This window comes from Gossypium raimondii, chromosome 13, assembly GCF_025698545.1.
Source record: "Gossypium raimondii isolate GPD5lz chromosome 13, ASM2569854v1, whole genome shotgun sequence".
Classification (NCBI taxonomy): domain Eukaryota; kingdom Viridiplantae; phylum Streptophyta; class Magnoliopsida; order Malvales; family Malvaceae; genus Gossypium; species Gossypium raimondii.
Genome location: NC_068577.1, coordinates 9,856,420 through 9,928,508, shown reverse-complemented (window position 1 = coordinate 9,928,508; position 72,089 = coordinate 9,856,420). Strand labels below are relative to the sequence as shown.

The 72,089-nt window shown below is 34.9% G+C and overlaps 2 protein-coding genes across 4 annotated transcripts; one reads left to right on the top strand and one right to left on the bottom strand.

The window, feature by feature from the left end:
• The first annotated feature begins 52,311 nt into the window (after window positions 1–52,311).
• LOC105782455 (serine/threonine-protein kinase PBL34) lies at window positions 52,312–56,967 on the top strand. Of its 2 annotated transcripts, XM_012607198.2 has the most exons (7): window positions 52,312–52,870; window positions 53,993–54,327; window positions 54,443–54,578; window positions 54,931–55,067; window positions 55,183–55,306; window positions 56,128–56,631; window positions 56,802–56,967. In XM_012607198.2, exons 1-7 carry the CDS (start codon window positions 52,657–52,659, stop codon window positions 56,807–56,809), a joined length of 1,458 nt encoding a protein of 485 aa, XP_012462652.1. In that variant the 5' UTR covers window positions 52,312–52,656; the 3' UTR covers window positions 56,810–56,967. The 2 variants fall into 2 exon arrangements, with proteins under 2 accessions (XP_012462652.1, XP_012462651.1); XM_012607197.2 differs by having other exon boundaries at window positions 52,313–52,870; window positions 56,128–56,967.
• A 295-nt stretch (window positions 56,968–57,262) lies between these two features.
• On the bottom strand, window positions 57,263–61,724 carry LOC105782456 (uncharacterized). Of its 2 annotated transcripts, XM_012607199.2 has the most exons (7): window positions 61,324–61,720; window positions 59,968–60,117; window positions 59,654–59,869; window positions 59,323–59,444; window positions 58,983–59,146; window positions 57,782–57,936; window positions 57,263–57,545 (listed from the first exon to the last, which is right to left on the bottom strand). In XM_012607199.2, exons 1-7 carry the CDS (start codon window positions 61,549–61,551, stop codon window positions 57,450–57,452), a joined length of 1,131 nt encoding a protein of 376 aa, XP_012462653.1. In that variant the 5' UTR covers window positions 61,552–61,720; the 3' UTR covers window positions 57,263–57,449. The 2 variants fall into 2 exon arrangements, with proteins under 2 accessions (XP_012462653.1, XP_052482730.1); XM_052626770.1 differs by lacking the exon at window positions 57,782–57,936 and having other exon boundaries at window positions 61,324–61,724.
• Window positions 61,725–72,089: the final 10,365 nt, after the last annotated feature.

The window sequence follows — 72,089 nt, the reverse complement described above, 5'->3', positions numbered from 1 at the left end:
TAAATAAACTAGGACAATTACTTTAATTAAACCTAATTTATTATCAACATGCTTAATAACATTCAAAAAAACATTCCATGGCAACTCGATCTTTCATAAGTTTGGAAACCACATTAGGTCCTTTCGGAATCCTTTACTTAGTAAATACGTATTTTACTGATCCTTATTAACTAAGGGTTTCTTAGCATTCATGTGAGGTAATAGGGACGTGTTAGGTTTGAAACAATTTAATCACACAAATCTAAAAACTATGCAGATAACAGATCTTGGTTAGAGTTGTTATGCAACCTACAATTCAGTTGGGTTAGGATCTAAATTAAGCATGCACATTTCAATTATGCGTCCATTAGCCGTCTCCTAGTTAGGATCACTCAGCTAATTCAAGTTCATTTCAATTACGTATGAACGAAATACAGACTTGATTTTAATTGAAAACATGATCGATTGGGGCACAAACATTATAAGTATGAATCAAATAAATATTATTTAATCAAAATAATCATCCTAGCTTAAATAAAATTAAGTTATCATTATTGTAAACAATAACAAAGAACACATAGCAAACATCTTTAAATTAAATTTAAAGAAAAGAAAGATTAAACCCAATTCAGAGTGGTTGTCACCCAAGACTCTGATTGATGAGGCTTCTTCACTTCTTTGCATTGCTCCTTTTCCGATGGCTCTCCAAGGTGGTCAACCAAGGGTTCTTTAAGAGGCTTAATTGCTAAAATTATTATCCAAGGATGATGAAGGGGAAAGATAGCTAAAAGAGTTGAGAGAATGATGAATGAGTGAGAGATGATGGGATGAGGGATGATTGAAAAAGTGAGAAATGAGCTCTTATTTATAGGTGAGGCAAGGGAGCTAGTTTGCTAAAAATAGGAGTGTCCATCCTTTGAAACTTCCTCCAAGACTGGCCGGCCATGAATTGAGGAAAGATGGCTGATTTTTCCTTGATTTTTGGTCAATTTGAGTGCCACAACAACTCAGGACTAAGACTCAGTGTAACACCCCAAACCCAGCCTAGGAGTTCTGGTCGAATCTGGCTGTGTCACGTTGAGGTGTTTAGCGTAAAACTTGTTGTTCTTAAAATCTTTAAAATCAATTAATCATTTTGTTATTAAACGGCGATTCCAAAATGGGTTTTTCATTTCCAAGCATGCATCCTTAAAAACTAATCACTTTTAAAACGTTATAAATTTTCCAAAATCTCATTTATTGCGAAAATGTGGTGTCTTTGAAAACGGTTACCTTTTGGAAACCCATCTTATTCTACAACTATCAGTTTATATCAAACTAAATAAATAAAAACCCTAATTTAAAGTTTATAACTTTAAAGAGGCCTTTTTACATAAAAATACCCAAATTCAGTTACTTATAAATCAAAAGCTAAAAACGAAAGCTGATGCGGTCGTGTGGCCACCTCCGAGTCCCTCGCAGCTCCGAACCGTCTAACGCTGGGGATTACCTGAAAGGTTAAAAATGGGGTGAGTTTACGAAAACTCAGTGTGTAATCCCCTTATTAAAGAAACAGTCAGTAAACAGAAACAGCACAGTCTAGGCTTGAGCCCTTTAATAGTAACAATACAGTGTGGGTCTTAGCCCAATATAGTAACGGTGACGATTGGGCCTGAGCCCCCATCAACCTCGGTTGGGCCTAAGCCCATATCAAATGGCAGATATCACATATATTTAGGCCTAAGCCCATCTCAATATCAGAATCAGTATATGCAATGCATAAATACCCATACCAACCCTGCACTCCGTCTCTTGTCCAACCCTACACTCTTGTGGGGATTAAATCGACCCACCCATCCCTACACTCCTTATGTAGCACTGGTTGCGGCACTAACCAGTATCGCAGCAAAGCTACCAGTAACCAGAATGGCTAAGAGCCGTAAACAGGATAGCTATAAGCTATAAATGGAATGGCTACAAGCCACAAGTACAATAATATGATTGGCACAAAGCCATCAGTAGTAGTAATATGATCAGCACACAACCATCAGTAATAGTAGTATGATCAGCACAAAGCCATCAGTAGTAGTAATATAATAGGCACACAGCCATCAGTAATGGTAATATGATCAGCACACAACCATCAATAATGATTATATGATCGGCACAAAGCCATCAATAGTATCGCAAAAAAGTCGCCAAGAATATATCACAAAGAAAGTCGCCAAGAATGATATATGTGCCCAAGCCACCAAGAATGATGATTGTGGCGAGCCACCAAGACAAGATTTCCTCCATAACAGTATCCCAACCCCATGCAGTATGTCGTGTATGTAGAATGTCATGCTCAGAATCAATCATTCAAATCACAGACAAATCAGTCATACCAAACACAGACAAATCATTCATTTAACCACAGACAAAATAATCATTTGACCTCGAGGGGAAAAAATAGTCATATTCCCACCAGGGCATTACGGTCATATTACCCTACAAGGGCATTACGATCATTTTACCATATAGGGGTATTTCGTTCATTTTACCTTTCAAGGGTATTTCAGTCCAGATATCGACCTCTCAAAAGGTCTACAGTCGCCTCGAATGACTCAGGTAACCTAATTGGTCACAATAGTGTAAATGGGCCCAAGGCCCATTACTCAGTCCAAGTGGGCCCACATGCTCATGCGGCCTGTTTAGCCCAGATTTCGCCACGGCTATGAGATCTACATAGCCCAGTCTAGTATTTGCCACAAATAGTGGGTTTCATCTGTATGGGGCCCACAAGCCCATTAGGTCCACACGGCCTAAGCCCATGATTCGCAGGTTCGACTTTCCACAAATAGTGGGTCTCAAACGCAGTATTTTAGCTTTTCGACTTTTGTCGTTCTACAGTTACAGTGGGGAGTTTACACCCCCTGGTGCGATTTGCAGATTCCCTCGACCACAAATGAGAACAAATGAGATGTGATATATATAACTCTCCACAACAACACCTCCCCAAATCTCTCCCCTTATCACTCCACCGATTTCTCCTCAACTCCCTTTATGACCAGTTCAAACTTCCTTCAGCAGTATTTCACTACAACTCTGCTACTTACAGAGCTCAAGCAGCAAAGTAAATACCTCATTGCGCAACCCAGGACTTGAACCTCAGACTTCACGGTTATACAACACGCCACCTTGCCACTAGACCACAAGCTCTTTTGTGTCACATTTTTTCTTCAGTTAACTAAAAGGTCTAAAGGCCAAAGTCTTGGTTCCTTTAAAAGGAAAACCAAAATAAATTGCAAGAGCCAATACTTGAACCCAGGCTCCCTTGCAACCTTAATGACACCACAACCACTAGACCATATGCTTCCTATGACATTTTTTTAACACAATAATTTAAAAGGCCTACATCCAAGCATCCAAGGTTTTATCCACTTAAAACCAAAAATTTTTGCTAAAGCCCAAGTTTGAACCCAGGACTTTTCCAACTCCTCTCAGGACCCTTAACCACTAAAGCAGACATACTTTTGTACACAGTTTCCAAATCGCTCCTTTGTTCAAGGCCCAATACTTCTAAGCCCAAATTTCGAGGCGTTACACTCAGTCATCAGCAAATCTTCAGGAAAATCTCTGATTTCTTTAACTCTTCAAGGATTTTGTATAATTAAACCAAAAAATGGTTTATGACATCCATGTGCAGCCGAAAATTGGGTTGACTTGGTCCTCAATTTGGACAGTTTTGCAATTAGAAGAAAACTCTCAGCCCTGTCCAAAAATAGTAGATAGTTTAGAGGACCAAATGATATAATTTAACCACTTCAATTAATCAATTTATTTAATTAATTAAAACCCAATTTACTAATGAAATATTAAAAATGAATTATTAAATAAAATTTTATATTTTATTATTTAATTTAATCATGCATGGCCCACTTTATAGCTTAAAAATATAATATGCTCAAATTAATATAAAATAAGTCATTTTATGCATGAAAACTATATAATAAAGTATAAAATCACATTTTATAATTTCTATGTTCTAATTTCATATTTTCGCATATTTCATTAATTTATTAAACAATTACTTGGTTTTAACAACATTTAAGTAAAAGGTAATGAATTATATAGGAAAAATCCTATATATTTTTCAGGTTTACAAATATCAATCTTAAAAATGTTTTGATGAAAATTGTATGGGTATCGATACTTTATGAAAGGTATTGATACATTTTGTAGGAGTAGTTTTTATATCGATTTAAAATGTTTCAATTAAGTTAAAAAGTTTAAACCATTTTTAACTTTGTCCAAACTATTTCAAAGTGTTCAAAACATTTTCTAACATGTTTGGTAGTCTTGAAATGACTTTTATGCTTTGAACTTTATAACCTCTTTGTTCAAAAACAAACTTTATTTAAAAACATTTTGTTTGTTATATCAAAATAATTTATCAAATAAAGCTAGTTTAATAATCTCCCCTTTTGATATAACAAAATATTTTGGTAAATTTGTTTTTGAATTTGCTACGCTCAATTTAAATCAATGACTTGATTTTATAATTTTGAAACAATGACTTGAGTGTAAAAACTGGTCACATAGGTGTTGGCATTAAATGATTAATCATTAAAAATAATCAATCGAATACCAATTAAATTTACATTTCTTTCTCCCCTTTTTTATATAAAAATAAACAAATAAAACTTAAAAGGAAAGGAAAGTGGTTAGTCAAAACATATATATTAGAACAAGTGAACTAACATTTGCAAATAAACATTAAGGTATCTTAAAATACCAAATAAATATTAAGGTGCGATCACATAGAAATAGGAAAAGAGAAATAACTCAAAGGATGCAATCATTTTGGCCATTTCTAATGATTTCATACACTTAATTGTATAGAATAAAAGCTTGATGTATATGAATCATAGATCATAAAATATGCAAAATTGAACATTTACATCAAATACAGTCTAATTTAGCATACACAAAGGCATTTAAAATTATGTAAACTAGACCAAATAGGTCAAAATAGACTAAACATGCAATATTAACACCCTAACTTATTGCACATAAGAGTCATATAAATCATGCATATATATACTTTTGCAATCAATTTTAAGTCATAAAACATTTTGAAAAGTAGCGAAGTGCAAAAATTCATTTGAAAACAAGATTAAGGTAAGGTAGTAATACCTAATTCTCCTCTAAGGTCCAAAATCTTTCCTTATCTAATGTCTTAGTAAAATTATAAGCTAACTGTTTTAAGTAGAGGCGCTCATGGTAGGGCGGCCTACCTCCTCGATCGCCCGCCCAAATATGGGAGGTTTGGGTAAAAATATAGGCCGAAATATGGGCTTGGGTAAAAAATGAGGCCCATTTAGAAAATGGGACAGCCTCGGCACCACTTTTTGGCCCATCTGCTCACCAATATAATAAATATATTTATGTTTTAATTTTTATAATTTTAAAATATTTTTAAAATACTTTTTAAAATATTTTAATTTTAAAATATTTTAAAATACTTTTAAAATATTTTAATTTTAAAATATTTTAAAATACTTTTTTAATTTTTAAAATAAATTTTTGGTATTTATTAAAATGGGGAGCCAGTGCCCTGCTTATGATTTTTTTCCTGGTGGGCTGGGCAAAATTTCAGCCCATATTTAGGTTTAGGGCCGGGCCTAGGACCCGGCCGAAATTTTTTATGGGCCCGGCCCGGCCCATGAGCACCTCTAGTTTTAAGGTTTCAAAAAATTCTAGAACTACATCTCCCTTTTGGACATGATTTCCAATGAAATGATGTCTTATTTCAATGTGCTTAGTCTTAGAATGTTTGATGAGATTTTTAGTGAGACAAATGACACTAGTATTGTCACACTTGATAGGAATGGTATCTACATCAATTTCATAGTCCATAAGTTGTTATTTCCTCCATTAAACTTGAACACAACAACACCGACAAAAATGTATTCCACTTCGGTGCTGGACAATGCAACACTGTTTTGTTTCTTTGAAAACCATGAAATTATCATGTTGCCTAAGAATTGACAAGTACTGAAGGTGCTCTTTGAATCTAATTTGCAACCTCCAAAATCTTCATCCGAGAAAGCATGCAAGCTAAATGAAGAGTCTCTAGGATACCAAAGGCCTAAATTAGGAGTGTCTCTAAGGTACCTAAAAATTCTCTTAATGGCTTGTAAATGAGATTCCTTAGGATGAGATTAATATTTAGCACACAAGGAAACACTAAACTTAATGTTGGGTCTACTTGCAATAAGATAAAACAAAGAACCAATCATAGACCTATATAATTTTATATCTACACATTTAACTTCTTCATCTTTGTTAAGCTTCGTAGAAGAGCTCATGAGTGTAGCTTGTGATTTGAGATTGTCCATCCCAAACTTCTTGAGCATTTCCTTTGTGTAATTATCTTGATTGATGAAGATGTCATCCTTCCTTTACTTGATTTGGAGTCTTAAAAAGATGTTTAGTTCTCCCATCATGCTCATCTCAAATTCACCTTGTATTAGCATTGAAAAATCTTAACAAAGAAGATCAATAGTAGATCCAAAAATAATTTCAACATATATTTGAACCACTAATAAATCCTTGTATTTTCTTTTAATAAAAAGTGTTGTGTCAACCTTCCCTTTACAAAAGTCTTCTTCAATTAGAAAATTAGAAGGTCTTTCATACCGAGCTCTAAGAGCTTCTTTCAAATCATATAAAGCTTTTGAAAGTTTGAAAACATGATTTGGAAATTTTGAATATTCAAGATCGAGTGTAACCTTGAGCAATTAGCCTAGCCTTATTCCTCACTATATTACCCTCACATCTAGCTTATTTCTAAAAACCTACTTAGTACCTATAGTAGATTTATCAAATGGTCTTTCTACAAAGGTCCATACATTGCTTCTCTCAAATTGATTTAATTCATCTTGTATAATCAATATCCAATGTTCATCATTTAATGCTTCTTTGATATTTTTAGGCTCAATGCATGAAATAAATGCAACATATTTTTAGCCATGTCCCAACCCGTGTCTCTGGCTATGTAACTCTCTGACTTGGACCATATGGTCGTGTCCTTAGCTGTGTGTCAGCCCATGTGTGACACTACTCTAATGCAATTATTCCACATGTTCAGGGCACAGACCATTTCCTACTTGCTTGGGCATTAAGCAACTCAAATATCAATCATTTAACCTATTCAAAATACGTTTAAACATACTCAGAACATGTCAAAACAACCATCTTAGGTTGATAACCAATGTACCCTCATTGGTACCACATTTTATATCATCAAAACACATCAATAAGGCATCATTCAAATCAAGGTTTCATGCATGCCAAAATCAACCATATTAGCCTAACATATAGCTACCTAAGATATCAAGTTTTTAGTTAAACACACACATATCAAGCATTGAATCAAACTAACATACCAAACGTATGGCTTCAAACATAAACTTATATTTATATACAGTGTCCACCATTATACTTATAACCCAAATTTACATCACATTCACAAAATAACTATCAACCAAAGACATCCTAGGTACATGCCATTACAAAAATAAACATCACCTATGCACGGAAAAGTACCTAACCTACGCACGGAAAATAAAATTGCACGCTGAGTAAAACTCAGTTATATTTCTATAATCTGAACATTTAAAGACATGATATGATACATGAATGCTCAAATTGAATTATAAAATCATACTACCATCTAAACATGCAATTATAAGATATCAACATTTCGATTTCATGCATATTACCACAATATTTCATGTTATGCTCATCTTTCACAAGTATTCATACTTAGTTGGTTTTAACATATATCTCAATTCACATTACTTGCTATATAAATAGCTTTCTTAGATCATTTAACAATTCACTTATATAATGGCACAAACCAACCCATGTTCAGTCCATAAGTGCATTACTCATATATCTCATTTATGTTCACAATATAATTCACATTTCATTTTCCAATCCACTTTTTCATTTCTAATTCACATACTTTGTCATTTCAATATCAATAACATAACTTTATTATTTAATTACCGCTATTAACACAACCTGAACTTGGACGGATACACGGATCCAACCAACACACTAGTTTGGCACCCAGTGCTTCATCAAATAAATTCAAAGTAATAAATGTGCCCAACGCTATATAAATTGACACCCAGTGTCTCATCGGTTAAACCGAAGCAAATTGGCACCTAGTGCCTCATCGACTATAAGTTGAAGAAATCCCTGAACTCTTCCTATCTTATGGCATGCCATCTATATCCAACTTAGCCCGAAATAGTTAATTGGGTTCCATTTCAGTTACAAATACATCAAATTCCAATTCTCATATTTGCACATTATCACATTTAAACATATATTCATTTCAATTTTCACATAATCAATACATTCATAATATATACCAAATCAATCCATTTCAATCAACTATAAATTCAATTCAATCTCAAAGTACTACAGTACTCACCTCAACTACTTACCAGATGCAATTATTCAAAATACAATAATTAACAACTTAGTTTGGATTATAGAAAAACAAACTATGGATTCAAAGCTATTTGACGTCGATTTTATCCTTCCCCTTTTTAGTCGAGAATTCCAGTACAATGTTAGCTACAGAATAAAATAATTAAAATGCATCAATATTACACCATTCAATTCCACATTGAATATTTTAATTTTTACTCAATATTTGCTTAAATTTCAATTTAGTCCCTAAATCGAGACTAATTTTTAATCTTCACATTTAAATCTATATTTTTATACTCGTTTCATTTTAAAATAAATTTAACTTCCTATTTTCAATTATAACCTTAAATTTTGAATTTTCCATAATTTAGTCCTTATTACTCAAAATTTACAATTTGCTCTACAATTTAGTCCTTTTTCATTTCTAACTTAAAATCTATCAATTTAATCCCTAATACTAAAACTATTCAACAATAACATCTAAAATCTTAATCAATACTAAAATTTCAAAATGGGTCGGGTAGTTCTAAACATTGGGATTCCAAAAATATAAAAATTACCAGAAAATGGACTAAATTGACTAGCCATTTGAAGTTAAAAAGTTGAAAGCCGTTATGGTCGTGTGTTAACCCTTCTTCTTTTCTTTCTCCTTTCCCAATTTTGTTTTGCATGTAAAGATATACAGAAAGAAAGAAATTTTGTTTTGTTTTAATACATTAACTAATATTATCATTATATAACTTAAATATATATTAAGTTAACATATATATATGCAATATAAACCATTAATGTTGTCCACTACTAAGAATAAATGTATATTTGTTATTTTAGTCCCTTTAATTAATTTTAATCTATAATTCAACTTTTAATCTTTACGTGATTTAGTCATTATACTTTAATAACTCTTAATTTCACAAAATTCACTTAATTAAAATCTAATTCACTACTAAACTAACCTCGGTAAATATTTAAATAAAAATATTTATGGGTTCATTTTACTAAAATAGAGTCTCGAACTTTATTTTTTGACACCCTAACTATCGGGTGGTTACAAATTTTGTAAAAATAGAGTGAAATAGGAGGGATCAATGTGATATAGTGATTATAGGTTAGCCAAAATGTGAAACAAAAGAAAATTTTAAAAAGAAAATCAAAACGAGTGGAAAATGTACTTGAAAAGAAAAAAGCATTTATGAGTGAGATGTGTTAGAAAAAGAAAATGTGACAAAGTCACTAAAGTAGAAAAGCTCGTTCATTAGTGCACAAAAACTCGTGAGCTAACCATGGTTGTTATATTATGCTATAACTTCCTATGTGGAGAAATAAGGAATGTGAGAGAAAGAGATATAAGCCGGTGAGTAGGAAAGGGTAACTAAGGGGAAAATTAGGGACAATATGATGTGTCAAACTATCTTCATCCTTGAAACTTTTTGATGCTTACTATTCTTGAAGTCCATACATGTCCTGAGCCTCAGAACATTACAAGCCGAAAATCCCTAGATGATCTAGGTAAATTTATTCACAATTTGAAATCATATTGAATAATTACATTTATAACTATTTGTATTCTGCTAGGTTAACCAAATTATTTGTATAATTTATTGATGGATTCCTACATTTAAGACCCTTAATGCTTGTATGCTTTGTATCATACTGAACTTAGGTGTTTGATACCAAAAATGGCAAGTCAATTATATCTCATGCCAAAATTATATTCGAATATGAAATGTCTATTCATGTGCTCCAACGCTAACACCTGCATCATTCTTGCTCAAGGGTCGTGCTTTCATTTATTGTTTTTGTTTGTGTTGCTTGAGGATAAGCAATGACTTAAGTGTGGGGGAGTTTGATCTATCGTAATTCAGTGTAGTAGATTAAACTAGTTTTCACACTTTAGGAGCTTGAACACAAGCATTTTATTTATGTTTTAATTACATTTCAACAAGTTTCGTTAAGTGTAATAAAATGTGTTATTCGAGTCTTTTATTGACCCTAGGGGCCAAAAAAGGCCTAAGGGTGAGATAATACACTTTGTGAGTGTGTAGAAGATCATTAGAAGGCATAATAACTCAATAGTGGTCTCTAGGTTGCAACATGAAGCATAAGATGTCGCAATATAGGGAGCACCACTAAAAAATCCAAGAATACCTTCGATAGCGTGACACAGCCCGAGGATGTCACGAAATACCCCTGAAGTTGAACACATTGCCCTCGATGTCGCGATGCAGGACCTAGTGTGTTGCGACATCACCTCTGTACGGGAAATTAATACGATTCAAGGGCATTTTGGTCTGTACAATCTAAATTTAAGCTCGGGAATGTCTGTTGACCTAAGGTTAAGGACGATGGCTATACTAAGTCTATAAATAGGCTTAGCTAACACATGTTATAACACCCTTTTTCCTTTGTATAATATTCTCTTTAGTTTAGATTTTAGTTTTTCTTTTCTTTTAGGGTTTAGATGCTATTTCTATTATTTCTATTTACATTCGGGAAAAAATCATATTCTGAAATTAATCTCAAACTCTATAAGGAGTATATGTTTTATTTCAATATAATCAGGCTTCTTTTAAAATCTTTTCTTGAAACTGTTATTTATGTTCATCCATTTATTCAAGTTCATATTGTTTATTAGATCCATGAGGAACTCATTCCCCTGCGGGGGATTAGTGAGTGGAGGTATGAATAATTAACTATTTTGTAGGGATTTCTTAATTGGTCAACTGTTCAAGACAGGAAGAACCTAAACCCTAGGCCTAACAACCCTAGGAAGTCAATAAGGTGGGAATTAACCCAGGATTGGTATGGCTTATCTGTGAACACCTTAACCCTAAGAATATGTAAACTTATAAGCATTGTGTTCATGTTTCAGGTGTAACTGTTTAATTGAGTTTGCTAGAAGAGACCAAGCCAGGATTACACCAAGAAAATGACAAGATGGGATACTATACATACATGAAATATCGTAGGAGTGTGGTGTATAGTTCTCTGCACCATGAAAGTCTGTTAATAATAAATTATCATGTTGTAATATATTATATTACCTTTTAGTGTCGATTGAAATTTTGGATATTATTCATTATATATTATGTAATTAAATAAAATAGTAAGAAATATGTTGAAAAATATTATTAATAACTTTTTTTTACAATTTATGTTAAGTGATTGTATGTGGTAACATCTGATATCTAGATTTGGTTATTCGGGTCAGGTAGAGGGCACAGAATACACTTTCCCAGATTCGTTCACATACTTGACTAGTTAATATTCTATTAACAACATTTACCTTTCGATACAAGATTTTACATACATTTATCAAACATCATGTTATTCATACAATAACTCATTTACCTCAATTGTGAACATGCAGCAATGTTACAATGCTTCATTCACGTACCAGTTATCTATGATGATATCAACATGCGCATTTACAATTTAAACTAACTTACATTAATCAGGGTAGAGACTCACATGATACTCACATATACTATAGCTTAGAGCTTCAAACAAGAACGTCTTTCCTGAACCAATAGGAATAACTACTTAAAGAACATGGAACCACCATTAAAAACCCATTTCCAGACAATTTGCTATCATTTCAACTACAAACGACCCCCACGCAGGGCCTCTTATTCATAACTTACTATTTATATGTTTCTTAACATCCTTAACCTTTCAAAAACTTAACATGTAAACTAGGAGGTAGAACATCCACTAATTAACTCAAAAACCTTAGCTTCTAACTTAATAAAGAAGAAGAGAACATTTAAGTTTAAAAAAGAACCAGAGAGTAATATTGAAGAAGGAAAAGCCATCTGAATGTTCACTTCTTACCATATATATATGCACCCAGTACCTCTTAATGAGTCTTGACAAGTATCAAAATGCATACAGAAGTTGTCTCTTTCATGTCCTACAAAAATCAAAAGAAATATAAAAGAAAATTTAATATCGATGCTCTTCGACCAGTCAATCCCTTCAATTGACTCCCAACCAATAACGTTACAGAACCCATTTTGTGTATCGTTTGAGTAAACTTGGCATACTATACCTATTAGTGATAACTCATATATGTCATGGCCTTAAAGACACTTTAATTGTCTACAGCTTTCTCATATGCTTGATAGGTTATTACACCCAACTAGAACTTTTGAGGTGTACTCTTAGCTTATCGTACTATTTCAATTGAAGAATACTATAAGAATTAAATCCTGAGAAACTTCTATGGGTTGATTCTTTATATGCCAAACATTAGTTTGCCAGAAGCTTATAAATTGGTGGAGTAACTACCAAAATACGCCAAAACAAATAACCTTCACATCTATTTGCCTTTCTTTCGAATCCACCAAAATTGGGATATTACACCATGCCCCATCCCCTATAAATAGTCGTTCTCATCCTCTACTCCAACATATCTCAGTCTCCTTTAAATTGTGTTTTTTTTCTTGCTTATTGAAATTTGCAAGTTTAAAGATTTATTTCTCTCTGGCTTTGAGGGAGACACAGTTATAGTTTTAAGTTCTATGCGGGTTCATGGTGATGTTGTTGAGTTTGATAACCTACAAAATTTCACCTGCCATATGAGTATGGAGCCATCACTTAAGAATTTAGGATCGTATTGCAACTCAAGGTCCAAGTTTTTGGTGATTTACGGTTTCGATTTGAAGTGTAACTAAGCCTTCAAGTTTAAAAAGGTTATGCTGTCAAAGGATGGATCATAACTGGGGTGCAACATCCTATCCAACAAAATCTTAGTACCCGAATACTATTTAGAGAATAAGACAAATAAGATGAGTCTAGAAGTGAATAGTGTTAAAGCTAGTCTAAAGATAATAACCACTTGGGTGCGTCGTGACATCTTTGGATTTGGAAGACACTAGGTTAGCACAAAGTGAATAATAAGTAAGTCATTAAAAAAAGGTTCGCTCCCAAAAGCCTCTGTTAGTGTGCATATGATGGGTGAGTCTGTTATAGGTAAATGAACATTGTAACGAGAAGTATATGTTAGCAATAAGTGCACCTAGTAACATTGGCCTTGATCCGATTAAGATATGAGGAAAAGATGGTTAGGGATTAACCGAATATGAACTCAGTAGTTAAGAACAAAAGGAAAACACTTGATTAGTTTTCTTAGAATTTGGAAGATTTGGATAAGACCATCAATTGACTGTTGTGACAATTGTTGAGTCCCCATAAAGTCAAGGGACAAGTCAAAACGTATAAGACAAGAAAGATATCTTATCTCTCTCCTCAGAAAAGAAAAACCAAAAAAAGATGGGAAATTTCCTCTAGGTTAAGTATAAGGTCTGACGAATGGCAAGCTCTGTAGTGTATAGGAAAGTAAAACGCTATCCACCCTACTAAGACTTTTGACGTATATGTGGGTACGTAGTCTATAACAAAATTTGATGCAAGACGCCGTTAGGAAAGGATGCCCAGTAAAGCACATAATGGACTCAAGTAATAGAGTCATTGCTAAGAAGACGTGATGTGTCAATGCATGATCAGTCGATCTATTAGCTACACTCTAATGAATGATGGGTTAGGACCTAGGCATAAGCTATGAATGTGGTGATGTGCTCGTACGTGTTACTTTACAGTTGTCGTGCATCTAACGGGTGATCACATGGATTAAGACTCGTGTCAAACATGTAACGGGCCAAGGAAAAATATCTAGGTGGCCGGGTAAGTGATGAGCACTGTTCTCTTACTTCCTCAAGAAGTATTCCCTACCTATATAAGGATGAGTGGAGGGGAAATTCATCTAATCCTTCAGGATAAGCCAGGAATGAGAGGATCAGCTCTAAAATGCCCCTTGTAATGTAAGTTTCCCAACCTTGCATGCTATGCTGCCAAAAGGCAATTTTGTTTTACTTGGTAAAGCAAGCTTGGTGTAGAGCTTTGCTATGTGATTTTAATGTTTGAACTGAAGGGAAAAATGACTTAGATGAGCAGATCTTGATGAGTTTTCTGTGGTTTAATGTTTATGGTTTGCTGATCTACTCAAAGGAAACCCAGCTTTGATATTTGAAGCTGCAAAAGGTCAGAATTATGTGCAGAAAATGTGAGGGTTCTGTGAGTACCCTATGAACTCTTTTTTTCCTGTAGCATATATGTTTATATGTTTATTTCTTTTGTGTTGAAAGACTGATTTGTGATACAAAATGAAAGCTATGCATGTGTGATATGTTGATTCTATGAAAATGTGCATCTGTTGAGCTCGCATATGTGGCTTGATGCCTAAATGAAAAAACACCTTTACTATGAAAAGAAAAGTATGAACACGATGAATATGTAAGAAGTAATGAGTTGAATGAAAAGTATCTATTCTATTGAGAAGTATGTACATGCATAAATACGTCTGAAAGCATGATAGAGTCTCTGCATGAAGAGTCTGTGCATAAGTTGCATGAGTTACATAAGTCTGCATGTTGAGTCTACTTGTGTGTGAGCCTGTCGGGATAGTAAACACGAATTTTGATACAAAAGTCCACAACTATGACAAGAATACCATAAAGTGTAAGACCTAGTCTAGGATTATGGCATCATATAGGGACAGAAAGACCATATAGTGTCAGACCTAGACTCGGACTATGGCATCCTATGGGGATATGAAGACCACATAGTGCAAGACCTAGTCCGGGACTATGGCGTCATGTGAGGAAAAAGATAAAAGACGATTGGTCGAGTACCAGGTGATGAGGGGCAAGCTCAAAATGTTGAGTTTAGGCAAATCCTTATCGTTGAAAACGTCATTTACCGAAATATAGAAGCCTTTGTGACTGTTCTATGTTATATGTGATCCCTAGTGGTGGAATCTATTATATGTAGAAGCCTTTGTATAATGACCCGAAGGTCAGTGTTGTTGAAAAGTGCGATTTTGGGACCTTATTCTGTAAACCAGACTCGTAAATATTTTTATTAAATATTTATGGAGTTATCTTAGAAGTGAATTAAATTTCGGTTAGAAATTCTCATTGAATTAGCTTTTAATTAAGGTACAATGACTAAATCACTTAAGTGGTAAAATGTGATTATTATTAATTTATAAGCTAAAATGTAGCTAAGGCACTTGAAAGGAAAATGTACCTTTGCTTTAAATTTGAAGTGGACAATCATGATGAATATATTATATATAAGTTATATATGTTATATTAACATTAATAGGTATTATAATAAAATTATAATAAAATAATAAAAACAAAATGGAAGAAAAGATTATAGGAAATGGAATGAAAGAGAAATTTTCATTCTCTTTTCATGCAACTTTCAAATGCTTAAGGGGGAGAAGAACCCACGAACGGCCATAGGAGTTTTGAGGTTTTAAGCTTAAATTGGTTAGTCAATTTAGTTCATTTTCTTATAATTTTTATGTCTTTAGAATCTCGATACTATAAGCTAGCTAACCCATGTTCTATTTTTTAGTACTGGTTAAGATTTTAGATGTTACTATTGTTGAGTAGTTAAAGCTTTAAGGACTAGTTTGATCGATTTTTTGGTTGGAAGTGAAAAATGAGTAAATTGTAATGTTAATTTTTATTTTGAGTAATAGGGACCAAATTATTAAATTTTGAAATTTAGGGGTAGAAATGAGAATTAAAGGATTAAATTTGGCTTAGAATGGAATTGATATTAAAATTTAGAGTTAAGTGTGTAAGTTAAGCTAGTCCCGATTTTAGGGACTAAATTGAGTAAAGTGCAAAAGTTGTTTAAATTAGAAATTAAATGAGAAATTATTTTTGTATTGACTATATATATGATTTATTTATTTCCGTAGCTAACGTCGACCCAGATTCCTCAAAAAAGAAGGGAAAAGACAAGGTCATCGACGAATAGCTCGGAGTTTACGGTTTTTGTTTCTATAATCCAAACTAATTTATAAATTATTGCATTTTGATTTGTTTGCGCATAGTAAGTAATTGAGGTGAGAATTCTTGTTCAATTTGGTGGATTTGAATCGTTTGATAATAAGGATGATTTAATTATGTATATTTGAGAAATATATGTATCTTTGTGAATGTATGGATTGATTATATATTATGAGAAAATTTTGGTTGTGATTAAATGGAATAAATGCACACATGATGATAATGTATATGAAATTAAGCCATTTTTTGTATTGAAATATGAAATGGAAACCCTATTAACTATTTTAGCCATGTCGGATATAGATGGCATGTCATAGGATAAGAAGTGTTCAGGGTTACTTCGGCTATGAATCGATGAGGCACTGTGTAAAAGCCTGTTTTCAGTAATATCGAAATATTGGTTTTAGGACCACAAATCCAATGAGTAAATTATTATTTTGTTATCATTTTAATTTTTATGGTATTCTAGTAAGGTTGTAGTAAAATTTTGTTAAGAAATTTTGATGTTTGCATAATTATTTAAGTAAGAAGGACTAAATCGTAAAAAGTGTAAAAGCTAAGTTCTATTAGTTAAAAGGGTCCAATAGCTATGAAATCTTATACCAAGGAACCTGAATGGTAAATAAACCATTTAATAAATTAGTGGATATGCATGGCATGGTTTTAATGAAATTTTGTTAGTTTTTAAAGGTTAATTAAGTAATTTGATAATTAATTGAAAATGTTAAAGAATTAAAAGATGAAAAAGCCATCATTTTTCTTATTTCCTTCATCCATAGCTAAAAATCACCATTAAAGGGGAAGACAAGTTTGGTCAAGCTATTTCCTTGCATGTAAGTGTATTCAAGTCCCGATTTTTAGGATTTTTATGTTTTTGAATCTGTTTTAACTTAATTTAGCTAGCCTGTGAATCAATTTGTAAAACTATTAAAGGTTGAGGTTATACCATGAATGTTCTTGAATGGTTTTTTATGTTAAATGGTAGATTATGAATCCTTGTTGAAAAATAAACAAGTTTTGTAAAGTGATTTTTGATGAATTTTGGAAATTAGGGACTAAATTGTTAAAGGTACAAATTCTAGGGTTTTAATGCGAAATGATGATAAACATGAGTTGTTTCAAGGTCCCTTGCATATTATTTTTAACATGGATTGAGATTAAAATGGTTAGATTTTATGTTATAAGCTTAGGGACTAAATTGTGAAAAAGTAAAAATATTAGGGGTAAAATGATAATTTTACATAAATATGAAATATTGATTAAATTGAATACTATAAGTATTAAATAGATTGAAATTGTCTAATTAAATCAAGATAAACCACGTACGGACTTAGATCGAGGCAAAGCAAAAGCTTCGAATAGCTCGATTTAACTTCTACGCCCTAGTTGTCGAGGTAAGTTCGTATGAACAGTTATCGTATTAATGGTATTTAAATTGTATGTTGTTATGTTATTTATCATGTTAATTGAACGATGTATAAATAACTCAATGTTATGACGGTTATCAAGTCCCGACTGAACCTTAGGAATTCGTAGGATACAAATGAAATGTCATTAGAGATTTCATGTTACGGGTGTTGGTCTTGAATGTCCTACCGATGGCTGAGGTCCTGCATTTTTTGCGGATACTCCACAGCTCGTGTGAGCAGTATCGTGTAGCTTACATTTCGACCCACAGCTCGTGTGAGCAATGATGTAAAGGGAAGGTTACAGTTATGTAAAAGCACACTTTGTGTGAGCTTTCCCGAGTGTCCGATGAAATTCTAGATGGTTCAACGGGTATGAAAATGAAATGAAATGGTAAGTGTTCAAATGGAATGTATCATGAACTTATGAATAGGAATGGTGATTTAAATGATGTGAATACATGTGTAAATTACTTATTTATGGATAAATTCATTTGAACCATGTACAAAAGTACTAACTTGTGAATTTGATGTTGTATAGGCATTATGTCAAGCTTATTTTTTTAGTTGGTATTACACTTATGCTATATACATAATGTAAATGAAATGGTAAGTTGTGTTTAAGTTTATACGAGCTTATTAAGCATTAATTCCTTCCGTAGTTTCTTTCCTATGTTTTATAGATTATCAGAAGCTCGATTTGGTTGGAAGCTAGTTAGAGATCTATCACACTATCCAGCATAAATATCAGTAGTTTTTAAGTGTTTTGGCCAAGGTTATAATGGCATGTATAGGTTGAATTATAATGGCATTTTGTTGAATGTTTAGTTGGTGAATTGGCATGTTTAAGTTGTGTAAGTTAACTTTCTTAATACCATTTGGTGCCTTGCTAGATTGTGTCATTTTGGCTATCTTATGATGCATGTTTTGAATTGGTATCATCATGGTCAAGTTATGGCATGTTTTGGAAACTATTGAACTAGATATTTATGCTTGAAATTTTGTAAAATTGACATGTTTAGGTAAGTGTTGATGAATGCATTTGAGGTGCCTTTGAATGGCATATTGGTTAGTTGTGTAACAGCCCGTTTTCAGTGAAATCAAAATAGTGGTTTCAGGACCACAAATTTGATGATTAAATTTTTATTTTATTATTATTTTAATATTTATGAAATATCTGTAAGGTTGTATTAAAATTTTGTTAGGAGAGTGGTAGTAGTAGAGTTCTATTTGTTAAAAGGGTCTAATGGCTATGAAAATTTAAACTGTATGGACTTAGATGGTAATTGTACCACTTTTAAGGTTAGTGGACAAATATGGACATAAATTAACTAATTTTTTATGTTAATAAGAAAGGTTAAACGAGTAATTTAATAAATAAAAGTAAATTAAAACAAAGTAAAGATAGTATCATCTTTCTAATTGGTTTTCTTCCATAGAATTATTGAAGAAAAACACCATTTTTGGTGCTTTGAAGGTTCGGCTAGCTTTGATCTTGCATGCGGCCATTTTTTAGGTTAGTTTTTAATGATTTTTATGTTTTTGGGATCGTTGTAGCTTAATCTAGCTAGCCCAGGAGACAAATTGTAAAATTGTTAAAGATTGAGGGTTATGCCATGAATGTTCTTGAATGATATTTTATGTTAAATGATAGATTATGAACCTTTGTTGAAAAATAAATAAGTTTTGTTAAGTGATTTTGATGAATTTTAGAATTACGATTAAATTGTTAAAGGCATAAATTATAGGGTTTTATTATGAAAAGGTAATAAATATGAGTAGTTTCAAGGTCCCTTGCATGTTTGGTTAACATGGAATTTGATAGAAATTGTTAGATTTTAAGTTATAAGCTTAAGGATTAAATTGTGAAAAGTTAAAACGTTAAGGGAAAAATGGTAATTATGCATAAATTTGAAATATGGATTGAATTGAATGTTTGAGATTAAATGAAATACTTAATTGAAGATAATTATTTATTTAGATCAAGACAAACATCAACCAGATCTAAATCGAGGAAAGGCGAAAGTTATGGATTAGCTCGATCATATTTCTACGTCCCAGTCGTCAAGGTAAGTTCGTAGTGTTTTAATATGTAAAAAAATTTCTATTTGTGTACTTATATTATGATGCTTTAATTATTATGTTTTAGAATATTATTGTTTAATTGCACAAACATGCCCTTGTTTGTACTTCGATACCCTTAAATTGCACATATGTGCCCTTGTTTGTATTTCAGTACCCCTAAATTACACATATGTGCTCGTGTTTGTACTTTGGTACCCTTGAATTGCAAATACGTGCTCCTGTTTGTACTTTGGTACCCTTGAATTACACATACGTGCCCCTGTTTGTACTTCGGTACCTCCAAATTGCACATACGTACCACTCTTTGTACTACGGTACCCCTGAATTGCACATATGTGCCCCTATTTGTACTTCGGTACACCTAAATGCACTTTTGTGCCTTGTTTAGACTCCGGTAACTCTAATTCGAATAATATATGAATCATATTCAATTATTATTAGATTAAATGATATATTATGTCCTTACTAAGCTCTATAAGCTTATTCGTTCTTATGGATTGTTTTGTATATCATCATTGCTGACATTTTCGATAGATCAAACCTTCGGCTCACACTATCCATCAATATTGGTAGTTTTTGTATCTCTTAGGGTTGTGGCATGTATAAACTTATGTAGTTGAATTTGTGGTTGAAATATATATAGGATGTTTTCAAGTGGTGTTTGAAATATATATAGGATGTTTTCAAGTGGTGTTTGATGAATATGTAAATAATAACTAAATGTGTTTGTGTTTTGGTGTCATGTATGCATAATAGGTTATAATGCTTGCTTTAGAAAGTACTTTTGATCACTTTTGATAATGGATGAGAATGGTTTATTAGTATCATTTGATGGTTTATGTCATTGAACTACCTTATGTTGTATGTTTAGTAAGTTTTTGGAACTAGTAGTTGATGAATGGTAAGTGGTAAAATATGAATGTTTAGGTAGGTCTTGATTATTGCAATTGAGGTGCCTTGAATGGCATATTGGTTAGTCGAGTTAGGACTCTTGAATTGGTATTTATATGTATGTTTTGATAGGGTTTGATGCCTTGAATATGTGCAAAAATTGGCCTAAAGATCATACATGAATTGGTATTGGAAATGGCTTGATTTTAGGCAAATTTTAGGTCCAAACGGTCTGAGACACGGGCATGTGACTCAACCGTGTGTGACACACAGCCTGGCGATACGGTCATGTTTCTTCTATAGGTTCCTTTGCATGCAATTCAGTTAGTTACACGGCCTGGCACACAGGCGTGTGGGGCTATTTCAAGAGTTAGATAGCCTAAAACACAGGCGTGTGAGACGGCCATGTAACCCTACTCAAAGAGTTACACGGGCTAGGACATGGTTGTGTGTCCCTAATTCGACAGTTATACGGCCTGAGACATGGGCATATGTCTCAGTCGTGTGAGGCATACGACTTGGCCACACGACTGTGTGACCCTTGTAGTCAAATTTTTCTAACTTTTTCTTAAACTTTCCAAATGTTTCCAATTTGGTCTAGAATTATTTCTAAGGTGTTTTTAGGGCATCAAGAGCTAGATTAAGGGAAGATATATATGTGATTGAATGTATTATAATATGTTTTCGATGATGTACGAAATGTATGTTTTAATGTTTTGTTTGTACAGTAATGCTATGTAACCCTATTTCAGTGACGGATACGGGTTAAGGGTGTTATATTTAGTGGTATCAAAGCTACGATTTAGTCAGTTCTAAGACTAACATAGCTTAATAGAGTTTAGTATATACATGCCACATATACCCGATGATAGTGTGATGCTTTTGATCAGTTCTATTATTGTATTTTCTTATAGATTCAAGATGTCAGTTGAATCGAATTGAGCTATAGTTAATGAAGCTAAAAGTAGTGTTCAAGCTTCGAATCCTGAAGCAAGTAATAGTGTGTCTATTTCACAATCCATTGGTGATGAGATGAAAAATGTATTTTCCTCAGAATGATGAACCAATGGTTCAATGAGTTCAAGCAAGCAAATCTTGCAACTCCGCCACCTCCACTGGATACTCTAAACCCTATACCTATAATGGCTATCCGAGTATCAGTAGATACAATTCGAAAATATGAAGCGGAAGAATTTAGAGGTAAGGTAGATGATGATCCTTCAAAAGTCGAGTACTGGCTAATGAATACAAAGAGAGTTTTTCTGAAATTGATATGCACTCCCGAAGATTGTTTCAAATGTGGGGTATCGTTACTGAAAGATGGAGCGTATTTATGGTGGGATACTTTAAGCACGATGACATCAAATGATCATATTAATTGGGACTTCTTTCAGACTAAATTCAAGAAGAAGTATGTTAGCCAGCTATTTATTGACAAGAAAAAGAAACAATTTCTAGAGTTCAAATAAGGAAATTGGACTGTAGCTGAATATGAATGGGGATTTGTGTAGTTGAGCAAGTACACCCATAGCATAGTATCGAATAATACGGAAATGTGTATTAGATTTTAGGACAGGTTGAATGTTGATATTCGTATGTCCGTGGCAGTGTTGAAGTTACAAAAATTTGTAGCACTTTCAGAACGAGCTCAAAAAGTTGAAGAAATTTGTAAAAGTAAACGACAATCAGATTCAAAATTTCGAGACTATAACAAAAGGGGGCCATTCAAGCCTACTCAAACATCTCCATCTAAGAAATTTAGGAATGACACAAGTCGACCAGCTACCCCTTCAGAGTTCACAAGTAAAGAGAAACTGAGGCAAAGTAATTTTTAGTCTACAAATTCTCTAGCGGCTAGTATTGGAAGTGTAAGAAATGTTGAGAGACACGTCCTTGTTTGTGAGGAATGCAATAAAAGACATTTTGGTGAATGTCGATCAAATTTGGGAGCTTGTTTTCGTTGTGGATCCACTGATCATTTCCTTCATGACTGTCCAAAAACGCAAAATGATTTTGGTAATCACTCAAACAAGCTTAAAACCACTTCCCAAAGAGGTAAGCGATCTAGAAACGCTAGGAATGCTACTCTCGATCGAGGAAAGAATAGCAAGATGAATGAATGGTCTGAAGCAAGAACACCAGCTAAAGCCTATGCAATCTGAGCTCATGAGGAAGCTACTACTCCAGATGTTATTGTGGGTACTTTTTCTCTCTTTGATATTAATGTATATGCATTGATTGATCCTGGATCAACTCATTCATATATATGCACTGCATTAGTAGACAAAAAGAAATTACCTGTTAAGTTCACTGAATATACTGTCAAAGTTACAAATCCCCTAGATCAATGTCTTCTAGTTAATCAATTTTGTAGATCATGTCCACTGAAAGTTAGGGGTTACTATTTCCCAGCTAGTTTGTTGTTATTACCCTTTGATGACTTTGATCTGATTCTGGGTATTGACTAGTTGACTCTGGATAATGCTGTTGTGAATTGTAGACGAAAGCATATTCTGTTGAAATGTCAAAATGGTAAACGGATCCGAATTGAATTAGATAGCTTGGATGGTACATCTAATATAATCTCAGCTATGACGGCACAAAAATATGTTAGAAAGGGCTATGAAGCACTCACTTATATAGTTGATTCCAAGGTTTCAAAATTGAAATTAGAATCGGTTCCGATTATGTGTGAGTTTACAGATGTATTTTTAGAGGAATTAGCAGGGTTACTGTTGGTCAGAGAGGTTGGATTTGCTATTGAGTTAGTGCCAGGAACATCTCTGATATCGATAGCTCCGTATAGAATGGCACCTACAGAGTTGAAAGAGTTGAAAGCACAGTTACAAGAATTGACGGATAGGGGCTCTGCTCGACCCAGCTTTTCTCCATAGGGTGCTCCAATTTTGTTTGTTAAGGAAAATGACAGGTCGATACGATTATGTATTGACTATAGACAACTCAATAAAGTCACGATCAAGAATAAATATCTCTTGCCACGTATTGATGATTTATTTGATCAGTTGAAAGGTGTGACAGTGTTTTCAAAGATCAATCTTTGTTCTAGTTATTATTAATTACGAATTAAAGACTCTGATATGCCAAAAACTGCATCAAAATCCAAGTACGGACATTATGAGTTTCTTGTAATACCATTTGGTTTGACTAATGCACCACCTGTTGTGTTTATGGACTTGATGAATAGAATTTTCAAATTGTATTTAAACAGATTTGATATTGTATTCATTAATGACATTCTGATCTATTCATGAGATGAGACAGATCATGCTCAGAATTTTAGAATTGTTTTACAAACCTTACGCGAAAAATAATTGTTCTTTAAGTTCATCAAATGTGAGTTCTAGCTTTGAGAAGTCAGATTTTTAGGATATGTAGTGTCGGCAGATGGTATTAGAGTTAATCCGAGTAAAATCTCAACTGTGGTGGACTGGAAACCTTGGAGAAATGTATCTAAAGTCAGAAATTTTCTAGGTATAGCCGTATATTATAGAAGATTCATGAAGGGATTTTTGATAATTGTTATACCATTGACGAAATTGTTGCAAAAAGATGCTAAATTCGAATGGTCCGAGAAATGTCAACAAAGTTTTAATCAGTTGAAAGCTTTGTTAATTGAGGCACCTGTGTTAGTTCAGCCAAAGAATTTGTTATTTATAGTGATGCTTCATTGAATGGTTTGGATTGTGTTTTGATACAAGAAGGCAAAGTGATAGCGTATGCTTCTCGATAGTTAAAACCGCGCAAAAAGAATTATCCGACTCATGATTTAGAACTTACAGGTATTGTATTTGCTTTAAAATTTTGGTGACACCATTTGTATGGAGAAAAATGTCATATCTTCACGAATCACAAAAGCCTGAAGTAATTGAGGTCACAGAAAGACTTGAATTTGAGACAGCGCAGATGGCTTGAATTGTTGAAAGATTATGATTTGATTATCAACTATCATCTGAGAAAGGCTAATGTCATTGCTGATGCACTGAGTAGAAAATCTTTGTTTGCTTTACAAGCTTTGAACACATGATTGATGTTGATTAATGACGATTCAATTTTCGTTGAATTAAAAGCTAGACCGACATTTCTGCAACAGATTTGTGAAACTAAAAAATGTGACGAAAATTTAATCGCTAAGCGAAAACAGATTGAGACGACATTTGATTCAGATTTTTAAGTTGTCCCTGATGATAGTTTGTACTTTAAAGATAAAATTTGTGTTCCAAGAAATTCCGATCTCATTTAAAAGATTTTACAGGAAGCTCACAGTAGTAGTTTATCGATTCATCCTGGTAGCAATAAAATGTACAGCGGTTTGAACCAAATGTATTGGTGGCCAGGTATGAAACTGGAGATTTCAGATTTCGTATCAACCTATTTGGTTTGTCAATAAGTTAAAGTCAGCATCAGATACCTTCTAATTTGTTACAACATATGATGATTCCAGAGTGGAAATCGGAATGTGTCACGACAGATTTCGTATCAGGGTTGCCTCTATCCCCTAGAAAGAAAGATGTTGTATAGATCATTGTAGATCGTTTGACGAATTTCACGCATTTCATTTTGGTGTGTACGGATTTTTCGCTTGAGATATTGGCAGAGTTGTATGTTGTTGAGATTGTTAGATTGCACGGTGTGCTAGTTTCTATTATCTTTAACAGAGATCCATGATTTACGTCTCGGTCCTGGAGCAAGTTACATGAAGCTCTAGGTACTCGACTGCAGTTTAATACAACATTTCATCCACAGACCGACGATCAGTCTGAGTGAGTAATTCAAGTACTTGAAGATATGCTTTGATACTGTGTTTTGGAGTTCGAAGGTAACTAGGAGAGATTTCTGTAGTCAATTGAATTAGCCTATAATAAAAATTATCGGGCAAGTATTAAAATGACACCATACGAAGCTTTGTAAGGTCAAAAGTGTCGAACTCTGTTATACTGGACTGAGATGAGCGAGAAAAATGTATTCAGTGTTGATTTGATACAAGAAACCGAAGAAAAGGTCACAGTGATACGTGATAGTTTTAAAGTAGCTTCGGATTGATAGTAATCTTACGCAGGTTTGAAAAGAAAAGATATAGACTTTCAAGCCAATGATAAAGTATTTCTAAAAGTATCGCCTTGGAAGAAAATTCTTTGATTTGGCCGAAAAGGAAAGCTTAGTCCGCAGTTTATTGGACCATATGAAATCATTAAGAGGATTGGACCACTAGCTTACCGATTTGCTTTGTTTTTAGAGTTAGAAAAGATTCATAATGTCTTCCATGTATCGATGTTACAACAGTATCGATCAAATCTTTCACATGTAATATCCCCAGTAGATGTTGAGATTCAGTTTGATATGACGTACGGTGAAGAACCGATCAGAATTCTGGCTCATAAAGTTAAAGAATTGAGAAATAAAAGTATAGCTTTAGTAAGAGTTCTCTGGCAATGACACAGTGTAAAAGAGGCAACTTGGGAACCAGAAGAAGCTATGAAAGTGCAATACCCGAACCTATTTTCTAGTAAGATTTTCGAGGACGAAAATTCCTTTAGGGGGAGAGTTGTAACAGCCCGTTTTTAGTGAAATCAGAATAGTGGTTTCGGGACCATAAATCTAACGAGTAAATTTTTATTCTATTATTATTTTAATATTATGGAATACCTATAAGGTCGTATTAATTTTTTTTAGGAAATTTTAATGTTTGCATGATTAATTAAGTGAAAAGGACTAAAACGTAAAAGTGTAATAATAGAGTTCCATTCGTTAAAAGGGTCTAATGGCTATGAAAATTTAAAGTGCATGGACTTCGATGGTAATTGTACCATTTTTAAGGTTAGTGGACAAATATGAAAATAAATTAAGTGAATTTTTATGTTAATAACAAAGGTTAAACTTGTAGTTTAATAAATAAAAGTAAATTAAAACAAAGTAAAGATAGTATCATCTTTCTAATTGGTTTTCTTCCACCAAAATATTGGGAAAAAAAACATCATTTTTGGTGCTTTAAAGGTTCGGCTAGCTTTGTTCTTGCATGTGGCCATTTTTTAGGTTAGTTTTTAATGATTTTTATGTTTTCGGGATCGTTGTAGCTTAATCAAGCTAGCCTGGGGGTCAATTTGTAAAACTGTTAAAGATTGAAGGTTATGCCACGAATGTTCCTGAATGATTTTTGATGTTAAATGATAGATTATGAACCTTTGTTGAAAAATAAACAAGTTTTGTTAAGTGATTTTTGAAGAATTTTAGAATTAGGGATTAAATTGTTAAAGGTATAAATTATAGGGTTTTATTGTGAAAAGGTGATAAATATGAGTAGTTTCAAGGTCCTTTGCATGTTTGGTTAACATGGAATTTGATAGAAATGGTTAGATTTTAAGTTATAAGCTTAAGGATTAAATTGTGAAAAGTTAAAATATTGAGGAAAAATGGTAATTATGCATAAATTTGAAATATGGATTGAACTGAATGTTTGAGATTAAATGAAATACTTAATTGAATATAATTATTTATTTAGATCAGGACAAACCTCAACTGAGTCTAAATCGAGGAAAGGCGAAAACTACAGATTTTCTTGATCATATTTCTAGGTCTTAGTCGTCAAGGTAAGTTCGTAGTGTTTAATATGTAAAAAAAAATTATTTTTATGTACTTATATTATGATTCTTTAATTATTATATATTTAGAATATTATTGTTGAATTACACATACATGCCCATGTTTGTACTTCGGTACCCTTGAATGCACTTTTGTGCCCTGTTTAGACTCCGGTAACTCTGAATCAAATAATATATGAATCATATTCAATTATTGTTAGATTAAATGATATATTGTGTTCTTACTAAGCTCTATAAGCTTATCCGTACTTATGGATTGTTTTGTAGATCATCGTTGCTGACAATTTGGATGGATCAAACCTTCGGCTCACACTATCCATTGATATTGGTAGTTTTTGTATCTCCTAGGGTTGTGGCATGTATAAACTTATGTAGTTGAATTTGGGGTTGAAATGTATATAGGATGTTTTCAAGTGGTGTTTGATGAATATGTAAATAATAACTAAATGTGTTTGTGTTTTGGTGTCATGTATGCATAATAGGTTATAATTATTGCTTTAGAAAGTACTTTTGGTCACTTTTGATAATGGATGAGAATGGTTTATTAGTATCATTTGATGGTTTGTGACATTGAGCTACCTTATTTTGTATTTTTATAAGTTTTTGGAACTAGTAGTTGATGAATGGTAAGTGGTAAAATATGCATGTTTAGGTTGCAATTGAGGTGCCTTGAATGGCATATTGGTTAGTTGAGTTATGACTCTTGAATTGGTATTTATATGTATGTTTCGATAGGGTTTTGATGCCTTGAATATGTGCACAATTGGTTTCAAGGATCATGCGTGAATTAGGAAATGGCTTGATTTTAAGAAAATTTTATGTGTCACACATGGCTGAATCACACGCCCGTGTTTCTCCCCTAGGTTCCTTTGCATACAAGTCAGTTAATTAAACGGCCTGGCACACGGGCGTGTGGGGCTATTTTGAGAGTTACATGGCCTGAAACATAGGCATGTGACACGGCCGTGCGTCCCTAGTTCAAAGGTTACACAGCCTGAGACACGGGCGTGTGTCTCAGCCGTGTGAGGCACACGGCCCAGCCACACAGCCATGTGACCCCTGTAGTCAAATTTTTCTAAATTTTTCTTAAACTTTCCAAATGTTTTCAATTTTGTCCCGAATTATTTCTAAGGTGTTTCTAGGGCCTCGAGAGCTGGATTAAGGGACGATATGTATGTGAATGAATGTATTATAATATGTTTTCAATGATGTATGAAATGTATGTTTTAATGTTTCGTTTGTACGGTAATACTCTGTAACCTTAATTCGGCAACAGGTACGGGTTAGGGGTGTTACAAGTTGAATTAGGATTCTTGAAATGGCAATTATATATATGTTTCGATAAGGTTTTGGTGCCTTGAAAATGTGCACAAAAGACCTAAATTTTTATGCATGAAATGGTATTGGAAATGGCTTGATTTTAGGCAAATTTAGGTCCACACAGCCTGAGACATGGATGTGTGACTCGGCCGTGTGCCTGATGATACGGTCATTTGTCATTTGAGAGTTCATTTGTATGCAAGTCAGTGTGTTACATGGCCTAGCACACTGCCCGGTACATGGGCGTGTGGGGAAACTCAGAGAGTTACACGGCCTGGTACACAAGCGTGTGACATGGCCGTGTGACCCAACTTAGAGAGTTACACGAGTGAGGACACGATCGTGTGTCCCTAGTTAGAAGGTTACATAGCCTGAGACACGAGCCTATGTCTCAGTCGTGTGAGGCATAAGGCCGTATGACCCCTGTTTCCAAATTTTTGTATGACCCCTGTTTCCAAATTTTTGTTACTTTTTCTTAAACTTTCCAAATAATTTCAAATTGGTCCCAAATCATTTTTAAGGTATTTTTAGGGCCTCAAAAGCTTGATTTAGGGACAATATGGATGTATATGATTGGTTTATGATTTTTTTATGTCATTGAATGAAGTTAAGTTTAAATGTTTTTGATTGTACGGTAATGCTCCGTAACCCTAATCTGATGATGGATACAAGTTAGAGGGTTACACATTGGGTGCCAATTTATTTTAGTTTAATTGATGAGACACTAGGTGTCAACTTATTTTAGCGTTGGGTGCAATTATTTTCTTCGAAATTATCCGATGAGGCACTGGGTGCCAAATTGGTGTGTTGGTTGGATCTGTGTATCCTTCTGAATCCGAGTCATGTCAATAGGGGAAATCAATGATGAAATTGAGTATCGATTTGCAATGGCAAGAATATGAAATGAAATTGTAATGGAGAATGATATATATATGAAATGGATATGTATGAATGGAAATTGTCATGTATTAACATTAGTAGAGTGCTTATAATAGATAGCATTTTTATGAATTTGCACATTTGAGTTGATATTTATATAGAAACTTATAATCTTAAATTGAATATTTATATGCATAATATTTTGCTAGTAATGTTTGTATTATAGAAATGCAACTGAGTTATACTCAGTATGTTCTTTTAAATTTCATGTGCAAGTTAGGAATTTTGGTTCGTACGTTTACTCAACATCCAAAGATAATTCCAGACTCAACTTCTTGGTGATGTTTTATTTTGGTTCTTGGCATGTACCTAAGAATTCTTTTAAGTTATAAGCCTATTTTGTATGTTAATGGACATTTTGTGTTTTGGTTGAAAATATATGTAATTAATGTGTTTATATATGTTAGTATGAATTTAATAAATATTTAGGTGCATAAATTGAGTAACGGTTTCATGTGGTATAACTTCAATTAGTACAAAGTAGATAAGTAATTGCATACATATATGATTTTAGTTTTGGTATGTATATGCCCATGTGAACTTGATTTTGGCCATTTGGAAAGGTCTTATTATGGCATTTGAAATATGGTAATTTTATATGTATGCTTTATGTATGAATATAAGAATTTGAATATTGCTAGTTGGTGTGAAATGCGATATTATTTCAAATATTGAACTGTGGTGTCAATGAGGGCACATTGGTTAGATTTTAAATGTTTGAATGGATGATATTGTTGTCTTTTGATTGCTAGGTAAATTTGGCATGGTATAAACTCTTAAAAGATGAAATTTTACCATTTTGATGTTAGGTATCGATATTTTGGCATTGGTATCGATACTTGACCATATGAACAATTTTAAAACAAACAGAATACCAAAATGGTATCGATTTTTGTTTAAGTATCAATACTTTTTTCATAAAATATCAATACCATTGATTTTCAAGTAAACAAAATTGAATTTTGGTATCGATTTTCGAAGGTATCGATTTGGTATTGATACCATCTGTAAGTTTCCAATATTGACTTTTAACTTCATAATTTTACAATCCATTCTTACTATATGTTTGTATTTTATAATTAGGTCCTTGTAGAATTCTAATTATTTAATATATTTAATTATATCCATAATTTTTTGATAAATAATTGAATTTTCATTAAGTAAGGTATTTATTGTATTATTTAATTTTGTCGTAGTATCTTATTACTCGGGTCCAACAACTTGGACAGGTAAGGGGTGTTATAGTTTGTGGCTGAATATGTTATATGTGAGTCCTAGTGGCAAAATCTGTTATATGTGGAGGCCTTTGTGGCTGAATATGTTATATGTGAGCCCTAGTGGCGGAATCTATTATATGTAAGCCCTAGTGGCGGAATATGTTACAAGTGGAAGGCTTTGTGGCTAAATCATCATGGAGAAGCCTTTGTGGCTGATTCTGATGTAAGAAGAGGCTTTTTGGCTGGTTCTATTGTGAGAAGAGCCTTCATGGTTGATTTTGTAGAAAGCGCCTTCGTGGCAAAGTCTATTGTATATATCGAGACGCATTTATGGCTATCTAATGATGTATGGATGTCTCTACGGCAATCTAAGTCAAACGGACGTCTTCATGGCTATCTGTTGATCAAGCGAGTGTCTGAAGCTTCCGGAGATAAGGGAAGACATCTGAAGTCAAGAATACGCCTTAGTGGCGCAGTTTAAGAAATCTTAAGTAATGGTCTTTGTAGTTTATTTCAGAATGTAAAGGCAAACATACATTGTACAAAGAGTTAATCATAATAATATATAAGAGGTATTTCAGGCAAAAGAAATTAAAGAAATTTTATTAAGTCATTGCTTGTCTAAAACATATGCGAATAGAAGAGTCTAGGTTACATTTGTTTTAGGAAGTAACACCCAATACTCGGATCCGGTTGATCGGATCGGGTGAAGGGTGTTACATGGGGCCCTAGTTGGTAGTGGTTATAAGGGCACGACAACGAGTTTCTCTTCGTTAGAGGAGCATGCTTTATCAACCTCATACAAAAGTGTAAGAAAGAAAAACACAGAGGATTTCCAGTATAATCAAGTAATTTATGTTATCCATTTCCACCAAAAGCAGTGACCTTGGTAGTAAAACTTGTTACACCCCGATTTTGTCACAGGTTAAGTAACAGGGTCACCGCCTTTGGTGGAAATGAATAAAACGAATTACTCGATTATACTAAAACACCACCGATTTTTCTTTCTTGTACTTCTGTTTGGGTTTTATAAAGCATCCTCCTCTGACGAAGAAAAACTCGTTGTGCCCGCATAACCACTGTTAACTAGGGGCCCATTTATGCTTCATCCATTGATAGCATAAGCTTTGTAAACTTGAAGCCCTAGTTACACTTTAACCCAAGATCGTATAATCATTGTTAACTGGGACCTTGAGTTGCAACGCGATCTGACTTCTCGAGTGATGGCTCCATACTCATATGCTAGATGAAATTTATAGGTCACCCAGCTCCATGGGACTACTGTAAATTTAAACATACTTTAAAACTATAACAATGTCTATCTCAAATACGAACAAAAATAAATTTACAAACTTCTAATTTCCAACCGTAAGAAAAAAAACAAAAAAAACAGTTTTTAACAAAGTGAACGCGCTTTTCTTTCTCCCTAAAAATAACGTAAATCAATAAATTAAAAATAGTTTACTTACTCAATTTTTTTAATTTTCAGCATGTACCAATAATAAATATAATTTCCAAAAAAAAGAAAAACAACACGGCTATTATTTAACCTTTTACCTTATTGGTAAAAAGTTAGATATTCCTCCAACATAGTTTTGAAAAACATAGAATGTTTTAGAAAAATATTTTAGTCAGCGATAAATATTTTTATTATTGTACTATATCTTAAGAACATATTATATCGTAAAACATATTATTATTATTATTATCCTCCTAAATCCTCTCACGAATAATAATTTAAGAAGACAATAAAATAGGGCAAATGACCAAAAAAAGCCCTTTTTTTCAAAAATTACCGAAATGGGCCAATTATTTAATTATTTACCGAAATGGTCCGTTTTCTGTGAAATTGCGTCCACGTCAGCGTGATGTCGTGGTACGCCAGAAATCGCGTCCACGTCGGTATGATTTGCTACGTGGATACAAATCGCGCCTCTAGGACGCGATTTGCTGACGTGGATGAACAGTTTCTCATTTTTAGCTTGGAACACTTTGAAAGGCCATAACTTTTGGCTCGGTTGTTCGGTGGAGACAATTTTTTTTTATTTCAATAACTTTTCGAGATCTACGCGCTGACAAACTGCCGAAGGCTGTTTGCCGCACTTTTCATTGAAAAAGATCCCTTTTGTCCCTAAATTTTGATTTTTTCGATTTAAAATTAAATTTTAAAACATTCAAATCATTATTTGTAGTGTGTGTATATGTTAATAGTTACGTACAGAAAAGTCAACTGAATATAATTTTATATTAAATTCATTTAAGTTCTTCTCAAACGACCAATGATTCTAACTGTCTTAATTATATGAGTTACCGATGCCTTTGCCTAAGCATCGATGAGCTAACATTTTATATAAGTTATTTCTAATTGTAATTAGCACTTTCTATCATTATGCGAGTTGCTTTTCCTAACTTGGAGAAAATCACAATCGCCATTTGAGGAACATAAAGAGGATATGGCACAAAGAAATTTCATAAGAATTCCTTTTCTATGCTAAAAGAGTTGACTGTTGAGGAATGTGATGTGCCATTTGAATCTTTTTTGTACTTGTTGCTATTGATTCAAAAAAGATTTAAAATTTTTACCAACAAGATTCGAACCAAGGTACTAAGGGAAAAGAGCAAGCATCTTAACCAACTAAGCTAAACTAATTAATTGATATATTATAAAAATACTGTTATTATCTTAATTATATTACTTACGTTCTAACGATTTATCGGACCTATTCCATACACGTGTCAAATTAGAAGAAATAATACAACAATTCTGTAAAAAAAATCCAGTGTTTACTTCAAATAAATAAGGAAAATAAAGATTTGAATGTTTCAAAAATTAATTTTAAACCGAAAAAACCAAAATTTAGGGGCAAAAAGGGATCTTTTTCGACGAAAAGTGCGGTAAACCACCTTTGGCTGTTTTTCAGTGTGTAGATCTCAAAAATTTATTCGAAATAAAAAAATCGTCTCAATCGAACAACCGAGCCAAAAGTTATGGCCTTTCAAAGTTTTCCAAGCTAAAAATGAGAAATTGTTCATCCACGTCAGCAAATCGCGTCCTAGAGGGCGCAATTTGTGTCCACGTAAGCAAATCGGGCTGACGTGGACGTGATTTCCTGGCGCGTACCCTAACATCGCGTTGACGTGGATGCGATTTCGCGGAAAATGGACCATTCCGGTAAATAATTAAATAATTGGCCCATTTCGGTAATTTTTTTAAAAAAAGGGCTTTTTTTGGTCATTTGCCCAATAAAAGATACAATAAATGATTTGCATTTCTTAAGTTTTACATCATATTTTAGATTTAAAGGTGAACAACCATTTCCTCAGCCCTAGATTAAAACAATAAGGGTAAATTAAACATATAATCACTTAACTATCAAAACTTTTCATTTTATACACTTAAAATAAAAAGTTTGTAATTTAAGTACTCACGTTAAATAGTTTGGTCATTTTGATTACTCCCGTTAAAATCACAAATGGTAAGGTGACGTGACAATTAAAAATAGTATAATAATAAATTTAGCCCTCAACTTTTACATATTATATCAATTTAGTTATAATTTCAAACTTTAACCCTCAAATTTTACAAATATTCTCATTTTGATCCCAATTTTAAAGTCTCCCAACCACATCTCTCTCCCCCTCCCCCACCGGACCTCCCCTACCACCATTTGTTTGTAAAGACTGATAAGCCATCAGATAGGAATCCAAACTTAAATTCATCTGACATTACTGCTCTTGAAATCAAGCTTTGATGGCTAAAATTTAGGGACTGACCCATTTGTATGTTTCTTATTTCTTGTCGCAAGTTCAGTAGTACTGAGCCACGTTGTAATTTCGGTTGTTCATTGTTTTGCGGTTAAGATTGAGAGGTGTAGCATGCAAATCCATGAAATGCCAGTAACACAAAAGTCTCAAATGATCAATAATAGAAGAGGAACACTGCGGTTCAACAACTGTAATCATTTGCAAAGAAGCATGAAAAGCATAGGTTTTTACGCGTTCTTATTTACGGCATACCAGTAACCAAGTAAAGGCCTGCAGAGTAGTAATCAAGGGTGAAGAAGCAACCAAGCAAAGTGAATTTGTGTTTTAGCAACAATGAATGGCCTTTCAACTTTTAACCTTGCGTCTTGAAGCTGGAAGCAGGTCAACGAGTGTGCGGCTATACGATCAATGACTAAAGTTCTTTTTGATTTGGGTAAAAGAAAGAGGTGAAAGGCTTAAATAGCAATATCTTTAACACACGCACGGTGAGATTCCCGAGTTTTAACAGAGATGATATAGTGGGTGTAATACCCGGTTTTGGCCCGGGTCTAAAAGGCTCTTAGCAAACAAATAAAAAATAATAAATAAATAAATAATAGAGTCCAAATTACAGCGGGCCAATACGGCCTAAACTCAAAATACATGGCCTGATTACAAACGATGGCCAGATTACATATGGCCCGAAATAAAATGAAGGCCCAAAAAAACAATGGTCCAAGACAGAGGATGAAACCCTAGGGATTCCAGGAGGCAACAGCGCCGCAACCAAGCCAAGCCAAGCTCCGAATCTTCCCCGATCTTCACCTGCAAAACAAGGAAAGAAATCAAACAGTATATGGAAGGAAAAATCATGTATTTGTGAATCAGATTTTTTCCTTTCTTTGATTTACTATTTCGGCTATAAAAAGCCAAAAACACATTGTAACAAGGATCGATTTTTGGAGAAATAAAAAAGGCCCTATTTTTCACAATACCAGTAGAGAAACAAACGAATTAAAGGTTATTATTTGCATTTTTATTGTTGTATTTTTTTCATTTATATACATACAATTAAAATAAATAGAAAAGGAGAGAAACCACCTGTGTTTGGAGCCCCAAATCACCGTGAACAGCCGAGGGAATCGTCTCCGAGGAAAGACGATCGGAAACCGAAGAGTTTCCTGGGGTTTTGGAGGTTTTTCCCTTACTTTTTGAAGGATTTAAGCCCAGATTCGGGCATAAAGGGGTCGAGAAGGCTAATAGGGAATTTTTCCCCTTTTCCGGCCACCGCAGAAGGTGGTGCTGGCACCGAAGATCGGCGGCCGGTGCGGTGGCCGATGACTGGCCGATGACCGACCGATGGCCGGAGGACTGAGGGACTAAGAGTGTTTTTTTGAGGATTTGGGTTTTTTTTTAAATGTTTTTGAAATGAAATTTTTGTTTTAATTTTGGCTTAAATAGCCAATTGAAAACGACGCAGTTTTGAGGGGAGGATCCGCGCGTCGACCTTACCCGGACCCAGGATCCGCATGTTTTTATGCGGAGGGGCAAATTGCGCTTTTAGCCCCTCCGCCTTTTAATATATTTTCAATTAGGTTTTTTATTTTTTTTAATTCGACCTTTAATTTATTTTAAATTCCAATTTAATCCTTTTGAACGGTGCCGTTTTAGAGGAGAAGGGAAAATTGCCCTTCCAGCCCCTCTATGTGATTCGCGCGTTCAATTTGGTCTTCCAGACTTTATTTATTTACGGATTCACCCCTGTTTTTTTACTTGTGACCCAATTTAGTCCTTTTTCCATATTTTTCTTAAAATCAGTATTTACGATTTTTTTATATGAAATTATTATTATTATATATATATATAAATATGTTTCTTTTGTATGTATTTATACCTTAAAACTAATATTTTCGTATATTTATGGACACATGTTTTATGTAATTAATTTTGATATTATTTTAATTATTTTAAACTTATATATCATTATGAGTACATGTATACATTTTTTGTTTATTTCAATCATTTGTCTATTAATTTAGGTTTACATATTTTTTTATCTTGCCCATTTATTTGATATTTTGCATGCCATTATTTTATTTATTTGTTCATATATTTGCATTATTTCTATGCTATCGTAGTATTTATTAATGCATTATATATTTAATGTAGCATAACATTACATTTTTTTTACTCGATTTTTAAAATCAAACTTTTTCAAAATAGGGATAATGCTTGTATTTAGGATTTTCAAGAAAATTGAGCCCTAACGTATTGGGTTTCGATTTTCTTCGTTAAATCTAACATTCGAGCATTCTTCTTTAATCAAAAATAAGAGTTCATTATTGGGAATTCAACTCGTTGTGTCCTAACGTATTGGATGTAAGGCATTGATTTCTCGAAATGAAGATTTTTCCTAAAAATAATAAAGGAAATATTCTGAGTTTGGGATTTTAAAGGAATTGTGCCCTAACATATTGGGCCGCGATTTCTTAAATCTTGGATAAATGGATATTCTTTTAATTTTTTTAATATGAGTATTCTGACCTAATTCATTTTGGAGGAAATTAGGATGTTGTGCCCTAACGCATTGGGTGTGCCATTTTTGCTTCTCTAAATTGAGAAGGGTCTTAATACGCAACGTTTTAAGTTTTTTTTAAAGATTATATTTTTTTTGACCTTAAGACACTAATTAATTAATTAGGTACCAATTCTGGACGTTACAAGGGTGCTAATCCTTCCTTGTACGTAACTGACTCCCGGACCCGTTTTTTTAAAAAACTCGTAGACCAAAGCCATTTTTTAGGTGATCCAATCACACCTCAATAAAAGATTGGTGGCGACTCCCAATTTTCATTTTTTAAAGTCGACAACCTAAGTTTTATTTTTCAAAAAATGGTTTCGACAGCTTGGCGACTCCACTGGGAACATTTTAAAAAAAGAGAGTCGAGCCACAAAGTTGATTATTTTTTGTCTTATGGTCGAGAAAATATTTTTTAAAAAACTCATGACATCCTTTTGCATTCATTATCTTCTTGTTTAAATATTGTTTGCATTCGACATTTCATGAGTTGAACAATTTTCCCCTTTTAAGTGGGAGTGAGAAGCTATGCCTTCGTGAGGTTTTCACCTCCGTATAGGATAGTGGATCGCTTTCGGGATACATTGGTACTTATGCCTTCGTGAGATTTTCGTCTCCGTATAGTCATAGGGAAAATGTGTCCCCCTGAACTGAATTTGATCTATATGAGCCTATAATGGGTGAGGATCAAGGAATCTGCTGGTTCGGGTACCTTTACTTTAGGGCCAAACCGCATATAACGAGCCTTAGAAGCTTGTCTTAGGTAGAACTACACTAAACCCTAATAGATGTCCTAATAGATGTTTTACTCTTCCTTGATTATATGCTTGTATTGGATACTGACTCTTGTGCTTTATTTTGTTTGCATGACATGTTATTTCATTTCATCATAAAAGGCGTCAGTTCGGATTCGGTTGCTAGATAGAAAGCTTAACATGGAAAAAGGGTTTCTTGATAAAGTGGAGGAAATGCGGCTGTCCGAACTTGGTCTAAAACAACACAGCAAGAAAAGGGTGATAGCTTGGCTGATGGGTATGTATCGGAATTATGGGATTTTACTCGCATCAGTGTAACTCAAAACAATTTGCAAGAGTTAAAAGAAATTTGGGATCAATGGAATAATGAGGTTAGGCAGTTATTTTACGACAATTATGGGAACTTGCCTTATTTACTTGATGTGAAGGTAGACAAACATTTGTTTCGAGCCCTCGCTCAGTTCTGGAATCCTGCTTACAGTTGCTTCACATTTGGGAATGTCGATTTGGTACCTACGATAGAGGAGTATGTGGCTTTAATCCGATGTTCAAAGTTTCAAGTGGATAGAGTCTACTCGAGAGCGGTAAATGTGCCAACCTTTTCAAAGAAGCTGATAGGTATAACAAGGATGAGCGAGCAGTGGGTCGCTGCACGAGTTAAGCAAAAGGGGGACAGCAAGTGCATTCCCTGGAGGAGCTTGAAGGATGCAATTCTCACCCACCCAGACGTAAGAAAGAGGTTAGATATCTTTGCTTTAAGTATATACGGCTTGGTTGTCTTCCCTAAAGCCTTAGGGCATGTGGACGAAGCAGTCACCGATTTATTTGATCGGCTTGATAAGAAGATTACACCAATTCCGGCAATTTTGGCAGAAACCTTCAGGTCATTGAGTGCATGCCGAAAGATGGGTGAGGGTAGATTTATCAGATGTGCGCAGCTTCTACTCGTATGGTTTCACAGTTACTTTTGGAAGGTGGATAAAGTTTCGTATCGGATCTTCTCTGAAAATTATTCACCACTAAAAGAGATAGTTGCTACGCCGAGGAGGAATGACATTTCGGAGGAAAAATGGATGGCAATTCTTCAAAATCTTCAAGAGGAAGATGTTGAGTGGAGAGCTCATTGGTTACTTCCAGATGAGATCCTATATAGGTGTGGTAATTTCGATTGGGTATCTTTATTAGGTGTTTGGGGAGCTGTCGGATATGCCCCATTATTGGTGCTAAGGCAATATAGGTCAATGCAGTTTATACATGCGACCCAAGGGATAGCTAATTGTGAATTTTCATACAAAGATGATGGTTATAGAAAGAAGATTCAAGAAATGTCCAATACGTGGAAACAGACTCGTCGAATGAAGAGGTTAGCTATGGGGCCAATGACAACTCCTGAGTATTATGGATGGTGGGCTAGGAGGATTAATGATAACACACCCAAGATAAATCATGGGGACAACCAGTCAATAGAAGAGCATTTGCGAGCCATCCCTTCGGAATTGGAAATTGTAAGATAAGTTTTTGAGAGAAAGAACGCGGATTTGGAGAAAAGGATAGAGCAAATGGAGGCGGAAAAAACTAACTTGAGATTGGACATAGATGTTCTGAAGCTTGAAAATGAGAAGTTGAAGAAAGAGAAAAACAAGGCTGATGAGGAACGGATTATAAAAAGTTGCGTTTGTCAATAAAAACTGCTGGGCTGGGAAAGATGCCAGAACAGTGGCGAGCAGAAATCCAAGAAGAAAAGGGCAAGGCCGATAGATGGGAACAAAGGTTTCAAGAGATGCAAAGGCGAAATGAGGCTTTAGAAAAGAGTTTGTCAGAAAGCCAGAAAGAAAAGGGCGAGTTAAAGGATAGGGTGATTGTGTTGGAAAGATCTCTTCGTCAGTATCGAAGTCGAAACTCTACGATAGAGTTGAAAGCAAGCTTGAGCAAGATTGACGAAATGAAGAAAAGAATCGAAGAGCTAGAAACGGTTCTGCAAAATTGTGAGATTCAGATCAAGCACTTGAAAGCAAACGAAAGTCGTAATAATGAACAGCTTCACCACTTTCAGAGTCAAGTTAGAAGTAGAGATCATCTTATCGAGGAAGCTGTGGTCCAGATTCGAGAAGTAGCTGACCATATACAAACTTTAGCAGTACAAGCTGACACGCTGAGTGTGAAGTACGAATTAAATCGGATCGGGGGCAAGAATTAGCTTTGTTACTTAGAAAGATTAGAGTTCTGGGTATTAGGGCAAAGTCTTATTTGTAATTCGCTTTATGTAAAGAAATTTGCTTTCTAGTGAGGTTTTCTTATATGGAATTAAATTAAAATTGGCGTCTTTTTTGCATTCATGCATTGCATCACTTCATATGCATTTAAAAAACGTTAAAAGATTCTAATTAATTTACATCATTCCTCAGTTAATCTGGAAACCAACCAACCTACCCAGCACCAGTACGATGCTCGATCGAAAACTAGAGACATGGACCAAAGGCTAGAACAGTTCCAGAAGGAAATGTAGGAGCAAATGAATGAGCAACTTGAGAAGATTCAACAAAAGATGATGGATAAAATAATGGAATCTCAGGGGAGTATGATGGCTAAGTTGACTCAGTTATTGACTGGAGGAGTTGACAAAGGGAAGGGCTCGGTGCTCAACATTGAAGAAGGAGACAACGAGGGACCTGTTTATTCCTCAGGACTTACCTCTCAACAAGTAGGGATATATCCGCGCAAATCCTCCATCACTATCAAGCCTCAAGACGGTACTGAAACACCAATAAACTTTCAAGCTAGATTACTCTCCAACCCTGGAGACAATCTTGCTAATCTTGTTATCCCTGACTTCGACGAGACAATCGAGAAAATGAATGGTGAATTGTCAAACAAATGAGAAAAAGTATAAATGGTGGAGGAAAAACTTAGAGTGATGGAAGGTACTTGAGAGCTACCATGGAATTGATGCTAGAGAATTGAGCTTGGTTCCAGGTTTAGTACTTCCTCACAAGTTCAAAATGCCAGAGTTCGAGAAGTACAACGGGACTAGTAGCCCCGAAGCCCATATTACAATGTTTTGCAGGAGGATGATCGGATATGTTAATAATGACCGATTCTTCGATACATTGCTTCCAGATAGCCTCGCAGGGTCGATCCAAATGGTACAATCAATCGAGCCGCACTCTGTGTTAATTCATGGAGAGATCTAGCACAGCATTCTTAAAACAAGACAAACCATGTGGTGACAAGGTACCTGATAGAATTACTCTGCAGAACATGGAGAAGAAGCCTGGTGAAAGTTTCAGGCAGTACGCACAGAGATGGAGGAAGGTTGCTGTCCAAGTTCAGCCATCTCTTCTAGAAAGAGAGATGACGATGCTTTTCGTTAATACATTGAAGGCCCCATTTATTACGCATCTGCTAGGGAGTGCTTCCAAAAGCTTTTCTGACATAATTATGAACGGGGAAATGATAGAAAATGCCATCAGAAGTGGGAAAATAGATGCTGGGAAAGGTAGCAGAAGGTCAGCTTCGAAGAAGAAGGAAAACGAGGTTAACAACACAAGTTCATATTCAAAAACGATTACAGTCAATCAACCGGGAAAGAAGGCTGTTAACCAGCAGGGATCATCAAAGCAGAGATCTGACACAAGACAAAACATAGAGAAGCTTCAATTTACGCCAATCCCAATGTCGTATAGGGAGCTATATCAGAATCTATTCAATGCACACGTGGTTGCCCCTCACCACTTAAAACCCCTGCAACCTCCATACCCCAAATGGTACAATGCGAACGCACAGTGCAATTATCACGCAGGAATTGTGGGGCATTTTATAGAACATTGTACGGCGTTCAAGAAGCTGGTAGAAAGGCTTATAAGCATGGGCGTGGCTAAATTGGATGATTCGCCTAGTACAGAGAATCCGTTACCTAATCATAATGATAATGGAGTGAATATGATAGGTGGGCGCATGGGTAGAAAAATTAAGGAAGACATAGCAGAAGTAAAAATTCCTCTAAGGTGGGTCTGGAGAAATGTGGTAGAAAGGGGACTGATTATTTTGAATTCAGAGATAAGTTTCGAAAAGGTGGAAAATTACTGTGAGTTCCATCACGAGGAGGGACATAAAATCCAGGAATGCGCAGAATTCAGAGCTTTGGTTCAACACCTGATGGATAACAAGGAGATGGAATTTTATGAAGAAGTTAAGGAGGAGGGGAGCATTTGCACATCAGAGTCTTCGAAGGTTCCAAGAGTAGTCCAACCTGTGGTCATTATCTCGCGACCCAAGAAGGAAGAGATGAGAACACCAGCAATGCCAAAGATCATAATAAAGAAACCTGCAACCTTTCCTTACCAAGACAGTAAGAAGGTTCCATGGAGCTACGAGTGCAATACAACTATCCCAGGAAAAGAGATTGCAAAGAGCCAGTGTGTGACGGTCAATCCAAAATCTATGAAAGAGGTCATAATAGGGGAGCAAAAAGGGAAAATAGTTGAGCCAGTGAAGGAGGAAGAAGCTATGGAATTCCTCAAATTTTTAAAACATAGTGAGTATAATGTCGTTGAGCAGTTGCATAAACAACCAGCCCGTATATCTGTACTGTCTTTACTCTTGAATTCTGAAGTACATCGAAATGCATTGATGAAGATGCTAAATGAGACCTATGTGTCCAAGGATATTTCTGTCAGTAAGCTAGATCGGTTGGTCAATAATATTAGTGCTGATAATTTCATATTTTTTAATGATGATGAGATACCTCCTGGGGGCATAGGATCTACCAAAGCTTTGCATATTACTGCACGATGCAACGGGCATATTTTGCTAGGAATATTGATTGACAATGGATCAGCTTTGAACGTACTGCCATTATTCACGCTTAACAGGCTACTCATAGACAGTTCACACATGAAAACGTGTCAAAATGTAGTGAGGGCGTTTGACGGTACAGAAAGGAAGGTCATGGGAAGAATTGAGATACCTCTACTGATTGGCCCAACAGTCTAATAGGTAGATTTTATTGTGATGGACATCAAACCTTCCTATAATTGTTTATTAGGAAAGCCATGGATACATTCGGCAGGGGCAGTACCGTCATCATTGCATCAGATGTTGAAGATAGTGTCAGATGGTCGGCTAGTGACAATAAAAACCGAAAAGGATATAATAGCAGTTGTATCCAATGAGACGCCATACATAGAAAGCAATGACGAGTTAATAGAGTGCTCATTTCGATCTTTGGAGTTTGTAAATGCGGCATTCGTTCCTGAAGGGAACAAAATTTTGGTGCCAAAATTATCCAAAACTACAAAAATGGGTTTACAGTTGTTGGTGGGAAGAGGAGCTTTACCCGGAAGAGGGCTAGGGAGATATCTTCAAGGGAAAACTGAGGTTCTGGTGCTGAAAGAAAAGTAGGATAATTTTGGCTTAGGATACATGCCAGATAGAGGACAGAGAAGAAAGGAGATAGAGAAAAGGCAGGAAAGAAGAAGGGCACATTTAAATGGGGAGGAAGCTAAGTGGGAGCCAATGATAATTCCCCACATATCCAAAACTTTCATATCTGCAGGAGTTATTCATCAGGAGAGTAGGAAATCGGTTGAGGAATGCATCGAGGAGACGTTGGGAAATATGCACATTAATGCCATTTATGAGCACGAGAATGAAGAGAGAAGTTGGCTAGACATTCGTCCTTATGAGCCTGGGAGTATTCTAGACAATTGGACTGCGGAAGAAATACCTAAAGTCTTTAGAACTGTCTCAGAGTAATATTCAGAACAAACTTGTTGTTTTAGCCTAGAAATAACAAGAATTCTTTTGAGAAATAGGCTTATGTTTAAAAATCATTATTTTAATAAAATACATCTTTGCAATTGTTTCGAGTAAATATTCTTTCATTCTTCCCATACGCCTAAATATATTCTTTCATTACATAAATAATTGTACATAAATTCATACATTCTTTTGTAACCATAATAGGTCTCTGTGTATCAATGACGTGAATGACACTGCTACGAGCTCAGAGTGCCCTTTTGAACGAAATGTGTGTTTAGAGGGATCGCGCGACTTTGAAGGTGATGAAGAGGGTGGTTTATCTTTGGACTTGTTGAGGATGGTGGAACAAGAGGAAAAGAAAATCCTACCTCACAAAGAGTCAGTAGAAGTTGTGAGCTTGGAAGAAGGGAAGGAGGTGAAAATTGGAACCGAAATTCTTACAAAGACAAGACGAAACCTCATTGAATTACTCTAAGAATTCAAAGATGTCTTTGCATGGTCATACCAGGATATGCTTGGATTGAGTGCTGACATTGTAGTGCATCGCTTACCCATAAAAGAGGATTGCAAACCAGTACAACAGAAGCTCAGAAGAATGAGGCCGGATATAGTGCTCAAAATAAAAGAGGAGGTTAAGAAACAGTTTGATGCTGGTTTTTTACAGGAGGTCAAATATTCTGAGTAGGTAGCCAATATTGTCCCAGTCTCTAAAAAATATGGAAAAGTACGAATGTGCGTCGATTACAGGGATTTGAACAAAGCAAGCCCAAAGGACAACTTCCCATTGCCACATGTTGATACTCTGGTCGATAATACGGCGGGATTTTCGTTGTTTTCTTTTATGGATGGGTTCTCAGGATATAATCAGATAAAGATGCATCCAGAAGATATGGGAAAGACTACGTTCATTACTTTATGGGGAACGTTTTGCTATAAGGTGATGCCATTTGGATTAAAAAACGCGGGAGCAACATATCAGAGAGCCATGGTAGCCTTGTTCCATGACATGATGCACAAAGAAATCGAGGTGTATGTGGATGATATGATTGCCAAATCCAGAATAGAGGAGGAACATGTGCAGGTCCTGAGAGGATTGTTCTTAAGATTAAGGAAGTTTCAGCTTAAGCTTAATCCGACAAAGTACACTTTCGGAGCCAGGTCAGGAAAATTGTTGGGCTTTGTAGTTAGTGAAAAAGGAATCGAGATTGATACAGACAAAGTCAAGGCAATACGATATCTATCGCCACCACGCACCCAGAAAGAAGTTCGGGGTTTCTTAGAAAGACTGAATTACATTGCTCGGTTCATTTCACAGTTGACCGAGAAATGTGATCCCATATTTCGCCTTTTGAAGAAACATAATCCTGATGTCTGGAATGAAGAATGTCAGAAAGCCTTTGAAAAGATAAAGCAATACTTATCCAATACCCCAATTCTATCACCACCCAACCCAGATAGACCCTTGATTTTGTATTTAACGGTGTTCAACAACTCCATGGGATGCGTGCTGGGTCAACATGATGTGACTGGAAAGAAGGAAAAGGCGATTTACTATCTCAGCAAAAAATTCACTGATTGTGAGATGAGATATTCACCTATTGAAAAATTATGTTGTGCCTTGATTTGGACAACCAAAAGGTTGAGGCAATACTTACTCTATCATACGACTTGGCTAATTTCAAAATTAGACCCTTTGAAGTATATGATGGAGTCAACAGCATTGAATGGAAGAATGGCTAGATGGCAAATCTTGCTCTCTGAGTTTGATATCGTATAGCAAGTTAGAAGGCCGTTAAGGGAAGTGCGATAGCAGATTTCTTAGCTAGCAGGGCTCTGGAAGATTATGAGCCTCTAGACTTTGATTTCCTGAATGAAGATTTGATATATGTGGCGAATGTTGAAGACGATCCCCAAGAGAATCATTCTTGGAGATTAAACTTTGACGGAGCATCGAATGCATTAGGCAATGGGATTGGGGCAGTCCTGGTGTCTCCGAATGGAGATTATCATCCTTTCACCAGTAAATTAGACTTTGATTGCACTAATAACATGGCTGAGTATGAAGCTTGCATCATGGGTATACGGGCAGCCATAGAATGGAAAATCAAGACATTAGAGGTGTACGGAGACTCAGCATTGGTAATATACCAGCTAAGAGGGGAATGGGAGACGAGGGATCCTAAATTGATCCGTTACCGGAGATTGGTTTTGGGATTGATCGAAGAGTTTGACAACATTACCTTCTGTTATCTCCCACGAGAAGAAAATCAGATGGCTGATGCTCTTGCTACTTTAGCTTCCATGATTAAAGTGAATCAGTTGAAGGACATGAAGCCCATTCAAATTAGTATTTATGAGATCCCAGCCCACTGTTACAGCATTGAAGAAGTGGAGAATGATAATAGTCCCTGGTGCCAAGATATTTTGCTATATGTAAAGAATCGTGAATATCCTGATCAGGCAACGGAGAATGATAAGAGGACATTGAGGAGACTAGCTGTTGACTATGTCTTAGATGGGGAGATCCTATACAAAAGGGGAAATGATCGAGTATTGTTAAGATGCATGGACGATGTAGAGGCTAAGGAAATTTTAGAAGAAGTCCATGAAGGTATTTGTAGAACGGACACTAATGGATTCACCATGGCTAGAAAGATTATGAGATTCAGGTATTACTGGTCCACTATGGAAGGAGATTGCATCAATCATGTCAATAAATGCCATAAATGCCAAATTTATAGGGATAAAATGCACACGCCTCCTTCTCCTCTTCATGTTATGACTTCTCCATGACTTTCTCCATGTGGGGTATAGACGTCATTGGACCAATATCACCGAAGGCTTCTAATGGACATCGTTTCATTTTTGTGGTTATTGACTACTTCACTAAGTGGGTAGAGGCAGCATCATATGCTAATGTCACGAAGTCAGCAGTCAGTAAGTTTTTGAAGAAGGAGATCATATGTCGATATGGAATGCCTGAAAGGATCATATCAGAAAATGCGTTGAATTTGAATAACAGCACAATAGCAGAAGTCTATGAACAGTTCAATATCAGACACCATAATTCATCACCGTATCGCCCGAAAATGAATGGTGCAGTGGAAGTGGCGAATAAAAATATCAAGAAAATCGTGGCGAAAATGGCTGAAACTTACAAAGATTGGCATGAGAAGTTACCTTTCGCTCTTCTTACTTACCGAACATCTATCAGGACTTTTACTGGGGCAACACCTTTTTCGTTGGTTTATGGAATGGAGGCAGTGTTACCCATTGAGGTTGAAATTCCTTCTCTCCGAGTTTTGGCCGAATTAAAACTGGATGAGGCCGAATGGATCCAATCTCGATATGATCAACTGAACCTAATTGAAGAGAAAAGATTAAAAGCCATTCGTCATGACCAAATGTATCAGAAGCGAATGATGCGAGCTTAAAATAAGAAGGTTCGTCCCAGAGAATTTCATGAACGGGATTTGGTTCTGAAAAAGATCCTCCCTTTACAAAAGGATTTCAGAGGGAAATGGATGCCAAACTGGGAAGGACCTTATGTTGTAGAAAAGGTTTTTTCCGGAGGCGCTTTGATTTTGAGTGAAATGGATGGCAAAATCTTCGAATCAACTCAAATTCAGACTCGGTTAAGAAATATTTCACTTGAAGAAAGGGAGGAATCAAAGTGAAAACCTGCAAAGGGCGCTCTGATTTCAAAAAAAAAAGGAGAGGCTAAGGTGAAAACCCAAAAAGGGCACCTTGAGACCAAAGGGGGTTTGAGTTGAAAACCTGAAAAGGGCGGCTCAAACATTGTCAGATTGGGGCATATGGTGATCTTGCTTCGCTAAAGTCAACAATAAAAGGATGTACGACGTCTTGGGGGCATTGACAAAGTACTGTAGATCCCCTAAACACATGGTAAGTTCAGAATGGTTCTTGGCTCGCACAGAGAAGTTCAAGTGGCGATATCCAAAGCACCTAGCCTTCATAATATTTGTACCAAGTTTGTTGGTTCTTGTAAAAACTTCATTCTTCGCTGTTCTTGAATACTTTTTTTCTTTTCAGGACACTTACTATCAATAAATTCTTGAATTAATTCATCTCTTACTCAGTATTTTTGATTTTTGCGCAAACATGTCGCATTAGAATAATGATTGATGGACTAATAAACTTTCACAAAAGAAGTTTTGTATATTACTTTGGGAATTTCTAAATAATTTAGTAACCTGAAACAGGACTATTAGTTAGAACGCCCAAGTTCAAAAGTCTAAATTAAGACCACCTTTTCGGATTTGGATAGTGAATAAGACAGCAAGAAGTCTGGAGGGGGTAGGAAGAAATACCCTATGGAAAGAAAGCTCTTAATTTGGGCATGAGCATTTGGTAGGACACCCTGAGAGTGGTGTAAACAAATTTCATAATTTGTATCCTTGAATTACGATAGGAGAAGATTGAGAAGAGTCAAATTTTCCGACTCTTAAGTTACGGTGGAAGGAATGTAGTACAAATTCTGCCTTCTAGAGGGTTGTGCTTTAAAAGTGCACAATGGGAGGCAATTTGATTAAATATTTCTTTGGAGATATCAGCCAAGCAAAAGGCGTCAGCGACAAAGCAGAAATGATAGTTCTCGAAAAATGACATTCTGCATGCATTCAAATGTCATTCATACACGTCTAGTTAGGAGCATTTGATTCATTCTGATCATAACGTAGGCATAATTAAGTTCATAGAACAGATTTTTACAGGTCATGTTCCCTAGAGAACAGATCGGTAACCAGTGATCTTATCTCCCTGAGCAGCAGTGGAGAAGGTTGAAGAATTGTAGATCTTATCTCCCTAAGCAGTAGTGGAGCAGATCGAAGACGGTGAATCTTATCTTTCTAAGATAGTGGGAAGCAGATTTGAGCCACCAAGCCTTGTCTCCCTAAGCAGCAGTGGAGAAGGTTGAAGATTGTAGATCTTATCTCCCTAAGTAGTAGTGGAGCAGATCAAAGACGGCGAATCTTATCTTTCCAAGATAGTGGGAAGCAGATTTGAGCCACCAAGCCTTGTCTCCTGAGCAAAGAAGTGGAGAAGGTTGAAGATTGTAGATCTTATCTCCCTAAGCAGTAGTGGAGCAGATCGAAGACGGCGAATCTTATCTTTCCAAGATAGTGGGAAGCGATTTAAGCCACCAAGCCTTGTCTCCACGAGCAACAATGGAGAAGGTTGAAGATTGTAGATCTTATCTCCTAAGCGAGAGTGGAGCGGATCAAGACGGTGAATCTTATCTTTCCAAGATAGTGGGAAGCAGACTTAAGCCACCAAGCCTTGTCTCCCTGAGCAGTAGTGGAGAACGTTGAAGATTGTAGATCTTATCTCCCTAAGCAGTAGTGGAGCAGATCGAAGACGGTGAATCTTATCTTTCCAAGATAGTGGGATGCAGATTTAAGCCAACAAGCCTTGTCTCCCTGAAATTGCAGTGGAGCAGATTAAATCTTCCTGAAGTTCTAGTGGAGTGGATTAAAGTACCAAAGCTTACACTTTGGAAGACGCAGAAAGTCAGATTGAGGCTGAATAAGAAGAGGGCCAAGGTCTAGCATAACCGGGCAAAATCGGGCATTTTTCTTTTGAGTCTTTGCTCTGCTCCTGTTACACGATAACGAACAAAGAGGGGCAGCTGTAATACCCGATTTTGGCCCGGGTCTAAAAGGCTCTTAGCAAACAAATAATAAATAATAAATAAATAATAGAGTCCAAATTACAACGGGGCAATACGGCCTAAACTCAAAATACATGGCCTGATTACAAACGATGGCCAGATTACATATGGCCCGAAATAAAATGAAGGCCCAAAAAAACAGTGGTCCAAGACAGAGGATGAAACCCTAGGGTTTCCAGGAGGCAACAGCGTCGCAAACAAGCTAAGCCAAGCTCCGAATCTTCCCCGATCTTCACCTGCAAAACAAGGAAAGAAATCAAACAGTATATGGAAGGAAAAATCATGTATTTGCTAATCAGATTTTTTTCCTTTCTTTGATTTACTATTTCGGCTATAAAAAGCCAAAAACACACTATAACAAGGATCGATTTTTGGAGAAATAAAAAAGGCCCTATTTTTCACAATACCAGCAGAGAAACAAACGAATCAAAGGTTATTATTTGCATTTTTATTGTTGTATTTTTTTCATTTATATACATACAATTAAAATAAATAGAAAATGAGAGAAACCACCTGTGTTTGGAGCCCCAAATCGCCGTGAACGGCCGAGGGAATCGTCTCCGAGGAAAGACGATCGGAAATCGAAGAGTTTCCTGGGGTTTTGGAGGTTTTTCCCTTACTTTTTGAAGGATTTAAGCCTAGATTCGGGCATAAAGGGGTCGAGAAGGCTAATAGGGAACTTTTCCCCTTTTTCGGCCATCGCAGACGGTGGTGCCGGCGTCGGAGATCGGCGACCGGCGTGGTGGCCGGTGACCGGCCGATGACCGACCGATGGCCGAAGGACTGAGGGACTGAGAGTGTTTTTTTAAGGATTTGGGTTTTTTTTTTTAAAATGTTTTTGAAATGAAATTTTTGTTTTAATTTTGGCTTAAATAGCCAATTGAAAACGGCGCCGTTTTGAGGGGAAGATCCGCGCGTCGACCCGACCCGGACCCAGGATCCGCATGTTTTTATGCGGAGGGGCAAATTGCGCTTTTAGCCCCTCCGCCTTTTAATATATTTTCAATTAGGTTTTTTATTTTTTTTAATTCGACCTTTAATTTATTTTAAATTCCAATTTAATCCTTTTGAACGGTGCCGTTTTAGAGGAGAAGGGAAAATTGCCCTTCTAGCCCTCTATGTGATTCGCGCGTTCAATTTGGTCCTCCAAACTTTATTTATTTGCGAATTCACCCCTATTTTTTTACTTGCGACCCAATTTAGTCCTTTTTCCATATTTTTCTTAAAATCAAGATTTCGATTTTTATATGAAATTATTATTATTATATATATAAATATGTTTCTTTTGTATGTATTTATAAATTAAAAACTAATATTTTTCGTATATTTATGGACACATGTTTTATGTAATTAATTTTGATATTATTTTAATTATTTTAAACTTATATATCTTTATGGGTACATGTATACATTTTTTGTTTATTTCAATCATTTGTCTATTAATTTAGGTTTACATATTTTTTTATTATCTTGCCCATTTATTTGATATTTTGCATGCCATTATTTTATTTATTTGTTCATATATTTGCATTATTTCTATGCTATCGTAGTATTTATTAATGCATTATATATTTAATGTAGCATAACATTACATTTTTTTACTCGATTTTTAAAATCAAACTTTTTCAAAATAGGATAATGCTTGTATTTAGGATTTTCAAGAAAATTGAGCACTAACGTATTGGGTTCCGATTTTCTTCGTTAAATCTAACATTCGAGCAGTCTTCTTTAATCAAAAATAAGAGTTCATTATTGGGAATTCAACACGTTGTGTCCTAACGTATTGGATGTGACGCATTGATTTCTCGAAATGAAGATTTTTCCTAAAAAATAATAAAGGAAATATTCCGAGTTTGGGATTTTAAAGGAATTGTGCCCTAACGTATTGGGCCGCGATTTCTTAAATCTTGGATAAATGGATATTCTTTTAATTTTTTTAATATGAGTATTCTGACCTAATTCATTTTGGAGGAAATTAGGATGTTGTGCCCTAACGCATTGGGTGTGGTATTTTTGCTTCTCTAAATTGAGAAGGGTCTTAATACGCAACGTTTTAAGTTTTTTTTTAAAGATTATATTTTTTTGACCTTAAGACACTAATTAATTATTTAGGTACCAATTCTGGGTGTTACGAGGGTGCTAATCCTGCCTTGTACGTAACTGACTCCCGGACCCGTTTTTTTAAAAAACTCGTAGACCAAAGCCATTTTTTAGGTAATCCAATCACACCTCAATAAAAGATTGGTGGCGACTCCCAATTTTCATTTTTTAAAGTCGACAACCTAAAAGTTTTATTTTTCAAAAAATGGTTTCGACAGTGGGATTTTGTATTTTCTCATTCCATCATATGTTTGAACATTTAATCTACACCATTAAGGGAATCCTAGTGGGATTTTTTCTAAAGGGAAAACAAGCATGAAATCATAAGGAACCCAACATATTACAAACAAAAACAATGTGCTGCGGAGTTGGGAGTTAATGGTGATGTTTTAAGCTCATCTTTCCTTTCTCTTTCCACCACTGCCGTCCTCCCTTCGGGTTTGAGAGTTTCCATCACAGTAGAGAGGGACTGTGGTGGGGGTGGGGGGATGAGGGACGGGACGGGACAATGGTGGAGGAGGTCTGATTGGGGAAGGGAAGGGGGAGAGGGACGGAGGTGAGAAATTTAAAATTAGGATTAAATTGAGAATATTTATAAATTTTGAGTATTAATTTTTTAAAATTATAAGTAAGTCGATATAATACATAAAATTTGAAGGTATAATATATTATTATATTATTTTTATGTGTTATGTCAGTTTTTCATTTGTGATTTTAGCGAAATAATCAAAATACCCGATGTATATAATGTGAGCATTTAAATTGCAAATTTTTATTTTGAGTGCGTAAAATGAAAAATTTTGATAGTTGAGTGACTATATATATAATTTACCCAAAACTTAAAAGCTTTTAAGTCTATTCAGCATTTTGAGAGAGAGAGAGTACCTTTTCTTGCTTTCAAGTGAGATTTATTAATTCCATCTCCTAAAATAAAGAACCCAAAATGGAAAAACAAAGTAACAAACTTGTTTCTCTTTACCATTTCCAGATTCCATAAAACATTCCTACTCTTTTTTTTTTTGGCTCTATTTTCCCTGCTTAATTTTAATCTGCGTCTTTCCACAATTGGGTTTCTCTTGTTTTAGCTTTTCCAGCCTTTTACTTTTTTTTTTTTGAAGTGAGGGTTTTGGGTATTTAACATTTTTTAAAATTTGGGTTCCTTCAGTTTTGGTGGGTTTTTGTTTTGCTTTTTCCGTAATGATGGTATGAGAAATTTTTAGGGTTAGAAGAGAGAAGATGGGATTAGGTTTTCAGGAAGGAAAGGTGAAGTCTTGGGATACGTGCAAATCAAAGGAAAGGAAGAAGAAGAAAAACAGTGGAAAAGAAGATCTTGATGATGAAGCTGCTGTGGAAGAAACAGGGTGTTGGGTTAAGTTGAGATTCATTGGAAGCTGCATTTCTTCAAGATCCAAAGTTGATAGTTCTGTTAGTGGGACCAGCACCAATTATGGTATATTTTTTTTCATTTTGTTCTTGCTAGATGTTATTCCTTTTTCTTTTCTTGTACTCTGCTCCTAGATTGTAGAACTTGCCCCCCTTTTTTGTTTACCTTTTGTTACTTTGAATGGTGCTCTCTCTATTTTATTTTATTTTATTTTTTGGCTTCTTTTGCTGGATGAAATGATATGTTCATTGTATGATCAGTTATTGATGCGAATGCTGTGATGCTAGTTTAAGAAGCTATTTTAGCTTGGTGCAGCCTGTAAGATGCTGCATCCAGCTTATGGACTACCAATTTCTCGCAATGGAATTTTTCTCTAGTTATGATTGGGATTAATTAGTAGATTTTAACTAGTTAACCATCTTTAGAAAATCATAATACATGTTGGAAACCTATTTAATCAAATAAGTTTAACTCCAACCTTGAGCTACTTAACTATTATGAAATGTGGAAATCACTCTCCTATATTGTTCTTAAACCCTTGTTCTCATGAGTGATCTTGAAATTTGGACATAGCGATATAGTGTGGAGACCAAAGAATTTGACCATACCTTGTGTGAGCATTTACTCGCTCTACTAGTTGTTAGTTCCATTTTCTCTTGCACTCTTATTTTTCTCTCGTCATAACATTTTTAACCTGTTTTACATTCATGGTTTCCGTATTGATATGTGGAATGACTCGGTTTGGAAACTGAAAACTTTCATTCTTAGTGCAACAAATCAGTTGCTGAGTGGAGAATTTGAAATATATGTTTGTCCACCGACTAATTAGGTGGTTTGCTGAACTCTCATGCATGATATAGCAGCAAATGAAAAGTGTGTATGTGAAGAAAAACCTATTGTGGTTGCTGCTTAATTTTAAATGATTTTTTGAAGAGGTTATAGATGAAGTAATGGCACCAATGATGCTGTTGATGAGAAAAGATATAATGTCCAATGCATGGAGAAACTCAAAGATGCTTTACAATCATTTATACTCAAAAAGGGATTATATTATCAGCATTTAGACCATCTGTGGCAACTCGAGTTCCCACAGTGCAACCCCAGATTTCCCCTACATTATGTTTTTCCTCGTGGAGTTCTATATAGTTTTTATCTTCTAACGTGTTAAATTTGTGCATTGATGAACAGATAGCAAATCTGCCTATGATACAAGTAAAGATCAACCGGCAGCTCCAGTTGTCTCATCCACAACCACTAGCAATGCTGAAAGTAGTTCATCTACGTCCAAACTTGAAGATGAGCTTAAAGTTGCATCTCGGTTACGGAAGTTCACATTTAATGATCTAAAGTTGGCAACAAGAAACTTCAGACCTGAGAGTCTTCTTGGTGAAGGTGGTTTTGGTTGTGTTTTCAAGGGATGGATTGAAGAAAATGGAACTGCTCCAGTAAAACCAGGAACTGGGCTTACTGTTGCTGTTAAAACACTCAACCATGATGGCCTCCAGGGACATAAAGAATGGCTGGTTTGCACGTTTCCTCAGCGTTTCTCCTTGTTATATCGTATCAGTGCCTGACTTTTTCTTTCTGTTTCTCCTAAACACTTAATCTTTGTTGTTCCTTGGATCATCAATTTGGCAGGCCGAAGTGAATTATCTCGGTGATCTCATACATCCTAACCTGGTTAAGCTTATTGGTTATTGCATTGAAGATGATCAGAGACTGTTGGCGTATGAGTTTATGCCTCGTGGAAGCTTGGAGAACCACCTCTTCAGAAGTATGTAGCTGCTACATTGTCTATGAATGATTTTTCACTGTAGAATATTCAGTTTAAGGCATCATAAATGTTCACCAGTTAACTATGATAAGTTGGGTTTCAGTCGTTGCTATATATATCTTCTAGAGGTATTGAGCCAGAAGATACAACAAATATCATCTCTGGTCTATTGTAGATTGGAGTTCCAAAAATAATGGATCTGCCATCTACTTTAGAAAACATTGACCTCTTAGACTGGACTTGAATTACTTCTTGGTGTTGATAACTGCATATTTCTTATAGCTATATGCTCTGATCAAGGGTTTTATGTTTTCAAATAACACTCTAACTCTGTTTGTTGCAAATTATGCAGGATCGTTGCCTCTTCCGTGGTCCATAAGGATGAAAATTGCACTAGGTGCTGCAAAAGGTCTTGCATTTCTCCATGAAGAGGCAGAAAGGCCTGTGATATATCGGGATTTCAAAACCTCCAATATCCTACTAGATGCAGTATGTGCCAAAAACTTCACCTCAGTGAAGTTTTCTATTTAACCCAAAAAAAAGAGAAAAAAAAGCAAGAATTATTTCTATGGAATGGTTTACACCTAATAATATGCCGTTGCAGGACTATAATGCAAAGCTTTCTGATTTTGGGCTTGCTAAAGATGGTCCCGAGGGAGACAAAACCCATGTATCAACCCGTGTGATGGGAACATATGGCTATGCAGCCCCTGAATATGTAATGACTGGTAAGCTTTAATAGAAAGGAGATGCTGGATTAAGTTGGCCACTTTACCCTTCCCTTCCCTATTTTATTTGCTCTCTCAACTTCATACGTGACAGTTAAAAGATATATAAGGTAGCTGTAACCTGATTTGTCTGCTTTATGATGTTTCTTATTTGTATTTTTTAACAGCATGCAGTATTCTTTTTAATTTTTACACACTTGGGCTCATGCCAGCTCTTCTTCCTCCTTTTTAATTCTTATTGGGTTCTTTATATGTTACCTGACCTTTTAGGAGCCACTGTTAAGTGTAATAGTAAGAAATTTAGTGGTTTAACGTGTAACTGTGTATTGAAAGCCTTACCTCCTTGAGATAGGCAGTTAAAGAAAATCAGAAACTCTGTCAGATGCAGATACTTTTTATACTATCGCACTTTGGCTGATGAACAATGAACTATTTTGTGGTGTAACTGCTTGTAGAATGCAGTTGAATGCTCCTTAAATGGAATCTTGGCCTGCTGACATCTCCGTCCCATTGAAGCAGTATCCATTTAACAGGAGTGGGGGCAGCTCGAGTTTATGATATCTGTTAATAATTTAAGATGTTTTTCAGGGAAATCATTGGATTACCTGGCATGTTAGAAACTTTTTCACCGTCTATGTGGGTTTTGCAGTTAGTTTCGTTGATGACCTCTAAAATTTCTTCTTTATAGATTTATTGTAATACATCTTTTTGGCCTACTCAACTAACTTGGAGATGTCAAGAAATATGCCTATCTGTATGAAAAAGGAGCACTTTATTTTGTTTTTCCTTGTCTAATTCAAACAAACATAATTCTATATCAGGACATCTTACCTCGAGAAGTGACGTCTACAGTTTTGGTGTGGTTCTACTTGAAATGTTGACTGGTAGAAGATCCATGGACAAAAACCGGCCTAATGGAGAACACAATCTTGTGGAATGGGCTCGACCTCATCTTGGTGAGAGAAGAAGATTCTATAGATTGATCGATCCTAGGCTTGAAGGTCACTTCTCTATTAAAGGTGCTCAGAAAGCTGCACAGCTTGCTGCTCACTGTCTAAGCCGTGATCCAAAAGCTAGACCCCTAATGAGTGAAGTGGTGGAAGTATTGAAGCCTCTACCAAATCTCAAGGACATGGCAAGCTCATCATATTATTTCCAGACAATGCAAGCCGAAAGAGTCGGATCCAGTCCACTTGCTAGAAATGGTACCCGAGCTCCAGCCAGCTCACTTTCAAGGAATGGACACAGGAGTCTTTCCATTCCAAATGGTTCCCATGCTTCTCCCTATCACCATCAATATCCTTATCAATCACCAAAACCCAATGGTAAACCATAATGTTGACTAGTTAAATTATCTTTTCCCCAACCTCTTTTCATCAATTATTTCTTTTCCCCCCGTTTTCTCTCAGTATAGATGTATTCTATCAAAGCATTTCTTCCTAGACAATGGGAAAAAAACAACACGGTAACATGTTTGCTGTTATATCATGTTTAGGATGTTAGCCTCCCAGCGGGACGGACAGGGCAAGTAAAAAGCTTATGGAGCAAAATGCCATGTTTATCATCTGTTGTTTTAATCTATTTGGAAATATTAAAAAGATTAACTTGTTTTTTCTTTCCTACTTCCCCTGATGTATACAAGTGCTTGTTCCTTGGTAGTATCTAAATGACTGAAAGAGTAGAGTTGCATGTAGCTACAATGGAATTATCAACACCAAGTCCTAATCACATATGGTTTGTGATTCCATATAAAATTCTGTGGAAAATATCCCTACTTCAGTTGTGCCAACTCTAAACCCTTTTAAACCTTGAAAACAGTTATTGACGGTGAGATTTTGGCTACTACTGCCTAGTACACGATTGAGATGGATAGTTGTGGACATAAAGTTAGCAGATAAGAATAGAGCATTAAGGACGACAGCAAAAATAGAGTTGAACAGATGCTAATTACTAAAATTTACCAACTCAAATTAACTCTTCATTTATTGCACTCAATACAGTTATTTTTCCACTTCCAACAATGATGACGTTAGTTAATTTACATTAAGATGTTTGAAAAGAAGACTAACTTATTAAGCAACCTCTGGCTAGAGTTTTCCTTGAATTGCCATGGTCTTGGTAAAGGTGTTGTTATGCACCCCCATCAAGCTCTCCTTGTAAGCTGCTCTTTCGATGTGCTCTCAAAGATTTTATCAGCGTTTCCAACCTCAAATCCATCTCGCCTGTGGGACTCTTTGATCTGTGTCATTATAAAAGTAATCAGTACCCGTGCTCTGTTTTTAGTATTAATTTTGGCACATTAGTCGATAATCAGGGAATTTGTGACTTCAACAAACGAGTACAAACCATAAAACCATTCAAGATAAAAACTGTGAGTCCACAACTGGACATCTTTACATTGTAGGTTTTTGTACTTGCACTTTGTGTCTTAGAGGAGATAATATCTTAACAAACACCTGAAAGCATTGTAAATACCTCACTCTCAGACAGATTTTTGTATTGAGGCAGCACAAGGCGTTCAGCAAACTCAATGTACGAACAGGGAACAGACTCAACAACACAGTCAGAAAAACTGAAAGGCATTGAATCCGCCACAGTTGAACTTTGCAGCAGAAGGCCATCTGGACTCACTGAAATCGAGGAAGTAGACGCATTGAATTCTCAAATCCATTTAAAAACCAATATCCGATACTTGCCAAAAGAAGAGTATACCCACAAAGCTGTGATTAGAACAGCAAAAGGGGTTGAAGAATGAAGGGAAATATAAAAAACCATTTATAAGCTAGTTAGATAAATAGCTTTGCCATTCAAAATATTCTTAAGAAAATTTTAGCCTCAGCTAAAGGTTTAACAGTTTGCTAGTATGGCAGAATAATAATCTCAGCTGTGCCAAGTAAATGTTCAGTCAAGATTTCTAATACTTTGATCATTACAAGGAGGATCAGAGAATAATAAATTTTACCCATAAATTTGAAGCTACACACAAAATGCATGCATTAAATCATATACCTATTTTACTGCAAGTTCTAAAGTGCCTTAAAAAAAATACAGAGAAGCATCTAATCTTAGCCTCTTAATGGCTGGTGAAATCCGAGAAATGAAAACTTTGAAAGCTCCTAGAATAGCTTTACCAAAATCTAGTATATGGTTTGTGCAAAGTATTTTCAGGCAATAAAGAGCTTAATTCAGGCATGATTACAAAAAACACACACCAATGATATATAGCATTTAAACAATCTCATTCATTAAGCTCCCTTCCCTGTGCCATGATGTCAAAGGCCTTGTTCTATTAGAACCAAAAACTAACATTTCATACTTTGTAAGACCCGCTTTTATGAGTTTTTAGCTTACTCCACTTACTTCACACCATCCCTAGTCCTTTTCTATCACATTGGACGGGGAGAAGGAAGTCTGGTTGTATGCATCTATCAAGAATGTTGATGTTTGAATAAAATAACTCTCCATCGCTTTTTCTAACTGACAAGGAGAAAGGGAGTGTGCAATGAAATTGCATCACTAGTTACTAGCTAGTTGCTAGGATCAACATGCCTTGTGATGGAAACCATCATGCGTAGAATCTCACTCTCAAAAAGTTTCAGCATTTTGTACCTCCACAATGCTAGCATAGGAGCAGTTTCTAATAAAACAGTAATACACGTTTGCAAAAGTAGCAAACCTTTTAAAACTCCGCCATCAGAATTCAACTTGAACCCATTCTTTTTGATGAACTCATTGAGGCTTTTGATATTTCTCAAATTAGATTTCAGCCGATGTGTGGAAATAGTGACATGATTGAGTGCATACCCATTGACAAGGGTCCAGGCAGCATATTCACTTTCCCTGAGCATTGAAGAAATGTAAGTAGGCATTCATAAATGGAGGCCTGTTTATAAATCAAAGTATTGTAGGAAGTGTGGTATTATAGCACTAAGATGCGGTAGGTAAAGCCAACTCATTATGTTGTGAAGTGCTCGAAATTCTTTTGCTCAATGAAATAAACGCAATCAAGAGAGTACCCTGCCAATTGTTGAAATTCAGAATACAAAGGCTTCTCCCATGTTAAAGATCCCAGAGCACTCGCAAGAGCTGCATAATTATTTCCACTACCAGATTTTTTGGTGTATTTTCTAATAATTTCCTGAACCGGCAATGACAAAGTAAAGAAAGTAAGAACATTGGAGAACACAGTGAATTGGACATCAGATGCAAATTATGATGGCACTTCACAATAGCATCTTTAGCCAGATTTCTAGACCAAAAACTTGGGTGTCTTTCTATATCAGAGATAGGTAAAGGCATAACTATTTGACATTGTGTTGACTTATAATGCACCACTAATAGACATACCTGTGCTCTGGGGCTAAGTTGATCCACAAGAAGCTCTGAAATAAATACTCTTGGCAAGGGCCCATTAACACCACTGCCACCATCTTGAGAAGAACTATTGGGAGGAGAAAACCACAATGCCTTCAACTTTTTAGCAGGAAACCTTAGTTCCTCCTTTTGGGTATACCCATAATCCAGAAAAAGACTTGCCAAGGAGTTAATCCCATAACCATTTACCTAAGTTATAATACAGAAAGTTTACAGAGCTCAATATTCGATACAAAATAATGAAGTACAATTGATTCCCAGACAATTTGAAAGTAAACAAAGCATACCCCAAAGGTCCTGAAAGCCAGATGATCATAGCAAATTTGTTCATCATCAACGGAACTGACAAGTTCCAAAATGGATTTTGCAGTAGGATTTCTATTTAAATAAACAGTTTCCATGCTTCTCAAGGTATCCCTGAAAAATGATTCACTTCCCTGTAACAGATATATCAAGTAAGATGGTTGAGATGCAAATAATTTGACAACAGCGAAGTTGAATTTGAAGATATTCATATTGAAGAGGCAACAAATTGCCTTGGCAGCTCTTGTGACCAAGTCAAACAACTTTGCAACATAATTTATTTTCCTTCTATTGATTACATTCTGTCATATATTTGATTGTACTAATTATAATTTTTTTTTAGAATACAACCTTAGGCAAACATTTAATTTCATAATTAAATTAAGAAGTTTGGGACCATATATATAATTTTGAGTATTTACAAACGAAAGGCATGAGTGGGATATGGAATTGATAGGGGAGCTCAATTAGGGACAGACATAGTACTTTATGTCAGTGATGGTAAAATTATCTAAATGGTTGGGTTTTTTTTTTCCTTACCATATATATTTTCACATTTGTCATACAATGATGAAAGCTTATAAATTTGTATGCTCAAAATTCCAAAATTGATATATGTAAATGTGGGAAATGCTAACATTTTGATGATTTTTCATTTTGTGGAAGGTAAAACTATTATTTCATTATATTTTTCAATTTTGCGGTGACAAACTATTAAAATTTTAATTTTGTGGGAGCAAAATTAGTACTTCAATTGTATTCTTATGTTGATAGTTCATAGAACTTTATGAAACGAAATCACACAAAATTTTCCAAAAGACTATAAGAAGTGTAAATCCTGTAGCATATTAAGTACTCTATAACGCACTATCAAACAATTCAGGTATGAGTCCAAGTATTAATTAATTATTTTTATGAAAAAAAAACGATGATGCTTATATCCTAGATGAATTTCTGATGATATCTGGAGTCTTAAATTAAGCATGAAAAACAAATCTAAAATTATTTGTTTAAAATACAAAATCGATGAAGTTTTTTAAAAGATTAAAACTTGGCATTCTCTTAACACTATTCGTACAAGCAAGGACGGCAGCAGGGGTGCAAGGCAGGGGCCTTGGCCACTACTTCAAATATTGGTAAATTTGCTATTTGGCCCCCAGAAGTATTGGTAAAATTGCTATCAGGATCCAAAATTTATAATTCAACCCCGTCACTAACAAAAAAGAAAACCTATCTTAACTGTTCGTATGCATACAAGCACCAAATTCCAAAAGAAATTAAATTCAGAAGCATTTTGTTAAAATAATTGATTTTTTTACCAAAAACAAGAGGAGGATCACCTGGGATTGACTGTCCGATTTAGAGGAGGATATGGCGGTGGAAGAAAACGAAGAATTCCCGCGAAACGAAAGGCGGTTGTAGGAAACGCCGTGACGGCAAGATAGCTTGCGGGACAGCGGCGGCAAAAAGGCGGAGGCGGGAAGAGTAATGAGAGACGGTGGTTGCAAGGCGTTCTTAGCGATTGCCGATGAGTAACAGCTGGAAGAAAACACCGCTGATAGTTTCATTTGGGCGTCACGGATCAACTGTGACAATATAATCACCCTTTTCAATGCACTTAATTCTTTTTTTGGGTTCTTCTGGAAATGCCTATCAAATTTATTTTCTTTTTTCTTCTCTTGGTTCCTTTTCCCTTTCGTTCAGTTGATGTAGAAATAAATGTTTAGCTATCGTATATCAGACGGCATTATTATGCTTTAATACCGCATAAACTATTGAAGTCAAAATGGCTAAACTCCAATACAACTTTCAAATAGTCTATCTTTTTATAACATATATCAAATTATTCACTTTACCCGTAATTCAAGCATTTTATCCAAAATATATATATATAATTAATAATGAAAATTTTAAGTCGTTAAAAAATCGTCACCCATCATTAATTTATTTAAAAATAAATAAATCCAACTTAATTTTTTTAATTACAACAACATGACAAAACCCGAACAACAAAAACAACTAACGCAACTTGAACCTAGTGTCACGGGCCGTAGTTCAAAGCTCGTGACCATTGCACCAAATGCATCCAATGGAGGTCTATTGTTTAGATGGGGATCATTTGGCCCACAAGAACTGACCCGATTCAAGAAGTTGTTGGAGAAGCCTGTCAGATTGAAGCCCGGTTGGCTCGATAATGAAGATATGGCAACTTAGGCTAATTTGGTAACTAATCTTAGAAGATTGAGGGAATCATATCTTGTAAAGATTAGATTAGATTTGATATGGCATATCTTGTAAATCCCTAAAATTAAGGGATATGTTTAATCTCGTCCGTAGATGTAAACGTATATTGACCGTCGATTTTGGGGGAGCTCAACTTAAATAGAGAGCCTCTTCCTCATTTGTACTCACTCCATTCATTGTTTCATTATTCTTTGTAAATAAGAGAATATTGAGAGCATTTACTCAAACATTTTGTGTATGCTCTTTCTATTGTTTTTTGTAGCTTCTTTTGGTATAAATCGCTTCCGCTCTTCAACTTGGTGCCTTGGAGGAGTTCTTAAGGAATCATCACTTGAGTAAAGACTGACTTAGGAGAGTTTGGACAAACGGATCGCCTAAGGCCGCACGGATCGCAAGACGAAAGATCTAGCCCCGTGACAAGTGGTATCCGAGCTATTGGTTGGAAGACACCATTGGGATGTCGAAAGAAGAGTTCGAACAAAGGTGGGCCAGAAAGTCTTTGATGGAGATGTTGTCGACTGTTGAGGAATGCGTGGGTAAACTTGGGGAGTCCATGGAGGACGCGAAAGAGTCAGACAATGCGCTTGGGGGAAATCATAGATGACTTGAGGGAGTAGTCCAGGGACTTCGTGACTATGTGTCTCACTTCCTAGAGGGATAGCGCGCAAGAGTTGCTAGATTCCCAAAGGAAGAAGCTGATGGAGAGGAACGATGCTCTCGAAGCCATGGTAAAGGCTTTGAAGGAGGAAACAATGGTCACGATGATGGCTTTGAGCACAAGAATAGAGGAGCCTGAGAGAGAGCTGGCCTTGTGTCGAGCAGCCGTCGGGAAAGGAGTGTCAAGTGCAGCACTTAGTTACGAGGACGTCCCGAAGCCGAAAGAGTTTATGGGGACAAGGTCTGCATATGAGGTGGATAATTTCTTGTGGAGGATGGAAAACTATTTCGGTTAAGGTAAACAATGCGGTTAAGGTAAACAATGCTTCAATGTTTCTTATTGATATTGAGCTCTTATGGTGGCAAGGTAAGACCACAGATAAAAGGCAATGTGAGATTGGGACGTGGAAAAAGTTCCAATGTGAGTTGAAGGGACAGTTTTACCTAGAATTTACCGAGGAAGAAGCTAGGGCAAAGTTGCAAGGGATAACGCAATGGGGCACATTGGGGGAGTATGTTCGAGAGTTCAAGGAACTAATGCTCCAAGTTTCAGATGTGACCGAGAAAGAAGCATTGCTTGCTTTTTAGAATGGATTGAAGCCGTGGGTCAGACAAGAGGTGGAACAAAGAGATGTCCAAAAGCTGTCGGAAGCCATGATGGTAGTAGAGTCCGTGGTCAAGCTTGGTCTAGGGAAAGACAAGCTTGGGTCTTCCAAGTCCGAGGAAAGGAGCGTATGTGAAAAGGATTACAAGGAAGATGTTGATGGCAATGGCAACAATGACAATAGTGGTAATGGGAAACCACGATTTGGGAAGAAGAAACCCAAGAGGAAAAGGGACAAGTTGAAATGCTTTCTCTGCGACGGTCCACACATGTTGAAGAAATGTCTGAAGAAATCCGCGCTTAAGGAGAAACTAGTGGGTAAGGCCCTGGTTCTTAGTTCGAGCGCAAGGGGGATCAAAGCCAAGGAGGCCGAAAGTGAGAAGAAGCTGGTGGAGTGCTTTTTATGTCATGGTCTGCATAAATTGCGGAAGTGTCCGAGGAAATTTTTCATCAAAGGGAATGATGGAGCAGACAAGAAGCCAAGAAGCTTCGTTTGAGCAAAGGAAAAGCCAAAGCCAAGAGGGAAAAGAGGAGCAAAAAGAAGCGAGTAAAGTGCTTCTTGTACCGTGGTCCGCATGAGTTACGAAACTGTCCAAAGCAAGTCGTAATCAAAGAAAAGGCAACGTTTGAGCTTGGTGAGTCATCAAAGGGGCTTTCACCCAAGGAAGAGGTGAGTTTGTCATCGGACTTAAAGGGAAAAGTTACGATGAAAACAGTGAAGCTGGGACCAATGAGGCTCAAATTGAGTGAAGCGTCGGAGTTGGCTGAGTCATTGATAAGGCTTCCATCTATGGGAGAGGTGGGTGGTGCATCGGACTTCAAAGGAAAAGAAGTGATGCAAGTGGGATAGTTGACCCGAGTAAATGCAAAGGTACATTTCGAACACTTTGATAGTGTGTTGCATACTAACTTGTTGACTTGGCAAGAACATAGGAGAACTTTCGAAGTTCTTGAGCAAAGAGGCTGAGAGACTGTGGGCAAAGCGAAGCCTAGTGTTGTGAATCAAGAGGATTCTGTTCGAGTCAAGTTAGAATGTGGATAAGAGAGTGACATAACTTCTTGTCATCGAGATGTACAAACAAGTAGGACTATTCGAGTTAAGAAGTGACGTAAGCCAAGGCAAAAGTCACGAAGAAAGGGAAAAGCTAAGGCGTCGAGATGAAATCGAGATGAATCAAGTCAGTGTCATTCAGAAGTCGCAACGAAGGCGTTACAAGAATGGGTGGGGGAGAATGTCACAGGCCGTAGTTCAAAACCCGTGACCATCACGCCAAATGCATCCAATGGAGGTCTATTGTTTAGATGGGGATCATTTGGCCCGCAAGAACTGGCCTGATTCAAGAAGATGTTGGAGAAGCCTGTTAGATTGAAGCCTGGTTGGCCCGATAATGAAGATATGACAACTTAGACTAATTTGGTAACTAATATTAGAAGATTGAGGGAATCATATCTTGTAAAGATTAGATTAGATTTGATATGGCATATCTTGTAAATCCCTAAAATCAAGGGATATGGTTAATCTCGTTCATTGATGTAAACATATCTTGACTGTCGGTTTTAGGGGAGCTCAACTATAAATAGAGAGCCTCCCCCTCATTTGTACTCACTCCATTCATTGTTTCATTATTCTTTGTGAATAAGAGAATATTGAGAGCATTTACTCAAACACTTTGTGTGCGCTCTTTCTGTTGTTCTTTGTAGTTTCTTTTTGCATAAATCGCTTTCGCTCTTCAACTTGGTGCCTTGGAGGTGTTCTTAAGGAATCCTCACTTGAGTAAAGGCTGACTTAGGCGAGTCTGGATGAACAGATCGCCTAAGGCCGCACGGATCGCGAGACGAAAGATCTAACCCCGTGACACTAGGCCACACATGAGACAATAAATACCCTGACCATCAAGCCATCACATAGAATTCAAATTGAACTTACATTATAACTTGTTTATATAATTTATGAAATTTCAAAAAATTATTGTGTGTCAAAAAAATTTTTAAAAAAAAATTACTTAATTTCATTGTAGATAATGTATCATTATATTTATACTATTATTTAAACTCCTAATTAAGTTAGTATCACAAGTCAATTGGGTAGCAATTTGGTTAGAAAAATTACTAAAATGTTCTCCCATATTTAAAATAAATTATATTATTCAATAATTATTTAGTCATTTTATTAAAAAATAATATAATGATATTTAAACCTAAGCCAATTGAAATACTAAAACCTTAATTTCACCACTCAACCAAAGTTTTATTTAAATATTCTTTTATACATATTGATTTTATTATGCACAATTTATTCCCTTCATCAATTGTGAGAATTTCTATATTAAATATTAATAATGTTGTTGATTGAGTTGGCTTCACAAATTAATTTGATACACACCAACTCAAGATTAATGATGGCAACATCATCATAAATAATTGTATTAATTTAATATTCTTAATCCAATATATATGTGTGTTTAAATTTCATTTTACTCACATTTTAATTTAATTTTTATTTTAATGTGTTATTTTAAATAATATATTTCATTATTTAATATATTCTATTTTAAATATATCTAAATACGTTATTTCTACATGTCTACGTAAAAATTTCAAAAATTCATTAATAATATATTATCAATGTGTGAAATATAAATTTTATGTAGGTTACGGAACGAAGATATTGTAAGAGAAAGGAAATAACGTACTAATACGGGAGACTGTTGCGTAGGTACAAAATTTGTATGGATAAAGATTGAACGTGGACATGGCCTGACAATCCCACAATATCTTAAACCCTAATAAATACATATCTCTGGAGAACACTTTGACCTTTATTTTATACCATCCACGTAGGGTTGAGTAAGAATGATTGAAAAATTGGAAATCCATTAGGTGTATAGAATCTAATTTTTATTTAATTTAAAATTAATTTTTATAATTTTTTAGTAATATTTATGAAAACAATTTTGAAACTTTGTTAAATAATATTCAAAAATTATAAAAGATTTTGTTAAAATAAATTTAAAAATATAAAACAAAAATTAATATGAAAAATTAAAAATCAAACCAAAGACAATTTGAAAAATCCAAAGTATTTCAACCCAACTAAATTGATATCATATAATATAAACTTCTAATTTAAGTGGATAGGTCTGTATTATTATGTATGAGCAAAACATGATTAGGTCCTAAGTTTACGTCTCTTTCATAAAAATAGTTGTAATAATAAACTAATTTATCATTTTGGGTTCTACTAAAACATCCCTGTTTCAAGGAGAAATTAGGAATATTTTCTGGAGGGTCATTTAAATTATAGCTTTTCCTAAAGATTAAATTATAAAATTTTCATTTTGAAAGAATTAAAATTGGATTTTAAATTTCAAAAATCAAATTACAATTTCATTATTAAATTAATTTAAAATTGATGATTTCTAGAGGAATTTTTATTTCCTACTTAAATTTCATTTGTAGAAGTCCAGTGGGTGCATTTGGCCTTTCATTTGACAATTCTAGTCTTTGTGTGTTTTACTTTTCTTACATGTAATTATCATTATTTGTCATAACTGTATTTAAATCTAAATATATATTTAACCATATATATAATTGTTTATAACTTTTCAAAGTAAATGTCGTCGCTTGTCTAAATACATATAGCACTATAGGAACTAAACATTTGGGTTTATTTTTGCTGTTTGAATAATTTTAAGTTGGAGCGCTATTTGAGTTTATCAATCGATTTTTGTTGGATTATCATGGGATAAGATCTTTCAGTTATTTGTTCTCGTCATTTTTATTTTAAATTTAAATTATTGACTTTTTATTTTTGAATTAAGTTGAACCAAATTTAAATTCAAAATAATCGAATTGAGTTTTAAGTTGGAAATAGATTTCATAGATTTATGTATGTATCAATTTTATATTCTTGTACGTATAATCTAATTATAACAACAATTCAGTAAGAAATTTTAAGCATGGTAGAGATAATATAAATGGTAAACTAAACTCAAGATTACTAAACTATTAGTAAGTTTATGTTTCGTTCATTTAACTTTAAAAAGTTAAAAATAGTCACTAAATTATTTGAAAGTTTTCATTTAATTTATTGGGTTGTTGAAATCATTATTGTATGGCCTTCTTTATTTGTGTCTTCTACACCAATCAAAATCTCTTTTTCCTCTTTACTTCTACGGTTCAATTTTTTTAATGAAACAAGTTTGAATGTGACGAATTTGCGAACCAAAATTCAAACAGCTTTCTTCTTCAATCTTCGACAATAATTATCAAATCGACTTGTATCTAAAGTATGTTATTCTATTCGTTGATAGGTACTAATCCACCATACCGATCGTCTAATCGTTGCTTGGATCTCACTTGTTAGACTTTAAAAAAATACTTGATAGTATAATGACTTAAATAAAAAATTTCAAATGGTTCAGTGATTCAAATGAAAACTTTTCAATATTTCAATAACTAAAACATAAACTTACTAATAATTTAGTGACTTTAAATATAACTTATTTTAATTTAAATTACTAAATATTTTGTATTTATATATTCAACATATTATTACCCTAAAATTACCAACTTACTTGGTGAATCCTTACATTCATAATCTGAACTAAGTTACTATGGCACGTAACGCACGTTGGGATATCTAGCAACGTGTGAAAGGGTGGCCTTCACTTATTGGCTAATGGCAATACCACAGCTTGTTGAATTGAGTTAGTAATAAAATTTACTGTATTTAAGTAAAGTTTTAAGTTAGAATTTTGTGAATGATAAAATAATATTAAGAGGCTTTTACTTCTTATTTAGGTGTCTAACCCAACTAGACTCTAAACTTAATAAAGCCCAATATATCGTAGAGCAATTTCTAACAATTTGATCCAAACAATACCTAAGATATTATATAACAAAAATGGTGCAAACTCTTGGGTGTATTCAAGTGGAGCAATCAACTGTGGCTATTACAGAAACATTGGGGAAGTTTGATGTACTAAGGTCATTTGTTACATAATTCACATGCATGTGCCGTTAATATAATAAATTGTCCACGGGTCTGATGCATGTTTACTTCGTAATAAATAGCTGCTAGATTGAGGGTGGCTGCCAATGAGAAGGCTGAAGCAGAGAAGATAGATATTGCAGATCAAATGAGCAGAAGGAGATGCCATATCGAAGTATCTGGCTGGGCTTGGTGTAGCTCAACAGCAGCAGGCCGTTGTATAGGGACTTAGGCAGTGGGGGACCTTAATAGAGACCCAGGGGTCATGTGGTAAAATTTTAATTTAGTCCCTTTATAATTTATAAAGTTTTAAATTAATAATAGTAAAATTGCACTCTGCCCCTCAAATGATAGAAAAATAATTTAACTCTTTAAAAATTATAAAAATATAAGCTATTAAAACGATGAAATTATATTTTTATTATCGTAAAAATATACAATTTAATTTCGATCTAATTTTTTTTTAACTTTGTCATTGGACTTAGGGACAGTGTGTTGGTCTTCTCCCTAAATATACCCAGGACAACATCAAAGGATGTCATGTACATGGTTCTTGTGACACATGCACTTGGATACAAAGAAGGAGATTGGTGCATCATCAAAATCCAATGCTGTTTTCTTCATCAACCCACGACCGATCTAAAAAAAAAAAAACTAGCCATCTTGTAATCGAAGTTCAGCCAAGTGGTGGTGGTCGCTGTTAATAGGGTGAGGTCTAAGCTTGGGATCTCCTATCTATATCTGATTAAAGAAATGATATTGTTCCACCAAAAACGTATGCCAAAGGAAACTCAACAAAACAAATTTCTAATTTCACGTTTCCACCATTATTTTTACAAGGCATAATGAATTTTTTAGACCTTGACTTTATAAAAAAAAAAGTCATTTTAACTCCCATTTAATTTTTTGTCTCTTTTAGTCATTAAATTTGTATTTTGTCAAATTACTCCAAAATTGATGAAAAAGTTAATGTCTATTAACTTTGCTGATAAAGCATACACTAGATGACATGTCAAGATTTGATTATTTTTAAAATTTAAAGAAAAAAAATTAAAAATAGCTTTTATAATTTTTATACTTTCTAATAATTTAATGATTTTTAAAATAATTTTTATAATTTTTTGAATTTTAATTTTTAAAAGGTAATCATATGTTGAAGTGGCAATCCACATGTATGCCACATTAGCAAAATTAAAAAAAAATATTAAGTTAGGATGCCTTAAAAATTATTTCTGTTAAGAAATTAATAATAATGAGTTTACTAGTTCAGTGTTAAAGCCTTAACTTACCCTTAGATCTTAAGTTTGAAACCCTTGTGCACCTTTTAGTCAAAATATTTTATTTTTTATTTTTACCCATAAAAGTGTTGAATTTTCAAACTAGCCCAGCCCAAAAACTATTTTTTTTAAATTTAGTCATTAGTTTAAATCAATCCTAATTCTACACGAATTCCTAAAACCTATTCCAGTTAGGGGGAAATTGTTTCATAAATAGAAAATCTTTTCAAACCCTAGAATTTTTATCTAGCAAATTTTTTAACAAAAACTCCCAAAGTTCTTCCTTTTCTCCACCATTACCAAATCAATTTTCAAGCAAAAGAAGTCAAGGTTTTCAAAATCATCCCTCTCCTCCCAAATAGATCTTCAATCTCCTCATCCAAATTAAGATTTTTGTGTCTTCAAATCAAGTGTGGGATCTAAACTTAAATCATTATGTTTGATTAGTTGAATTTTTGGAAAGTAAGTAAGCAGTATATGAAATCCCCATATGTGAACCCCTATGAATGCAAACCTCCTTGCATGCGAGCCCCACTATGTGAAGCCCCGTGTATGCGAACCTTAGTGTGAGCCCTTATGTAAACTATTATATATGCGAACTCCACTAGGCGAACTATAGTAGATATGTGCAAACCCTATTGTGAACCCATATGCAAAACCTTATAGGAATCAATATGCGATCTCTTAGTATATTTATGCGAACCTTAGGAAGAATTTACATGTGAACCCTATCCATTATTAGATGCGAACCCTATTTGTTATTGCATGCGAACTCTATTTGCTACAACATGCAAACCCTATATATGTATTTATGTGAACCTGACAAGTAGCAATATGCAAACCCCATGTGTTTAATTGTGCAAACCCTAACATGAATTAGTATGCGAACCCTATACATGTGAACCCTGGATGTGAAAACTCTTAGGTGCGAACCCTGTATGTGAGAAACCTACTTATGAACCTGAATGCATGTGTTAACCTAACTAGGCCTATTAAAATTGCATGAAGATACTGTATATGTGAAATCGTCTTTAGCTCTCATAAATTAATGTTATATGTGAGATTGATGTGAATGAATGCATGAATACATGCTAATAAATGATAGTATGAAATATTGAATGTGGCATCAATTGATGATAAATAGCGTAACATGCTAAGTATATGTGCATAATTACATGAATTTGGATATGAAGGAGGAGGAGTTTCGTAGGAGAAAGTGGCAATTTAAGTCCACATTGAAAGTCTGTATTGCACAAAATAGGTGAAAAAGTCATCAAAACCGGATAAATCAGGATGATAGTTTAAAAAACCATCAAAATTGGGCAACCGGGATGGTAAGTTATTGAAGTAAAAGTCATCGTCACAGATGACAAGTGGACGACCGTCTTCACCTGGAAATTCGGGATGGTTAGTTATTGATATGTGTTTTGGAGTGTCGAGCAATGCTCATGGGCGGATAGGATGAACAAGTGGGAAATTAAATTTATAATTGCATTGCATCATGAGTATAATCTGTACATGCTTGGATTTACCGAATGTTTCTTATTTATATTTAAATTGCTATTATGCCATAAATTGAATACTTTATTGTTTGTACATTTATATTTAATGGTTTGAAAATTAGACTTACATAGAGCTGTCATAAGCTCACTCCCCCTTTTTTCCTTACCTCTCAGGTAACGCAGAAAACTAGGACTCAGAATGGCATCAGAAGAACCCTGGACTAGCAGCTCGCCTTTTATTATTATTATTATTATTATTTTAAAGTTCCATTAAAGTTTTCCTTAATCATTTTTAGGGTTGTAATTATTAATTATTTCTTGCTTTTATATCTTAGGTTTAAGATGTTTTAGCTTATAAATTCTAAGCATGATACGTAGTTACTACACTGATAATTGCATGTTATTTAGTTTAGAAAATTATTATTCTTAATAATGTTTTCCGCTGCTTTACAAATACTTAAGTTTTCTCAAAACTTCTCATTAATAATGTTGTAATTGAATTGCCAAGTAAAGCCGATTTGATTAATGAATGTTTTTCCTAAAAGCAAAAGAGCGATTTTTATACAATCCAACTCAAACAAAAGAATGCTTTATAGGATCACTTCGATGATCAATATAACTCCTTCGACTTAGCCAAAACTCCTAGGTCGAGTTAGGGGTATTACCCAAGCTCCTTTTTATATTTGTACTAGTTTTCACAAATTTACTATGTATAAATTCTTTGGAACTATACATGATTTGTAATATTTTAAATTATTACTTGCATAAATGTCGTGCATGATAATTATTTAGACTAAATAATTAAAATATAAAAATAATGATAAGTAAT

What these genes read in the sequence shown, in the direction of transcription:
- LOC105782455 (XM_012607197.2), top strand. Translation starts at nt 52,657, where the DNA reads ATGGGATTAGGTTTTCAGGAAGGAAAGGTGAAGTCTTGGGATACGTGC. An exon ending in AGGGACATAAAGAATGGCTG is followed by an intron (nt 54,328 to 54,442) that starts GTTTGCACGTTT and finishes TCAATTTGGCAG; the next exon opens with GCCGAAGTGAATTATCTCGG. An exon ending in CCAATATCCTACTAGATGCA is followed by an intron (nt 55,068 to 55,182) that starts GTATGTGCCAAA and finishes ATGCCGTTGCAG; the next exon opens with GACTATAATGCAAAGCTTTC.
- LOC105782456 (XM_012607199.2), bottom strand. Translation starts at nt 61,551, where the DNA reads ATGAAACTATCAGCGGTGTTTTCTTCCAGCTGTTACTCATCGGCAATC. An exon ending in AACTTAGCCCCAGAGCACAG is followed by an intron (nt 59,445 to 59,653) that starts GTATGTCTATTA and finishes TTGCCGGTTCAG; the next exon opens with GAAATTATTAGAAAATACAC. An exon ending in GAATTTCAACAATTGGCAGG is followed by an intron (nt 59,147 to 59,322) that starts GTACTCTCTTGA and finishes TTCAATGCTCAG; the next exon opens with GGAAAGTGAATATGCTGCCT.